This window comes from Argopecten irradians, chromosome 3 (assembly GCF_041381155.1).
Source record: "Argopecten irradians isolate NY chromosome 3, Ai_NY, whole genome shotgun sequence".
Classification (NCBI taxonomy): domain Eukaryota; kingdom Metazoa; phylum Mollusca; class Bivalvia; order Pectinida; family Pectinidae; genus Argopecten; species Argopecten irradians.
In genome coordinates, this window is record NC_091136.1 from 47,802,469 (window position 1) to 47,865,537 (window position 63,069).

Below are 63,069 nucleotides of genomic sequence, written 5' to 3' on the forward strand. Positions count from 1 at the left end.
CGAAGAAATATTTCGAGCAGTACATACCTATATCAAATTAAGTAAACGATTTTTTTTTTATATATATTTCACCAGAGTTGTTAAAGGCCCACTACCTTTCCGACACGACTTTTAATTTTTAAAATGGGAATGTAAAACGAGATCGATAATTTTGTAGAGTCGCAAAAGTTATTAACTTACAGTTAATACTACGTTTATCATCACCTTCTGAACAATTTAATCGAAATAGATAAAGTGTTAATTTTCATAACGCGGGTCGTCTTATGTTTCCCGCCGTCGTCCTAAATACCGCGCGGTAGTTGACTATTACTGCGCCAGACGGCAAGACAGCGAAAAGACTCTCCACGGTTTTCATATATTACGCAGGAAATCTTGCATATGTTTTGTGTTGAAACCTCATCTTAGGGCATCGGCATTGGTTTTCTGACGTTATTAATGTTTTTTAAGAAACCTTTAAATTTTGCCCCCGAAAGGTAGTGGGCCTTTAAACTTGCTGTTTATTACCGGTAATAAGACTTTATACCAAATATTAATAGAATTATGAATCCATTTTCTTATATTGTAATCACCACATGTATGTTCATTGTATGTATTTATCTTGCATTCACCACATGTTACTATGTACACGTATTTTTCTAAATTTAATATTTTTCTGCGTTAAACTTTCTTTATACATATCTTGTAAAAGGTGTTTCCAGTGCCGAACTTTCCTCTGGCTTGATATTTCAGGGAAAGGAATTTATATAAGCTTTAAGCTTGTTTTCTGATTCCGAAATGTGTTTATGTACTGTATTATATGTATCAATATAGGGAATAAAATACTGTTTAAACTAAATGCTTAGAAAACTGTGCCCGAGTGATTTTCTGAGGCAGTGCTCCACTACGGGACTATTTCGTACCTAGCCGAAAGGTATAGTAGGCCGGGTACGTATATTAAGCCAGTGTCTCGTAAGCCTTTATGTTATAGGCTGGGTGTCAATTTTAAATTTGAATATTTTGTACAGTTACTTTGTTGTTTGATGTAAATTGACCTGTGACACTTTAATAAAATAAATTGTATTGTATTGTGTATTGTATATTCATTGTAATTGACAAACATTTATTCGTTTATACACACATCTTACATCATTTCTGTTTGGGTCCTGAAACCAAAGTGATTCCGACAGTAATGTAAAAAAAAAAAAAAAAAACGATTTTTCCCCAGTTTATAACACTCCAAATTGTAGATGATATCTAAAACTCTTTTGAACATTGTACATGATTTGAATTGCCAATCAATCAATTATAATGTTATTTTAATATTAAATATTTTTTTGTGTGAAATATGTTTTGTCCTTTATTGAACGCCGTTTCTCATCACCAGAGCGCTTATTACCGAAACTCAGTCACCGAAACAGCCTATTTTGGCCAAAATAACCTGTCCGAAACAGCTTTAATTTTTAAAATTGAAATGTTAAACGAGATTGATAATTTTGTAGAGTCGAAAAAGTTATTATCTCACCGTTATACTATAGAATTAATAATCACTTTGGGAACAATTTAATTAAAATAAATAACATGATAATTTTCGTAACGCAGGTCGTCTTATGTTTGCCGCCGTCGTCCTAATTATAACCGGGCGTCATTGCAAAACATCTGAACGAATCAACCTCAGCTTAATGCCATCGATATTTTTCTTATGTTATCATTGTTTTTAAAGGTCCACTACCTTTTCGGAGCAAAACATAAAGGTTTCTCAAAAACATTAATATCACCAGAATATATGTACCGATGGCCTATGATGAGGTTACAACGCCAAACATATACAAAATTCTTCTGCGTATAAACAGTATAAATGAATATATGAGTAATTTAGCTGTTTTGTCATCTGTCACTATCGTGCCGTATTTAGGACCACGGCAGGAAACATAAGACGACCTGCTTTATGAAAATTAACATTTTGTTTATTTTAATCAAAATTATCAGAAGGTGGTGATACGTATAGTATTTACGGTAAGTTAATAGCTTAAATTGCGACTCTACAAAATTATCGATCTCGTTTTACATTCCCATTTTAAAAACTAAAAGCCGTTTCGGAAAGATAGTGGGACTTAAAGAAACTTTTCATTTTTGTTTCGGAAAGGTAGAGAGATTTTGATGACGATCAAACTAGTTTTATTCTTTTCTTACTTTACTTTACTTTAAACATATTTTATTGTAAAACACAATAGGATCAGGCACAAGTTATTCCAACTTAAACAGCCGTCTCCTAACATTATAACACAATTAACATATTATACATGATGACTTAGATATCTTATACAGATTAAACAAATCAAATAATATTACTTTAAATAAATTTAATAATAATTGTGTAGTAAAAGCTGTTGTATGTTTAAAGCTTATATGTATGTTCAGAATCTTCCACTGGACCTAATATACGATTGCACATGTTCAAAAATTTTACAATTTACCTCCAAAGCCAAATTTTCATCACCAAAAAGCAGCAAATTAAGGTGTATTTCCAGATTTTGCTCATTAATTTCGCTAATTAACTTTGTACGGGCATCTAAATAATTAGGACATTCTAAGAAATAATGATAAGCATTTTCACAATGATTTCCACAGTTTGTACAACGAGAATTTTCGACTATATTTGAACGGAAAAGAAACGTCATTAAGAGTGCTACATTTGTGCCTCAATCTGGTGTGAAAAATATATTTAATTTTCTGTCACCATAGCTAAAATAAATTGGTCGATGAGAGACTATTTGTTGGGAAAGTGCAATCTTAAAAGAAGAAATGGGTAATGACTTAATATCATTATCTAAATTATTCCAGTTTTCTTAAAGTAGAAGGTAAGAAAGACTTGAGAGTGGAGGAGAGTCGATAGTTTGGAATACGAAAGTCGTTATTGTTTCTTAGAGCATATTGATTATTTTCACCAACTGTGGGAGGTAATGAATTCGAAAGAAAGTTAGGAGTATCATGAGTATCATTCTTTTCTACACAAGAATACTCTTTCTTATGACGAGGAAAGTCATGTATACTACAACTTCTGGAGGATTAACTGGACCTGGCACGAAAATTTTTAACCAACACTTGAATACTACAATATATATATGTATGTAATTATACTGTTAGTTAAAAAAAATCGTGCCAGGTCCCTGTGGCTCAACCTGGCTATATTATTAGGCTTTTTGTTTTAATTTTTTATACATTAGGCAAAAAAGCCCTAATAATATAGCCAGGTTTAGCGGACTGTTTTGAAATGTGCTAAATTTACACGGGACATTTCCATATTTTCAATGGTCAAAACTAGACAACGTAAGTAGAACTGGATCCGTCGTCTTTGTTCTAGTATTCACTTTAAAAAGTCGTTTGAACTGAGGAATGCGGGCTTGCTGAATGCACAAGTTAATCTTGTTTCTTTTATTTTTGTTTGATACATGTAACGATATTTTTACTAATTTGCTATCGATCCTTGTTTGTGGATGTAAAAAAATGTATACTTCAAAGCAAACTCATTTGTCCTTGAGAAATCGAACAAACTTTTGAATTTAGGTGTTCCTAACCACAATGACTTGTGAATTTAGTCTCAAGATCAAGAAGCTTCGGGTTGTTTGAAAGTCGGATATATACTAAGGTAACGGTGGGGTACGAAAGGCGTATTGTTACATGTTTGAGACAGTGCCCAACCAATCTTCATCTACGTCTGGGAACTAGAATTGGAATATGTACCTGTTTACGCGCACATGGGCCTTCGATATGAAGCTCAAATTCTGTAAACCGTTGTATAATGCAAAATCGAGTCAATAGATCTATACTGAGTAGAGTGTCTAAATCGCAATTCCTTTCATCTACCTTTGCAATAGCGAATGATTGATGATTGATTTATTTCACGTATTCATTTTCCGTTCTTATCTTTTTACGTCTATAACATCGCTGATCCCGTTTTATCTTTAAAATCAATACGATACGCACAGTGTAATTAGGATCGAGTATTATTTGATGAACATACGTGTATATAAACATGCAAAATATCACGCACACAAACAATTCAATATTTACTATAGTGACAGATATTTGATATCGCGTTTATCATGAAATCATATTAGTCTAGCCATGAAGTCATCGACGTTTTTCATCTACGTCCTTGTCATGAACATATAAGCTTAATGGTGCACGTGGCATATTTCTGCCATCGAGTTAGTTTAGGTCGACTTAGGGTAACTCGACTTTGACAAGATATATATGTCGGCAAGTCGAGTTAAAGCATGACTTGTTGAGATATTTATGTCGGTAAGATGAGTTTTAACACGACAAATCCATATATTCATATTGGAAAATCAAGTTACACTATCGCGACAGACTATTGTGGATCTCGTCGTAATAAGGTAAGTCAATTTTCCAGGATATAAGTCGACTTTCCATGATGTACGTTTTTTGTAAGTCGACTTTCCGACATAAATATCTCAACAAGTAATGGTATAACTCGACTGGTTGACATAATTATCTCGGCAAAGTTACGTTACATAACTTGACCTAAAATAACACGATGGCAGAAATATGCCACCATGCTTAGAGATCGACAACTCCATTTCAATATTTTTCCTTTAAAAAAAGCAACAGTTACAGCCATATATAAGCTTTTTTCCTAAGCTCCAACAACTCTTCACACTTGAACTCTTGACAACTCCTTAATTCGTTCGGCAGATGTACCCCAGTACATTATATGTATCTATAATAGGAGGCCTACTGCTGTACACAGAGATCTACATTAGTATGACTGTGATAGACCATATACACATAATACTGTAAAGGTTTAGTAAATTGCATACATGTATCAATGGTCATTGGTGTGAGCGCAATTTTTGGAAGAAAAGATAGTTTTTGACAGAAATCTTCATAAACGAAAATGCATTTCCTGTTTTGAATGCATGATTTTCGATAAAAATGTTTTAAAAAAAACCCAAAAACCGTTATATAGATCAGAAACATATACATACATAGAGATTGGAAACTCCTTCTTTGTCTTTGTTGACAGGCAGAGGGACCTCCAGTTTATAGGCATTTTCCCTTGGCTAACTACTTTTAATTGTATTCTTTTAAAAATGACATTTTTACATCAACACAAAGTTTAAACATTATATCATGGTTTGATGTGGTCAGTTTTCCCAATTGATGTTATTTAATATGATTTTTGAAAGTATGAAAATGAGCAATTTTAACTGGTTTTTCGAAAATCAGGCTTTCAAAACCGGAAGTGCTTTTTGTTTTATTAATATATAAGTTAAAATATTATTTTTTCTTTCCAGAATCGTACTCAAACCGTCTGAAAATTACTTAACTTTTATAACATATCAAAGTTATTCTGCTGTATTTAACTATTTAAGAGTTTATCTAAAAGCCCCTAGGGACATACAGAGGTACATCTGCCTATCGTAAAAATGGCGAAGTTGCCAATCTCTATATATAGACCTAAATATGTTTCTGTATAGATCTAGTAATTATGTTCTATATTATATGCAGTCAGCTTCCAATGTAAGTTTGTGATTACAATACCACACCCGGTTACCCGGACAGTGCACGTGTGATAACATGATACCTAGAACTTTACATAACAGCATACCTGAACTTTAAATAACAGCATACTTCTAACGTTATCCGTGATCAATAATCGGTCACCTTAACGTTAATTGGTTAACATTGCGATGTGAAATAAAGATTTAATGCTTAACTAATAAATGCTTTTAATAAGCGAAATAGACTCACATATTGGAAATCATAAATGGCACGAACCCCGTGGCAGGTGATATCAAAACTATATCCAGATATACACTGATTAAACTGTAAACCAACCTTGTCAAAGTCGTCAATGCTCTGATACTTGACAACTTGTGAACACGCAAACTGACTGCTCCCTTGGATGAGACATTTAGATAGTAATATTGCTCCCGCTTCGATCGGTATGGATTCGTTTCAAAATGAAACCAAACACATTTAAAACATAAAGGTGTATTTTTCTATCTTATTCAAAGGCATTTTTTTATTAATAAACGACGAGACTAAAGTGAATATATTAAAACAAAATTAATAATTGCTCCCCACATGAGGAGAAAAGCAAGATGGCGGAAGGTGTACGTGACATCCCGAACGAACACATCGTGTGTCAGTTGTGTGGGTCTCTTGATGACCTCCAGTTATGCAGTAGGTGTAAGACGACTTGGTATTGTAGTAAAGAACACCAAAAGTATGATTGGAAGTATCACAAAAAATCATGCAAGAAAAAAACACTCATCAGTAAATCTAAAGGTAGCAATGACGGTGTCAACATGACGAGCGCGGAATTACAAACCGGAGTATGTGAGAACGGTAACCTCAATATGGAGTATGCGGGACGTGACAATATCGGTGTGTCACATCTAAAAACAAACACTACATGTGTTTCTTCAACACAATCGATACAAGTTGCCAAAGTCTCCGAGAGCGCAGAACTAGACTCTTCCCGTGATGTAAAGCTGAAGGGTATGCTGACCAGTGACTTGGTGGGGCAAAGTGGTGTACGTGAGAACTCTGACATAGTCGACAAGGATGTTGAAAACATGTCACTTCGCAATATGGACTTATCCGATAAGGATGTTTCTACAGGATCTAGTTCTTATACGGAAAGTTCTAATAATGATACTTTTGTCACAGAGGGTAGTTCTGAATCTTTTATTTTAGCATCCGATGATTCTGCCTTGTGTAAGCCCGATTATAGTGCCAACCAACCCCAACATTCCAGTAGTGTCATGCATCAAAAAAGTGGTATAGACACACGGCAGACATACATATCTATTATTGAGAGTAGAAATAAGGCTGTGGCACAGTATGTTGTGAATTGTCTTAATAGATATGGAATTTGTGTGGTGGACAATTTTCTTGGTGAATCAAAAGGACAAGAGATCTTGGAAAATGTGCTATCTTTGCACAAGTCGGGGACATTTTCAGGGGGGCAGGTTATAGATCCATCAACAAAATCTACGAAAAGAATTCGTGGTGACATTATTACGTGGGTAGATGGGTCTGAACCAGGAATAGACAATGTCCAGTTTTTAATTTCCTCTGTGGATGCTGTGATTTTACAATGTGCTGGGCAACTTGGAAACTTTGATATAAATGGAAGAACAAAGGTAATCAAAGTTCATTGTTTTTTGAAAAATTGAAACGATAAACATGAAATAAAAAAAAAATAAAAAAATAAAAAAAAGCTGATGTGCAGCGGTCAATTTTAGCAAGTTCTAGATGCTTCTTTTTCATTTCTCTGCAATGTGATGGCATTGGAATGTCTTCATTTTCTGTGATAAAATGCTGGTCGGCAATCAATTTTTGCCATGTACCAGTTTTTGTCATCACATTGTGTATTTATAATTAAGGTAGACCGTCCCTTCTGGTTTCTTTTCAAGGATTTGTTCATTTTTTGATATTTTGATTTTAGGTATACCCTGATCACAAAAACCGCATAAAAATCATATGTTAATTTTTCTTCCAGATTTGCTAAAAGATATGTACTAATGACTTAAAGATGCTCCACCGCTGACAAATGTTGTTTTTTCACTATCAAAAACGGGATCAGACAATTTGATATTTTTCTTCAGTACAAAAGTTACTTACTTCACACCAATACCACCATTGAAAAGTTTGAAGTTCTAAATATACTTCAAGTTAAAAATATAAAAAATAATTATTTGCATCCCGAAAAAATTCCGTGGCACTATATCCTATATGGAATGAAGTATTGATTGCGCTTGCACCAAAGGCAAAAGAAATTATTTTATATTATTTTTTGTGTTAATTAGACATATGTATACAAGATTAAACACCAACTATTGTTCAAATGAAGTATATCATTTATGCTCTGTCGGCGGTAGAGCATCTTTAATGTTCCCGATTTTAAGGATTTTTAAATAAATAATATTTCCTCCCTGTAACATCCCTTAACATACAAATAATATGCCTGTGACATGTTCATACCTTCAGTACGTGATTTAGATAAAGAATTCATAACTATATCCAATAAGCTGTGTTTTCCGCAATAAAACGAAATATCGTTATTTTAAAATTAAATCCAGCCCAATTTTAGTGAAAAATTGCATCAAAATAGTCATGTTTTCTTTTTTTCTGAAAAAAATGATCTCTAGAAAAATTGATTTTTTAGAAAATGTTTAAAAAAAATAGGCGAATCCGTAGCACTTTTTAACGTTTTATGTTATTCATTTGCCCTTGGTAGTTTTCTATATTTATTATATTATTGGAGCATACCAGATAACGCAATAATTACATATCTTGATGATTTCATTTATTTATTATATAAAATATAATAAACCACTTTTCAAGCATATATATTATATATTGTGTAGGCCTTTATGACCTCAAACTTTCAAAAAGAGTCTATATAGCTAGCTAATTCAGCAGGAAATATCAACTTTTTCTGAGACAAATAATTTGCTCTGTGTGATACTGTATTAAAATGGATTATTTTCCGTTATAGCATCTTTCAAATTATAAGTAAAGATTTTAACAAAAAATAAAATGAAAATATTTTCCAGCAATTTTATTTCAGTATTTTGTTTGTCCGTTTCCGGACGAAATTAATATACATGTACCGGTATTTTACGAAGAGTGCCTATTGAAGCTCGAAACTCAAATGTTTCCATTCAAAATACCACTAACTTCCTTCGTCATCCATATACTGTGTAAATTTATTTCTATTCTGCAAAAAGATAGGTATACAATTATAATGATAACGGTCATTCGTTTGTTACTACTGACGTGAAGTTTTACATTTTGGATCCCCGTAAATCCATGTGTATTCCATCTGATTGTTTAGCAACTATTATGATTCTTAGATTTTACTTTATTCATGAATCTTAAAAATTATACTATCAGTGATTTGCAGGACTCGCCTAGACGAGTGCTAGACTCATGATTTTCCTGTGGGACTCACCAAAATTTTGAGAACCCTCTATATTTCTTTGTATTAGGACTCATCAAAATTTGAAAATTAGTCTTCTGGACTGGCTATAAAAAATCCTACATAATTATAAATTGCTGCCTATATTTACCGATTGTCACACCTTTAGATTGATACACTTCAAGTAAACACTCGAAAAGGTTCTAGACGAAATACTTGCTTGAATGCCATTTCAGAAGCGAGTTGTAATAGATGGGTACGGAGAAATAAAATACGTTTGCCGGGATCCAGATAGCGATGTTACAAATGTATGACGTCACAGAAGGGACGGTCCACGTTAATTTATGATATATGCATGCAACATAAATTTTCAGATGTAAGTTTTTAGGTCATCTGACCCGAAGGGTCAGGATGACCTATAGTCATCATGTTTCGTCCGTCGTCGTGCGCCGTCCGCCGTGCGCCGCCGTCCGCCGTGCGCCGTCCGCCGTGCGTTAACTTTTCACATTTTGAACTTCTTCTCAAGTTTGACCAGTGGGATTGAGCTGAAACTTACCTGAAATGATCCTGAGATGGTCCCGACAAAGTATTGTTATTTTTCGGGTCGATCCGAAATCCAAGATGGCCGCCACAGCCGCCATCTTGAAAACACATTTTAAACTTCTTCTCAAGTTCTACCGGTGCGATTTGGCTGAAACTTGCATGAAATGATCCTGACATGGTCCCGACAAAGTGTTGTTATTTTTCGGGTCGATCCGAAATCCAAGATGGCCGCCACAGGCGCCATCTTGAAAACACATTTTGAACTTCTTCTCAGTTCTACCGGTGCGATTTGGCTGAAACTTGCATGAAATGATCCTGACATGGTCCCGACAAAGTGTTGTTATTTTTCGGGTCGATCCGAAATCCAAGATGGCCGCCACAGCCGCCATCTTGAAAACACATTTTGAACTTCTCAAGTTCTACCAGTGCGATTTGGCTGAAACTTGCATGAAATGATCCTGACATGGTCCCGACAAAGTGTTGTTATTTTTCGGGTCGATTTGAAATCCAAGATGGCAGCCACAGGCGCCATCTTGAAAACACATTTTGAACTTCTTCTCAAGTTCTACCAGTGCGATTTGGCTGAAACTTGCATGAAATGATCCTGACATGGTCCCGACAAAGTGTTGTTATTTTTCGGGTCGATCTGAAATCCAAGATGGCAGCCACAGGCGCCATCTTGAAAACACATTTTGAACTTCTTCTCAAGTTCCGAAGGGATTTGGCTGAAACTTGCATGAAATGATCCTGACATGGTCCAGACAAAGTATTGTTACATCTCTGGTTGATCCCAAATCGAAGATGACTACCATGACACTATGTCTAATTAATTTCCTATATTGAAAGGCCCTTGGGCCTCTTGTTTGAAATAAAATTTGTTGAAAGAAATTGAAAATGATCCTGACATGATCCTGACAAAGTGACACCATATATAATTAATTTTACTATTGTCAAGGTAGTCAGGTGACCGTTAAGGCCCTTTGGGCCTCTTGTTTGTGGAACCAGTCATGCTTTAATCTGCATAGAAGTGTGACTATAGCTATATAGTCTATATTATATACATGTATAGCTTAATTGTTCAATAAAAAAATCTTGTGTAATCATACAAATACAAATGTAGTGGTGAGGATTTATTTACAGAGTTGTGGACACACCATGGAATAGGAAAATTGTCACGCCTTTTCCAAGAATGTTATATTTCAAGTGCATCATAAATTGCATCCCCATCAAGATAAATTTATTGTGTACACTATGGATATTTTACTAAAGTAAATGATAAAGACTAACCCTAACTTGTACAAAGTCAATTTAAGTAGTTTAAGAATAGAGTAAGTTAGTAACTAATCAAGTATTTTAGATATGGATATAGAGGCAATATATTTTGCCTGCGTGTATTACTTTACTTACATTCTAATTATAATTATATAGGTATTTGACTGAAATTAATAGCCAACCATTAGAACACATGCAGAAAACATGATGACTGAAATAGAGTAAAAACTTGTTAGGTAAAACCTGAAAAACACATTGTCATTTTGTAACTAATATTTTTGAAATTTTATCCATATATTGTTTGCATGCATTTCTTTAGAAACTGTTAATTATGAATTAATAGTTTGGACTTTGGATTGATCATGTAAACCAAATATTAAAACAATGTAAATATTTTTTTTTTTACAGTAACATGTCTCAAAATTAAATAAGGAAAGTCTGTAAACCTCTAATTTTTTTCCTTTTTTTTTGATTTTTAATATTATTCACATGCCAATATTTATATTTAATGAAGTCTTTTTTACTAGTAAATATACATATGTCCTTGCATGGCATGCATGTTCCCTTTATTATATTTACCATGTAGCTACAATGCCTACAAAATAGAAATTACTTTTTCTGGGTGTTTTGGGAATGTATAATCTATATGTGTCTAATTAGCTTTTGTCGCGTATGCAATCAGTGCTTCATCCCATATAGGATAGTGCCACAGGATTTTTTCAGGATGCAATTAATTATTTTTGATATTTATATCTTGAAGTGAAATAAGAAGCTCAAACTTTTCAATGATGGTAATGGTGTGAAGTAAGTAACTTTTGTAACTGAAGAAAAATACTAATTCATCTGCTCCTGTTTTTGATAATGAAAAATTACTATTCTTCAGAGGTAGAGCATCTTTAACAAAATTTTGTCCAATTCATTAATTATCACAACTTTGAGAAGTATTTTTCCTGATCCAAATACCAGCTGTGTCGAGTAATATTTGTGTAATACATTAATATTGATCATGCTGATTTCATATACTGTACAACATACCGGATAATGGTAAAACTACTACCGGTATTCATTTTATATCCCCCAATAGTAGCATCTTATAAGTAATTGTTCCTCCAGAGAATCTATCAGTTCAATGTAACTTATATGATTAAGTATATTTAAATTTCATTTTCAATTACCCAGTAGGAATTCTATCAAAGGCCCGGTCCACTACCTTACCGCAGCAGAACATAAAGGTTTCTCAAAAACATCAATAACATTAGAAAATATACCGATAGCCTAAGATGAGGTTACTCTACCAAATATATGTAAGATTTCCTGCGTTATATGATAACGGTGGAGTCATTTCGCTGTTTTGCCATAGCTACATTTGGCCCCTTCCCCTAGAGAAATTTGCTGTATTTTCCCAATTGTATGTAAAATTGTAAATATTTTCCTAAATAAAGAAAAACTGTTTGAAATATAAATGTTTAAAGAAATTTGCAATGTATTGTTTTCCCAAATAAAAAGGTACAGGCCCCTGAAATTATTGAGTAAGAAATTCACTGTGGCTCAGAGTCAATTGCAACTACCGTGCGGTATTCAGGACGACGTTGGGAAACATAAAACGACCCACTTTATGAAAATTACATTTTATTCATTTTAATCAAATTGTTCAGAATGTGATGATACATGTAGTATTAACACTAAGTTAATAACTTTTGCGACTCTATAAAATTATTGATATCGTTTTACATTCCCAATTTAAAAACTAAAAGCCGTTTCGGAAAGGTTGTGGGCCTTTAAGTATTGAGGAATGTACATGTAAGCATAATTATATTGGAAGTTCTAGGGAATACCACCAGTATATATATATTTGACCCCAGTTATGTATGGAGGAAAAACAGTGTATATGATCAAAATAGATTAAATACAACATCATGATCACTGTACATACACAGATGAGGAAGGATAATCCCGTTTAGAATAAATTTTGAAGCTAATTTTCTCTCAAAAGCATGTAGCAAAGTATTGCATGAATTTTAGTTTAACATTCCTCATGTAGAAAAATTACACAGAATGTAAACAATTTTGATATTAGTAACGTTAACATATACTATATTTGAACCAATAAGCACTTAGAAAATTGAAGCAAATAAGGGGATGCTTATATTAATTAATAGAAACAAATTTGGACTAGAATTTAGCTTTTATAAAATTATTCTACAACGTAAGCTATAAATCACTTTGCAAAAAAAAATCAGTATTTAATAAGGAAACTGACATAGTTTTCATATTTTCAGCCTGCATTTAATTCAGAGTAGTTAAGTGAAATTGAAGCCCCAAAAAATGCGGAAGGGCACTTATAGGGATTGATTGGGGCTCTTATTGGAATGAATACGGTATACATGTATATAACACTGCTAATGTGCAAGTAAAGTACTAGTGATACAACCCCAACTTTCATTAGTGACATTATTTCTGAAGTAATCCATTTAAAAGTATAAGTTTAAAGCCACAAGTTGTCAATATCTTAACAAACTGGTACCTAGATATTTAAAACTTTCAATAATAACATGCTATCTGAGATATTAAGTCTTAAAAACAGATATATTGGGAGAAAAGTGAAATTAAGATGCTAAGGTTTAAATTTGGTTTGATTAAGTTAAACATCTTATAAAAAAAAATGCCAGGGTTATTTTATCACATGCCAGGTTTAGGTGTTAGATGAGAGCTGGAGTACCCGGAGGAAAAACACCAACAGATGGTTAGTACATGGGTCCAGTTTCACTAACATTTCTGGTTGGTGGTTTTTCTCTGGGAACTCCGGCTTACCTCCACCAACAAACCTAGCAAACCTGGCACATCCTTACATGACCCTGGCTGTTAATAGGACGTTACTGATAAACAAATAAGAATAAATAAATTATATTGTTTTATAAAAAAAAAATGTGAATTTCATAATGATTATCATATTGCTATATATTATCACCCTAACTGTTCAACATTTGATTATTAGTATTAATGTTGTTATTTAACATCTGATACCTGTATACAATAGCTTTATGTGGTTATATGTATACTATCAATACTTTATTCCTTTAATTATCTAATACTTTAAACCACCCTGTGCACTTCTGAAATTCCCAGTGTCATTTGGGATTTGTATCTCCCATAGGATATGTATAGTACCTGGATACAATTCCTATGCATAGGATAAGTATCCGGATACATATCCTATATGAGATACTTATATATAATTATCTTATATGACACCAGTACATGTTGCATATATACATGTATATCATAAATACACAATACTGTCACACACTGACAAGGCAACCAATTCTATATACCATTGATAAATTACTCCTATTGCATTGGTAGCAATATTTATGTGATAGAGATTCAAAATTAAGTTAAACTTTTAGTAACACTCATATCCTGTAGGTTAAGGTAGCATATGAGTGGGATTTCCAAATCAAATTGTACAACTGGTTTCGTTGATCATGACCTCCAAGGGCCCGAGCTCGAGGGAAAAGGTCAATATAGACACTTAGGCTATTTTCATAGAAATTATTTCTCTGAAACTAAGCATATATATATATATATATATATATATATATATAGGATAGTATGGCATAAGTAGTAAACCTACCGGGTATATCAGTATGATAGGGATTCACAATTGTACAAATGGTTGGACTGACACCACCACCTATTGTTTCATATTGAAACTGTGTTTTGCAGGCGATGGTAGCATGCTATCCAGGAAAGGGCTCACATTACATGAGACATGTGGACAACCCTAATGGTGATGGGCGCTGTGTTACCTGTATTTATTACCTCAATAAAGATTGGGAAGCCAAGGTTAGTGTTCTTTATGATGTGTCTTTGTTTAAACAGTATTCAATAATTTTTTGTACAAGTACATACAAAATATTGAATGTATAGGATTGGAAAACATGCCTTAAGCCAGACTACATGTATATCAAAGTAATCTAATACAATCTCTGGCGCTGCAATTATGAAAACAACGTTCACGATATACATGTGTATGATTAAGAAACTTCAACAGAAAACAGTGATTACAATCAATGAAAGTTTTTTAGATGCATGCAACCTTATGGTATATACTAGTTATCATGATAGCACAGAAAAATACATGTACTGTCAGTGTCAAATTATCAACAAAATTATTTAAAATTACTTAATTTGATATCTATAGGTATGATTTGAGCAAATTTGTTATCATCTCCCCATAGGTTTTTAGGTCATCTGACCCAAAGGGTCAGGATGACCTATAGTCGTGATGTTTCGTCTGTCGCCGTCCACCGTGCGCCTTGCGCATTGCTTTAACTTTTCACATTTTGAACTTCTTCTTAAGTTCTACTAGCTGTAACTTACATGAAATGATCCTAACATGGTCCCGACCAAGTGTTGTTATTTTTCGGGTCGATCCCAAATCCAAGATGGCCACCAGAGCCGCCATATTGAAAACACGTTTTTAACTTCTTCTCAAGTTCTACCAGTGCAATTTGGCTGAAACTTGCATGAAATGATCCTTATATGGTCCTGACAAAGTGTTGTTATTTTTTGGGTCGATCCATAATCCATGATGGCCGCCACAGCTGCCATCTTGAAAACACATTTTGAACTTCTCAAGTTCTACTGGTATGATTTGGCTGAAACTTTTATGAAATGAACCTGACATGGTCCTGACAAAGTGTTGTTATTTTTCGGGTCGATCCAATATCCAAGATGGTCACCACAGCCCCATCTTGAAAATGCATTTTGAACTTCTTCTCAAGTTCTACAGTTGCGATTTGGCTGAAACTTGCCTGAAATGATCCTGACATGGTCCCGACAAAGTGTTGTTACATCTCAGCTGGTTAATCCCAAATCGAAGATGGCTACAATGACACTATATCTAATTAATTTCCTATATGATTGTTGCAAGGCTAGTCAGATGACCGTTAAGGCCCTTGGGCCTCTTGTTTTCAGTAAGAACAATATCTAGGTATTGATGTAATTTATTTTGTCTGATTTCAGTATAGATATAATAGTACACAATAGTTAAAAAAATAAAAAATAAAATAAAATATTTTGATAGTTGAAGGTTGTGACCGCTATTTCTCAGAAAGCGCTGAAGGTATCTGTCTCAAATTTAATGTGCAGGTTCCCCTAGGACCCATGTTGTGCATATTGCATTTTGGGACCATTTGGTGAACAAGATGGCCAACAGGCCACCATCTTGGGTTTTGATAAATGAAGTTTGTTTCGGCTATTCCTCAAAAAGTACTGAAATGATCTGTCTTAAATTTTATATGTAGGATGTAGTCAATGTTTGAAAAGCAGAGAAAAGATCCCTCTTTCCATTGTCAGATATAGATCATTCTTTGGTGAGTGCCAAGATCTCTCTGGGATCTCTTGTTAATCATAAAATTATCTTTTAGCAAAACAAAAAACAAAACAACCCAAATTTTTGCCAATTCTAGATAAATCTTCACAAACGTTTTGCTGTACTGTAATACCCTAGTATTCCTTGGAAATTAGAAAATTATGCTTCGCAGTATTGTAACCACTAGTACTGGGCTATACATTTATAATACTAAACCTGTTATCTTTTATGCAGGTAAATGGCGGGTTACTTAAAATTTATCCTGAAGGCCAAAATTTGGTGGCTTCTATTGAGCCCAAATTTGATCGACTGCTCTTCTTTTGGTCAGACAGACGGAATCCACATGAAGTAATGCCAGCTTTTAAAACACGGTAAGATATAGCTTGGTATAAATATGGATCACTGTAGATTCTTTGACGAACATTTTATGTTAAAACAGTTTCTTGTGTATTGTTTGTCACAGGCCAAGTCTTGTAATTTAGACTTTCAATTCAACGGATAGCTCATTCGGATCATGCCATTGTATTGCCTGCAGTTTATCTGCTATATATATTAATTTGTGAACTACACCACTTATACACTGTCACTAACTGGGAATTCTCTTTAAAAAAAATGCAAGACAGGAAATTCAATATAAGCAATTTTGAGCAATCTGCCCATATGACAGATCTGATTAGTGTATTGATCAGATTGGAAGACATTATATCATTAGGGCTAGACACTAGACAATGTGAGTGTATTGATTGGATTGGTAGACATTATATCATTAGGGCTAGACACTAGACAATATGAGTGTATTGATCAAATTGGTAGACATTATATCCTTAGGGCTAGACACTAGACAATATGAGTGTATTGATCGGATTGGTAGACATATAATTAGGGCAAGACACTAGATAATATGAGTGTATTGATCGGATTGGTAGACATTATATCATTAGGGCTAGACACTAGACAATATAAGTGAATTGATCAGATTGGTAGACATATCATTAGGGCTAGACACTAGACAATATGAGTGTATTGATCGGATTGGTAGACATTATATCATTAGGGCTAGACACTAGACAATATAAGTGAATTGATCAGATTGGTAGACATATCATTAGGGCTAGACAATATGAGTGTATTGATCGGATTGGTAGACATTATATCATTAGGGCTAGACACTAGATAATATGAGTGTATTGATCGGATTGGTAGACATTATATCATTAGGGCTAGACACTAGACAATATCAGTGAATTGATCAGATTGGTAGACATATCATTAGGGCTAGACACTAGACAATATGAGTGTATTGATCGGATTGGTAGACATTATATCATTAGAGCTAGACACTAGACAATATCAGTGAATTGATCAGATTGGTAGACATATAATTAGGGCAAGACACTAGACAATATCAGTGAATTGATCAGATTGGTAGACATTATATCCTTAGGGCTAGACACTAGACAATATGAGTGAATTGATCCGATTGGTAGACATTATATCATTAGGGCTAGACACTAGACAATATGAGTGTATTGATCATATTGGTAAACATTATATCATTAGAGCTAGGCACTAGACAATATGAGTGAATTGATCAGATTGGTAGACATATAATTAGGGCAAGACACTAGACAATATGAGTGAATTGATCAGATTGGTAGACACTAGACAATATCAGTGAATTGATCAGATTGGTAGACATTATATCCTTAGGGCTAGACACTAGACAATATGAGTGAATTGATCCGATTGGTAGACATATCATTAGGGCTAGACACTAGACAATGTGAGTGTATTGATCAGATTGGTAAACATTATATCATTAGAGCTAGACACTAGACAATATCAGTGAATTGATCTGATTTGTAGACATATAATTAGGGCTAGACACTAGACAATATGAAAGTATTGATTGGATTGGTAAACATTATATCATAAGGGCTAGACACTAGACAATATGAGTGTATTGATTGGATTGGTAGACATTATATCATTAGGGCTAGACACTGGACAATATGAGTGTATTGATTGGATTGGTAGACATTATATCATTAGGGCTAGACACTAGACAATATGAGTGTATTGATCGGATTGGTAGAGATTATATCATTAGGGCTAGACACTAGACAATATAAGTGCTCTAAATTTCTGGTTAATGTGCTTTTATGACAGACATATGCAAATAATAGATTTGTGGCATCGTTTCTTGATGAAAATTTGAAAATCTGTTTGACTTTAGAGTGCATGCATTTCAGCCAAATAGCTTGTTTCATCAGATACTTATTAGGGGGCGCAGTGGCCGAGTGGTTAAGATATCTTGACATATTACATAAGCCCTACATCTCTGGGTTGCTGTTAATAGGACATTAAACTACTACAACCCAACCCAATTAATTAGATCCCTTGCTGCAGGCAATACACTAGAAATTTCTAGGGTTGTAATGAATTAATGATTGGTCATCTTTGATATGAATTGTATCACAAAATGTGTCTCATCTGGCATCCTATATCTGAATTACATGTTTGAAGTATTTGTCAACTTGGATATTAATTAGTAAATAAATGAAAGGATAATATTGTAATGAGAAATGTAATTGTAAATTCCTTTTGGTGCCTATTAAGAATTAAGGTTTTGTGACATTCCTTTCAAGAGCCAAATTATTAACCATATACAGTAAAACCCCTATAACTCGAACTGCAGGGGACCACGTCAATAGTTCGAGGAATACGGGGTATTCGACTCATCCGAGGTTGGTCAAGATCGACAGTTAAAATGTCTGGTTTCAAACTATGACAAACAATGCACGGCAATGACATTTTAATTACCCTATCTTTCAGCATTTTGGATTTCTTTATTTAAGTGTTGTGTTGATAGCAATATCAAGTTGAAAAAAAATGTATAACATAAATTTAGCGTTTAAAAAAAGCTAATGAGAAAGCCCTAAATCAAATGTCATTCACATCAGAGTAAGCGCTCGTCATCTAGGTTAATGTACAATATCCATATTGGTCAACAAGGAGTACATTTTCTATTATTTAATTATCACAAATTATTTAAAACATTTACAAAATACATACTCACAATAAAGTTATTAACCAGCATATTTACGGACATAAGGAATGATATCTATAGATGTCTATTTAGTATTTACGAGTAAAGTTACAAAATACAATTTACATGAAAAGATACGGAACGCACTGATAAAATGTACTTTGCATATATCGTTTGATATCGTTTACATCTTTCGGCAAATAACATTGTGTTAGCCTGTCGAATGAAACCAACGAAGAAATTTAAAAAAAATAAACTTTTATAATTAGGCGGACGTCAGCAATATCTTCCGCCTCTTTTGTCATTTCACAATGCGTACTTTCTATTAACAACTTCCGTATTTACAACGAAAATTATTACGAGAGAAACATTAATAACTTAATGCCTTTTCTGAAATATTTAAATAAAGTTAGCATTAAACAACGGCTTGCGATCGTGTAGGTAGGTAATAATGACACCGTTAATCCCTTAATTACCTAAAGGCTTGACACGCCAATTGTATAAACACAAGATCGTGAGCAATTATCCATGTTGGTCGGTGCAGTCAGGTGTGACACAGGTAAAAAAATCTCAAGGGCGGAACACCTGTTCGACGAATACATGGGTAAATACTATGTATTTGATGCAACGGGGACATATTTCTGTTCGAGGAATAAGGGGTATTCGACGAATAGCTGTTCGAGCTATCCGGGGTTTTGTTACTTAGATTATATAGAGAGACGGTCGGGACCGTACGACCAGTTCGACGAATAGGGGGTATTCGAGGAATCCGGGTTCGAGTTAGAGGGGTTTTACTGTACATATATTTTGAACAACTGATTAAATAGAGTGATATATCGTATAAGAACAACTTTGCTGTATCAAACATTATATTGTTAAGAAAATATCACAATTAAATATATATCAAAATTAATTGTTACACCTGTAAAATTATGGTACCATACTACCAGCAGAGTGATAAGACATATTTTAAGCAAGCCTTAATGTGTCATTCAGGTTCCCTAAATGAGCATTGCATTATATTTACAGGTATGCTATAACAGTATGGTATTACGATTCCAAGGAGCGGAAGAGAGCTGTGAAAAAGTTCAAAGGTATGTGTCGCTCAGATGAAATTTTGTTGTTTAACAGCCTTGATATCTGTGTACAGAGGATTCCGCTTATTTGAATAAGTCATTTTCCAGAAGAAAATATGCAAATAACCGGAGTATTCGAATAGGCGGAGATGACATTTTGCACCTTCATTTGACCTCACACATATGTATGTGAACAGGCAAATAGATATCGTTTCGTTTATTTGATAAATACGTAAATTATTTGCACTTAAAACGAACAACAAGTAATTATTTTCGAAGTTGTAAACCGATTTTAATTGTTTAATAACAAAAATATTCCATTATTAGATTCTTGTTTACGTTAGATCAACAATTGAATATTTGAGAAACAGTTAAACGATCGATATCAAATGCTATAACTAAACAGGATTGAATTTGTGTCTACAATTCTGAACCTAAATAATAAACAAATTTACGTACATTTGCCTGGCAAAATGAACTTACAATCGTGATTAAACTTCAAAGTGCCGATACTAGTAGTGTTGTTTCTACACATGTGTAAGAATTCGAAAATGGCGGCAGGTGATGAAGCCATGCGTTCACTGGACCTAAATTTGTTTTGAGAATTCTCCCTGTATTGTTGATCTATACAGCGAATAGCTTGATAACATTTCAGAAAGTAATGTATATTCAAGTAGCAATGAAACAATGTAGCAAGTATCTTTTGTATCCTACACACTGTACGAAAATTGTGGTAGTCATTGCACGCCGACTTTGCATGCTTTTAAGTCTCGATCAACGAGACACTTGATTCGCATATGTCTGTCCTAGTCAACAAGACTCTGGTTGAACGAGACTACTCATGAATGGCGATTGTTGGTAGGAAGCATGTTTCTCCAACCGATCGCGAACTAAGGTACGTTACGTTAATAAATAAACATATTTGAAAGTGCAAATGCTTTAATTAGATGTTTGAGTCAGTGATTATACTAAAGCTATGATCAACCGCTGCTGATGTAAATCGTAACAGCGTCGAATACCTTTGCAGATTCATGCATAAAATAACAAGCCATACGATAACGTTAATCTGTTACCATGATGATTTCTAGTAAAAGCGAAGTATCTTGAAACATATATCGGCGAATTTCGCAAAAAATATATTGCAAAATTGAAAAATATTAGATTTTATTTTTAGAATTTCCGAAATATTTTATTCAAATAACCGGAGGTCATGTAAAAGTCTATGCAAATACACGGAGTTGAAAAACAAAGATAAAGAAGGAAAAAATTGGGACCGCAGAATTTTATGCAAATAACCGAAATATTGAAATAACCATTATTCGATTATGTGGAGTCCTCTGTACCAGTTTCTCCATGGAGGTGGAGAAGGGGGAATTTCAGATATGTCACATCTGAACATACATGTCAAGGTTATTGATAACTATTCAATGTCCGTGACAGAAGGGAAACATACTCTTTGTTTAATACAGGAAAGGAAAAACATGTAACATACATTTATCATTATGTATCTTTAATAATTGAAGTAAGAAGAAAGTTTTAAACTTTTACTCACCATGCAAATTTGTTTTATTTTGCAGCTAACAAAAACTCCAGTCCTTTGATTGGCAGTCAGAAGTGATGCCATTGTGATGTTTTATTCTGTGATCCTTAGTGCTTGCTTTCTGTGGCCTCAGAAATCAATACATATAAAATGTGTATGTCAACCAGTTCATCATCAGACTATATAGCTAAAGGTTAGACCTATTGAACTGCATTGATGCGACATCTTCCAGTGAACAGGAGCAGTGTTGAATCCTAATTGTGAACAGGTCTAGTGTTAAATTCTCATTGCGGACAAGACTGGTGTTGAATCCTAATTGCGAACAGGCCGGTGTTGAATCCAGTTTGTGGATGGAACCGATATTGAATCCTAATTGCGGACAGGAACAGTACTAGTGTTGAATCCTAATTGTAGATGGAATAGTATTGAATCCTATTGTGGACAAGGGCCGGTGTAAAATCCTAATTGTAGATCAGGGCTTTTGTGGATGGCTTAGTATTTGAATCCTACATCTTCCGGTTAACAGGAATAGTGCATTGAATCCACATTTTGAATAGGAGTAAATCATTGAATTCTCATTATGAACAGGAACAGGGACAGTATTGAATCGTAATTAGGAATAGGAACAGTTTTGAATCCTTAATTGAACAGGAGCACTATATATTGTCAATTTAACAGAACAATATTGATGTCCACAAGTGATCAGCTTTAATTTGTTAGATTCGCTCTACCATTACTCACTGTAGTAATTAAATCAAGGAAAAGTAATTGACATCCTTTTATTTATTTGCTTCTCCCTTTTCTTTTTCTAGTCCAATTTGTGTGTCTTCTAACAAACTTAGTATATGGCATAATGAATTAATTTTTACACAGGATTCTGTGGAATTGTAACTCGTGATTCACTCACATTGTACCACTGACTCCCCCTTCAACACATTCTGAGTCAATGGCTCCCATACGGCTCACTTTACAGGTCAGACATTTTCATTCTGGCTTCACTGATCACTGAAAAGTCTTCAATGTAGGTCAAAAATTCCCTAATTTTTTGAAAAGTTTAAAAAAAAGACTCACCCAAAACTGATAGTTAGTCAACATTATTGATTGTAACTCTTCTTCATCTGTCATGGAGTTAAAAACTCCACCAAAAATCATAGATAACCCATCATTATCAATTGTAACTCTCCTTCGGCTTTCATTGAGTAAAACTCCCCCAAAACTCATTGATGGTCAACATTATCAATTGTAACTCTCCTTCAACTGTCATGGAGTTAAAAACTCCATCAGAACTCATTGATAGTCATCATTATTGATTGTAACTCTCCTTCAACTGTCATGGAGTTAAAAACTCCATCAGAACTCATTGATAGTCAACATTATTGATTGTAACTCTCCTTCAACTGTCATGGAGTTAAAAACTCCAACAGAACTCAATGATAGTCAACATTTTCAATTGTAACTCTCCTTCAACTGTCATGGAGTTAAAAACTCCTCCAGAACTCAATGATGGTCAACATTATCAATTGTAACTCTCCTTCAGTTAGTTATTTGAGTTGAATATTGAGCCCAATATATAAGATTTCCAGAACTCTTGTTTAATAAAAGTTTTTAACAGAAAAGTTGCTATGTGTACAAGTCAAACCCCCCAGGCATAAGATTAAAGGTGCCCCCGGTTCATAGACTATCATGATATTGGATAACTACGAAAAGCAAATCTAAACATTAGACATGTAATAAATCAGTGATGCACTGATGCATTGTATCAAGGAAATATATTGATGCATCATTTTTACTTGAAAAACATGTATTTTGCAATCTATGAAACACAATACTTCTCTCTGTTGACCAATGCCGTAATGCACTCTTACATACATATAATTAGGCTAGTATATATAAACAGCATGCAGGAATGATGTGTTAGGGTGTTGATTTAAACGCCCACTACCTTTCCGAAACCAAAATTTGAAGTTTCTTAAAAACAACAATAACATCAGAAAATGTGTATTGATGGCCTAAAATGTGGTAACAACATCAAATAAATACAAGATTCCCTCTGTAATCTATGTTAACAATGAAGATTCATTTCGCTGTTTTGCAGTCTTGTGCAATGATAGTCAACTAACGAGCGGTATTTAGGACGACGGCGGGAAACATAATATGACCCGCGTTAAGAAAATTAACATTTTATTTATTTTGAATAAATTGTTCAGAAGATGATGATAAATGTAGTATAAACAAGTTAAATAAGTTAATAACTTTTTCGACTCTACAAAATTATCAATTTTGCTTGTAACATTCCCATTTAAAAAAATAATAGCCGTTTCGGAAAGGTAGTGGGCCTTTAAAGTCTTTTCCGGTAGTTTTGCGAAATTTTGTTGTCACAATTTTTAGTTCTAAATTTATATAATTTTATTAGTAATATCAGCCATCCCAATTATTGATTTCTTCATAAAAATGATGTAAGCATGTCACAGTTAACCCCACTGTTTTAAGATTATACTTTACATATTTGTTTTTGAACTGTTTAATGTATAAAGTGTTTCTTTGAATAAGTGTAGCTTTACCGCCAAAGACAGCATTTTATTACAACAAAATTTTACGCACGTAAGATAAATCTCAATCAAATATGGGCACATTTTCTATATGTTAAAAAAAATATAAATAAACATGTTGAGAAATGTCTATTAGACACGTAGTTGATAATTTACCTGAAAATGTACATTATATTTACTTGAAAATGCTATTATATGAATGTCATGATCAACTGGCAGAAAGTTGACATAGCTACATGTTTTGTTATAACAACAGATATAATTATTAATGCTCATCAGTTCCTTTTTTCATCTCTGTCTCATACACATACATATCTGCAAAACACTTGATAAGGAAATGTAGTATAACTTGCATTGGTTTTGTTTGTTACAGAAGATCTGCCACTGTGCTAGATAGAGCTGTACAGGAGTATACATAATTAACATGTAATATGTGTCTAATTTGTTAGTTTTCTCAGAAGTCTTGTGGTAAACATGTCATCTCTCCTGCCGATTTTTAGACAAGCGTTCAGGACTGGATGATGTGAGTCAGGATCAGACGTCCATTTGTATGGTTAATTCATTGCTCATCAATAATGAATACTGTATTGCGGGTTAATTATGTGGATCAAAATATAACTTAAAACAAAAATTTATTTTAAATTTTAGTGGTTTTATATTTGCACTATATGGCTCTAATGGTATAGATCTATATATGATTAAACCATTTCTCAGCATTCATGAATAAAAAATTTTGCGATCATAACAATCTGCCATGAAATTGCGAAAAAAATATCGTCTCTGCAAAACTAACCAGTTATATGGTATATACCGGGTATTACCAGGTATGTTAGAATGTGTAGGAATATGGAAAGGGAGATAATTCAGTCATGTTTCTCTTTCCCTTAGTTCCTTATCTCATTTTAAAAATTTTGCTTCCATTTTCATGAAGTAATCACATATACTATAATGACGCTAAGCTGCAAATCATTGCATTATAACAATAATCATTGTATCATTGTTAAACAATTAAATACGAATGGCTGTTAGATAATCAACTTATTTGTGGATGTATGTAATCTAATATACCATTGTTTAATTGTTCAGATTTTCTTTATACACATTTGTTGAAGAATCCTGTAATAAATTTTTATTACAAATACAGATTAATTTTTGTTGTTTTTGGAATATATTACTGGTAAGGGAATTAAGCTGGATTACATATACAAAGTCACAAGAGAGCTGCCATGCTAGCTAGGGTTCTAACCGGTAGAGTTATTTCTATCACGATATATCACGATTGTAGATCAAGAGAGGAGACCATGATATTGTTGAAAATTAATAAATATTAACGATATAATGCGTGCTAGTTAGTTGAAAAGGAAACTTGACATGGTATAGTCAAGTTGATAAAATAGTTAAATACCTCTAACTGAATATTGGTCAAATTAGTCAGTGTTTAAACAATAGTAGAAACAAAGTTGTGTTACCTTTTGTGAAAAGTCAGTTTACAAACAAAAATGTATGTGACTTATATTTCCATAAATTCCATTTGTAGCAATCAACTTCAGCAAACTTTGTAGCTCTTCATCCTGTAGCATGCTACAGGCTCAATGTCAGTACTCTAGCCCTCTAGATTTTTACGCTTAAGGCTATATAGCCTTACAGCGTTTTGAGATTACCTTCCAAACCGGAAATACCTGAAATGCGCTTTCGACTACGACACCACCTAGCGTGAAAAAGTATTACAACTCAGATCTAAAAAAAAAATCCGCTTTCTAAAGCAAATATGCTGTCATAGTGTAATTATGATTGCATGGAAAAATTCTATGGTATTTCCTTAAATGTTATTGTTTCAAAAATATGTGTCCAAAACTATAATATCGCTTTCTATTAATGGGAAATAGTGAGAATAATTTGCATGAATGATAGCGATCGATGACCTAAATTCTCGCCAGTCATTTGCATATAGGATGAACTTCTGGTTTAGGTAACACTTATAAAGGAATTGACAGGATTTCAGTATGTATAAGTAGGGCTGGTACGGGTACTTACTTTTGTCCCCGGGTACCCGAATTTAAGTGTCCGATCCGTACCCGGGTACTCGACATGTATTGATATGTAACCGATGTTGTATGGGGCGATCTTCAGATGGAGCAACATTCAATGTAATCATAATAATATGTGAGAGATTTATTCTTCATGACTACAAACGGTATTGGTATATCAATTTTATATCAATCGGTTACATCATACAATCGTAATGTAACAAACTGACAGAGCCCAGTATGTCCGTGACAGTTGTTGTTTTCCCGCACATATGCGCAACAGGAAGTACAAAAGAGTGACGTAGTCTTCGTTCGGATAGCCTCTGATGTTATCTCATACAGCTTAACGATAGTGAAAGTAAGCCTGTGCGCCATTCATGATAGTTCTCCGATCATGAGAAATAAATATTGCAACAATGTTGCTTGTGAACATGTCGTAAGCAGATGAAGTGTCATACTTTGTGAGTAAAACAGAACAAAAGAGTGCTATTTTGTACTTCTTGTAACTGAATTTTACGTTTACACAGACATCTGTCAGAATGTTTCCTATTTTGACGGATAACCGGCCGCGTGCACATGTATCCTACAAGTATTTTGACGGGTACCCGGGTACTTCAGCAACCCGACCCGTGTGACAGTAATCTAGGCCTACAACATTCCATTCGTATTTGGAGACAGAAACAGCGAAAATCGTAAGTGTTCATTTCGTTTTGCTTCTACAGTAAATAAATTACACATGAAGTGAACGTACGCGTCTGTGTGTATTTCTGCTAACATATGTGATATCGATGTTTTAATTTATTACAACATGAACAAGAATATTACTTTAAAATTTTGGAGCAGTTTCCTTTTCAAATTCGAAGTTGACAAAAATTAACTGCTAGCATTATTTTCTAATTTTATGACATACAATAATACATTTAAGTCAGTATAGGTGTAACAGATTAAATTTGCTAAATTGTCTATATAGATACCGTGGTAATGGAGTATCACATCCCAAAACATATGTACACATTTTTGTATAGTGTGTAACATACATGACAATGAATTAGCATATTGATGCAATCAATATAGACATACAATCATGCATACACAATACATTTGTACATGTATATATGTACATAATATACATGTGTGTATATATGGAGTTTAAGAGACAAGTGTAATAAGGCTAGATTTTATTAAGACAATTATTATATCTGATTTAAAAACTGGAAACATGAACTTAAAATATTGATAAAAATTAATATTATGATGGTAATATATATTAACTCAAATTACTTGTATACAAGACTCCACAACTGACTTGAACTTCACAAAATTCTTGTTGCAGTTAATGTTAGAGGACTCTATAATTTTTTTATTGAAATTATTGCATATTTTATTAAATTTTATAATAACAGGACCTAATATTGGCTAGTCATCCACAGCAGACTCAAAATTTTGAAGACTTGAGATTATCAAGAAGCAGAGAAATAATACCGGTCTTATATTAACTAGCTGCAATGGCAGATATCTCTAGACAACTTTGTCGTCAGATCTAGGGTTACAATTCTGTCCCATTTACCGTAGTGTTGCAAAACATCTAATGATGAACATGACATAATTAGAGGACTGCAGGTGTCAAGTAAATTTGCAATTGAACTGATTTATGTTATGTAAAAAGCATATCAAAATGCATGACCTACATAATATAATAATGTACATATATTTGAGTTTATCTTGCAGGTGCTTTAGCATGACAAGCACCCGATGACAGCCATATGCATTCCCAGTAATATAATATGCAGTAACCGGTAGTGTGTGTGGAAAATCTACAACTAGGATCTACAACTGTTTATGATCTTGCCACAGATCTTACGCGGCAGCAATATGACTTTATAATTATATTAATAAGTCAAATTTGATAAATAAACATCATTGTATGCTTATGATTGATACCAATGCTAAAACATTTTTGCAAATTGATTTTGAGAATGCTTATTTTAATATGCTGTTCAGAATTCTTAGTGTCCACTTTATGCTACATGTATGTATAGAGGCAATACCACAGATTATATATCAGCAGTAAAAACACTTGTCCGGCGGGCGAGTGGCACACTAAAACTTACTTGCCCAGATCAATTTTCACTCGTCCCTGACAACTGGACAAGTGCTTTTCCGGACCCCTGCAGACTTAATCTGTGGCTTTAATTAGAAGTGTTCTGTAATATTGCAGCAAAGTATCAAGAACTGTTCATTACATATTTAATATGCCTGCATACATTCAGATGGACATGTATCACTAAAGAGCACTACATGTACTGGTAAAATAAAAATATTGTTTTGTTATGTTATGCTTTGTTATTTTATGCAAGTATTTTTGAATAAACATAATTAAACACAGTTCACTTTGGATTTTGATGCAGCAACTAATTCTTTATAGGACAATTAATCCTTAGTTTTTAGTTAGATCATCTGACCTGAATGGTAAGGATGACCTATAGTAGATGTTTAACAATTCACATGGATGTACAATGTATTACCTCCCTTGGTGGTGCATCAATGCATCGTGTACAATTTATTTGTATCTCGATACCTAAAAATAAAAATTGAACATTGGATTATCTCCTTTGGTCAGCGTCAGCCGAAAGTTTGTCTTGGTCAGCGTCAGCCGAAAGTTTGTTAGTAACAAAATTGTGGAATCACATGAAGAGCAAAACACTAAACTTGTGTCAGCGCCTGTCACCTATAAGGCCACTTGCTGGTCTTATTTCAAGTTTCTGTCTATAAAACTCGCGTCTATGTAGTGAGTGTAAGCCAAAAATAAAAATTTCCAGAAATACAACACACAAAATTAGTGTACCAACCTAAAAACACATTTACAACAACACCACGACATTTGAAGTTTCTATCAAAATATCGCGATGCGTATCATATCGTGAACCCTGTAACATGATATGTATTGTAGCGTCAGATAACTCGCGATACACAACACTAACCTATAAGCATCATGCACCTTCTGTCGTTGTGCATAAACTTTTCACTCAAACGACTTCTTCTCAATATCAGAAAGGCCCAGGGTACTGATATTTGGTCTGCGGCATGCTAGAAAGAAGGGCTACCAAGTTTGTTCAAATAATTTACCTTGATTTACATTCAAGGTCACAGGGATCAAAAAACTAAAAAGCTTTAAAGATATGCTGGAATAAAAGGCTTACAAGTTTGTTCAAATAAATGACCTTGACTGCCATCCAATGTCACAGGGGTCAAAAAGGCTATAACTTTAAACAACTTTTTGTGAATAACTAAGAGGCCTAGAGAACTGACATTGGGCTTGGGACATGCTGGAATGAAGGGCTACCAGGTTATTCAAATGAATGACCTTGGCCACCATTTAAGGTCACAGGGGTCAAATAGGCTAAAATCTTTTAACAACATCTTGCCAATAGCTAAGAGGCCCGGAGAACTGGTATTGGGCCTGTGACATGCTGGAATGAAGGGCTACAACGTTCAATGACCTTGACTGCCATTTTAGGTCACAGGGGTCAAATAGGCTTAAATATTTAAAAAGACTTGTGAGTAACTAATAGGCCTAGAGACCTGATATTGGGTCTGTGACATGCTGGGATGAAGGGCTACTTAGTTTGTTCAAATGAAAGACCTTGACCTGCATTCAAATTAAAGAGTTCTTTTAAGAGCTTTAATTATTTGCCATTACTATTTTTTTTAAATGTTGTATTGTGCCAATAGTCAGATGCTCATTACGACTCATGATCCTTTTGTTGTTACTTGCATTTAATTTCTTCTCTTGATAATTCTTTTAGTATCTGCCTTTCCTTCTGTAGTTGATCTATACCACTGAGTTCATCCAGAAAGTTTTACATGTAAATTGTAGATATTGCATATAGTTCCTTATCAATGCTATCTGTAAACAACATTTGAAATATAAGCCATGAAACTTGTGAAAAGCAATATCATTATCTGTTATTATACTCCATATAGGGATATTGTGTCAGATTTTACTTCGCTTTTTAATTGAGTCTTAAGGAAAGTTAGCTTGTTTCCCTTGTTATTTTGTAGCAAATAGCTTGTAGCTGTATGTCTCCATGACCTTGTCCTCAAGATCAATAATCAAATAATGTAAATTACACTTTTACTTCTCTCTGGGGAGATTATTTGGATAGGAACACATTTTTTAAGTTGTAGGTTCCATTGATTTTCATTTTTGCTACCATCCCAGGATGGTAGCTATTAGAATCGGTCGCTTTGCCTGCCATGTTGTTGGGATTTCACGTGGTTATAAATGGTCTGTTCACTTTGATTGGCTGGCCAAAATGATTTACGTGTGTTGATTGGTTACTTGTTGTTGGAAGATTTCATGTGTGTAAGGGGTACCAGTGGGGAAATGATTGCAAACAAATTATCATTAGATAAACCCAGAGAAATCTGAATGTTTTTTCTGGTTGTCGGACATTATTCTCAGTAATCACACAAGGCGTCGCAACACGTACTAAATAGAAACATTGTCGGGAGCGCGTGGAGCATCTATATATAGCCTACTGTTAGCAAGATGATCATGACCTACTTGTAAAAACTGTCTGCTCATGGGAGATGCTGAAACAAAATTAGGCTTTACTTAGGGGATATTTGTGGAACTGTAAGCGCTAAAGTAAAGTACAGTTTTAAACGAAATGTTATGCTTGTTTCTATGCGTATACTATGTATTTCACAAACTTCAAGTACATGTAAATGTATATCAGTACAGTGTATATTTTACGGAAAACTTGTTAGCATAAGGAAAAGGCCCACTACACCTGCTGAACAACTTTATAAAAATAAATAAAGCGTTAAGTTTCATAACACAGGTTATATTATGTTCCTGGCGTCGTCATAATTACAACGCGTTAGTAGACCATTTCTGCGCCACAAGGTAAAAATTCAATTTATTATGTTATAATTGTTTTAAAAAGACTTTTATTTTTTTTGTTTCTGAAAGGTAGCCTAGTGGCCTTTTCATGAATATCATGAAGTTGATAATCTTTTACATTGAATGTGAAAAGCATTTGAATTATCATTCTTCAAAAATGAATTGTCATAAGAACGATGGCAGCTAACTGTGAACAGAACAATTCGTCAAGCTTTCCTATCTTTGCTTCCTTATAAATAATGCTGTATGGTAGCCTTCTTAGCTTTTTGGGAAGCTAAAACTTGTTTTTTATGTCTACTCGTCTGAATACCTACAAATTAACTTTTATCACTTGCCTTAAGCTCTCAGTACTTTCAGTACTTTGATTGTGTATTTGACCCCTATGACCTTGAATGGCAGTCAAGGTCATTCATTTGAACAGACTTGGTAGCTCTTCATTCCGGCATGCTACAGGCCAAATATCAGTACTCTGGGCCTTTCTGTTATTGAGAAGAAGTTAAAGTGTACACGGAATGGTTTGGTATATAAGGCTTGATAAATGCGTCTTTGGATAAAATTTAGAATGGAGAAAGTACGAGTTTCATAGCGATTACAGTATTAGAGATAATGCGACTTTTCTCTAAAACACACCTGAAGCCCCACGCCATTGACCCCGATTCGTGGACCCCTGACCTGTGACGTCACGAGGACAACGGGACCTATTCTACTCGCATAAGATAGAGAGGCGATTTTTGGTGTCTGCCATCTAATATAAACTATCTGTTTGTAAATATCAATTTTGAAGACACAAATACCTGTGTTCATGTGCGATACCTATTTAATATTATCCTTAATCACAGATATGAGTTTGAAAAACGCTTGAAAACAGGGATTTATGCCATGCATACATGTATATTGATGTACCTGTCTTAGATAAATGAACATCTCTATACAATTACTGCATAATTTTACACAATAAAATGTTCATAATAATCCACGTACGTTGTATATCTGCGGTGGTTGGAACCACATATATGTGAATATTATATCAAGGATTCTTGATTATGTTATCCAAAGCCCGACTCGGGTCTTTGAATGTCTACTGGTCAAACCAGCTTAACGGATTTCTGACTTTTTTTTTTTTTTTATAAAACCTGCCCATACGATTAAGTTATGATTCCAAACAGAATTTTTTGCATATATGTAAATGCATCTACATCTGAAATCGATCTATTTGTTTTTTGATGAAATATATTCAGCTTACATATAATACAGTACACTCGACGACTTGTTGATATTTCGCTCAAGTTCATTCATTAGTGTCTTTAATTGAAAAATAAATCATGCACGGGTTAGACGAAAACAATGAGACTGAAGATGTCTATGTGACAAGTCTAATCCAAGAAGCAGATATCAAATACAGAACAAATACAGAACTGTCATTCCGAATAGCCAATGTCGTGCTGCGTTAATCTCTATACCTGTATACTGCAGTAACTAAACCGCGTGGTCAACCGAGACTAATGAGGGGGCTAACCAGATTACGTAAGAAAGGTGTTTAGTGACCTGTCACGCTTTGTTGATTAGCTCGCGTCAGGTGTCAAAAGTAAGATCACAGGTAAGTTAGCGATGGACCATCATGTAATTGTTGTATAATGTAATATTTGTTTACACTTAAAAATCCCTGGTTTACAGTAAAATATACCGTTCTAACATAACATATAACAAGTGTATCAATTACTAGATGTACATTATATATTTCAGAAAGACTCATTATACATTTGTCTTGTTTATATGTTCTGGTTACACGTAAATGTATTTTTATAACAAAAACTACAAAATTATCTACAAATGGCATGTCGAGAAAGAACAATGCAAATATAATGCTCAATGTCAGAATTTTGATATTTCTGATAGTAGATTTCGGATATCCATTTTTTACTCCCCTCCTAATTTATGTCTATGATATCTACGTGTATTGAACTATGAAATACATTTAAAACATTTTCTTTTCGTTATGTTGGTTCTTGAAATCAGAAACATACATACATATATATTTCTGTTGAAATCCATAGGCCTAGAGAGAATTTTTATTTATACAGAAACATATTCAAATGAATAATTATATAACCATCATTTTTCTAATTCGTCCCTTTTTAGATCACATTATGAAAATGGAATATTCCCAAGGTTTGATAATTTAGAAAGTTGTTAAAACAGAGATAAGATCTTTAGTTAAATGTACCAGAACCATAAATAACGTATACATGTTTCCGCTTATCTACATATGTATTTAGCCTGATTTCAGTTGTAATATTTCCTATTATATATGTAATTAGATCGTCAACATAACTGTATACTGTATATATATTTGTAAAATTCTTGTAACCCCATTTCAGGAATACATATATGTCCCCCTTTTTGCTATAACCCCACTACCAAACACCTCACTGCCGTTGTCCTCGTGACGTCACATCTGGTTATTCCTCAAATCAGCGTGAGCGGCCGATTTCCTGATTAGCAGTCGATATACAGGTAAAAATCGAGCACTTCGGAGGGCTGTATCTCGGTACTGAAGCGGCCGATTTTGATGCGGTTTTCAACATTCTTTTCAGGAGATCAAACAGAATAACATATCTAAATATTATTTTCCGTTCCGTGTACACTTTAATTGAATGATGACTATAAGTTATCTTTACCCTTCTGATCAGATGACCTAAAAATGCTGGATTTTGATAATTTCAAGAGGTCCAATGGGCTGAAATTTCCAGGTTAAGGTTTTAGTGTATGTTGTGAAACCAGACCAACTTTACTGATCTCAAACAGCTCTTGTTACTATTTTTAATCCCCACCCTGTTGGGATGTTCAGATATGAGCGATACTCAAGGCCTTTTTTAAAAAAAAAAAAAAAGTTTTTAGGTCATGTGACCGAAGGTCAGGATGACCTATTGTCATCATGTTTCGTCCGTCACGGTGCGCTGTGCAATGTGCGAAAGACTATTTATACAAAAGCCTACTCCTCCTTAACCCTTGAGCGGATTACATCCATATTTGGTGTGAAACATCATTGGGGAAGGACAATAATATTTTATATAAATGAGCCTGGTCCGACCCCTAGGGGCTGAGGGGTGGGGTCCCAAAACGGCAAATTTTCTTAATTTAAGCGGGCTGAGGGATGGGGCCCAAAAAAGGGCAAATTTTCTTAATTTTAGCTTTAAAATCCTACTCCTCCTTCATTCTTGAATTGATTTTATCTATATTTGGTGTAAAATATCATTGGGGAAAGACAATCATATTTCATATAAATTAGCCTGGTCCGACCCCTAGGGGCTAAGGGGTGGAGCCCCAAATGGGCAAATTTTCTTAATTTTAGCTTTAAACTCCTACTCCTCCTTCATCCTTGAATGGATTTCATCTATATTTGGTGTAAAATATCATTGGGGAAGGACAATAGATCTGACCCCTAGGGCAAATTTTCTTAATTTTAGCTGGCCCACTTCCTGTTTTCAGGTTTCGGTCTCCTATCTCAATGACAAGAGGCCCAGAGGGCCTGTATCGCTCACCTGGTTTGTAATGCCAAATAATTTTCTGAATACAGGTTCATTGTTTCTTTTCTGAAGGAATTTTAATATTAACCTCTATATCCCCTATTGGGCCCCACCCCTCCTGCCCCCTGGGGGTCAGAGCCAAAATTTATACAAGTTCTGTTTCCCTTCCACAAAGGATGTTTCTGGCCAAATTTGGTTACATTCCATGTAGAACGCTATGACAAGTAGCGATTTAAAGGATTTACCTCTATTTCCCCTATTGGGCCCCGCCCCTCCTGCCCCCGGGAGTCAGAGCCAAAATTTATACAAGTTCTGTTCACCTTCCCCCTAGGATGTTTGTGGCCAAATTTGGTTACAATCCATGTAGAACGCTATGACAAGTAGCGATTTAAAGGATTTACCTCTATTTCCACTATTGGGCCCCGCCCCTCCTGCCCCAGGGGGGTCAGAGCCAAAATTTATACAAGTTCTGTTCCTCTACCCCCAAGGATGTTTGTGGCCAAATTTTGTTACATTCCATTCAGAACTCTATGACAAGTAGTGATTTAAAGGATTTACCTCTATTTCCCCTATTGGGCCCCGCCCCTCCTGCCCCCGGGGGGTCAGAGCCAAAATTTATACAAGTTCTGTTCCCCTTCCCCCAAGGATGTTTGTGGCCAAATTTGGTTACAATCCATGCAGAACTCTATGACTAGTAGCGATTTAAAGGAAATGTTGACGGACAGACGGACGGACGGACGGACGGACGGACGACGGATGACGGACGACGGACGCCGCGCCATGACATAAGCTCACCAGCCTTCTGGCCAGGTGAGCTTACAAGAGTCCCAGAGGGCCTGTATCGCTCACCTGGTTTGTAACGCCAAGTAATGTTCTGAATACAGGTTCATTGTTTCTTTTCTGAAGGAATTTTATTATTAACCTCTAAATCCCCTATTGGGCCCCACCCCTCCCGCCCCCAGGGAGTCAGAGCCAAAATTTATACAAGTTCTGTTCCCCTTCTTCCAAGGATGTTTATGGCCAAATTTGGTCACAATCCAAACAAAACTCTCGGACAAGAAGTGATTTATAGGATTTATCTCTATTTCCCCTATTGGGCCCCACCCGTCCTGCCCTTGGGGGGCCAGAGTCAAAATTTATACGAGTTCTGTTCCCCTTCCCCCAAGGATGTTTGTGGCCAAATTTGGTTACAATCCATGCAGAACTCTATGACTAGTAGCGATTTAAAGGATTTACCTCTATTTCCACTATTGGGCCCAACCCCTCCTGCCCCCGGGGGGTCACAGCCAAAAGTTATACAAGTTCTGTTCCCCTTCCCCAAAGGATGTCTGTGGCCAAATTTGGTTACATTCCATTCAGAACTCTATGACTAGTAGCGATTTAAAGGATTTACCTCTATTACCCCTATTGGGCCCCGCCCCTCCTGCCCCCGGGGGACCAGAGCCAAAATTTATACAAGTTCTGTACCCCTTCCCCAAAGGATGTTTGTGGCCAAATTTGGTTACATTCCATTCAGAACTCTATGACAAGTAGTGATTTAAAGAATTTACCTCTATTTCCCCTATTGGGCCCCGCCCCTCCTGCCCCTGGGGGATCAGAGCCAAAATTTATACAAGTTCTGTTCCCCTTCCCCCAAGGATGTTTGTGGCCAAATTTGGTTACAATTCATGTAGAGCTCTAGGACAAGTAGAGATTTAAAGGATTTACCTCTATTTCCCCTATTGGGCCCCTGCCCCTCCTGCCCCCAGGGGGTCAGAGCCAAAATTTATACAAGGTCTGTTCCCCCTTCCCCAAGGATGTTTGTGGCCAAATTTGGTTACATTCCATTCAGAACTCTATGACTAGTAGCGATTTAAAGGATTTACCTCTATTTCCCCTATTGGGCCCCGCCCCTCCTGCCCCCGGGGTACCAGAGCCAAAATTTATACAAGTTCTGTTCCCCTTCCCCCAAGGATGTTTGTGGCCAAATTTGGTTACATTCCATTCAGAACTCTATGACTAGTAGCGATTTAAAGGATTTACCTCTATTTCCCCTATTGGGCCCCACCCCTCCCGCCCCCAGGGGGTCAGAGCCAAAATTTATACAAGTTCTGTTCCCCTTCTTCCAAGGATGTTTATGGCCAAATTTGGTCACAATCCAAACAAAACTCTAGGACAAGAAGTGATTTATAGGATTTATCTCTATTTCCCCTATTGGGCCCCACCCGTCCTGCCCTTGGGGGGCCAGAGTCAAAATTTATACGAGTTCTGTTCCCCTTCCCCCAAGGATGTTTGTGGCCAAATTTGGTTACAATCCATGCAGAACTCTATGACTAGTAGCGATTTAAAGGATTTATCTCTATTTCCCCTATTGGGCCCCGCCCCTCCTGCCCCCGGGGGGTCACAGCCAAAATTTATACAAGTTCTGTTCCCCTTCCCAAAGGATGTCTGTGGCCAAATTTGGTTACATTCCATTCAGAACTCTATGACAAGTAGTGATTTAAAGAATTTACCTCTTTTTCCCCTATTGGGCCCCGCACCTCCTGCCCCCTGGGGACCAGAGTCAAAATTTACACAAGGTCTGTTCCCCTTCCCCCAAGGATGTTTGTGGCAGAATTTGGTTACAATTCATGTAGAACTCTATTACAAGTAGCGATTTTAAGGATTTACCTCTATTTCCCCTATTGGGCCCCACCCGTCCTGCCCCCGGGGGACCAGAGCCAAAATTTATACAAGTTCTGTTCCCCTTCCCCAAAGGATATTTGTGGCCAAATTTGGTTACATTCCATTCAGAGCTCTATGACAAGTAGCGATTTAAAGGATTTACCTCTATTACCCATATTGGGCCCCGCCCCTCCTGCCCCCGGGGGGTCAGAGCCAAAATTTATACAAGTTCTGTTCCCCTTCCCCCAAGGATGTTTGTGGCCAAATTTGGTTACATTCCATTCATAACTCTATGACTTGTAGCGATTTAAAGGATTTACCTCTATTTCCCCTATTGGGCTCCGCCCCTCCTGCCCCCGGGGGATCAGAGCCAAAATTTATACAAGTTCTGTTCCCCTTCCCCCAAGGATGTTTGTGGCTAATTTTGGTTACAACCCATGCAGAACTCTAGGACAAGTAGTGATTTAAAGGATTTACCTCTATTACCCCTATTGGGCCCCACCCCTCCTGCCCCTGGGGGACCAGAGCCAAAATTTATACAAGTTCTGTTCCCCTTCCCCCAAGGATGTTTGTGGCCAAATTTGGTTACAATCCATGCAGAACTCTAGGACAAGTAGTGATTTAAAGGATTTACCTCTATTACCCATATTGGGCCCCGCCCCTCCTGCCCCCGGGGGGTCAGAGCCAAAATTTATACAAGTTCTGTTCCCCTTCCCCCAAGGATGTTTGTGGCCAAATTTGGTTACATTCCATTCATAACTCTATGACTTGTAGCGATTTAAAGGATTTACCTCTATTTCCCCTATTGGGCTCCGCCCCTCCTGCCCCTGGGGGACCAGAGCCAAAATTTATACAAGTTCTGTTCCCCCTCCCCCAAGGATGTTTGTGATCAAATTTGGTTACAATCCATGCAGAACTCTAGGACAAGTAGCGATTTATAGGATTTACCTCTATTTCCCCTATTGGGCCCCACCCCTCCTGCCCCGGGGGGGACAGAGCCAAAATTTATACAAGTTCTGTTCCCCTTCCCCCAAGGATGTTTGTGGCCAAATTTGGTTACAATCCATGCAGAACTCTAGGACAAGTAGTGATTTAAAGGAAATGTTGACGGACGGACGGACGGACGGACGGACGGACGGAAGGACGACGGACGCCGCGCCATGACATAAGCTCACCGGCCCTTCAGGCCAGGTGAGCTAAAAATAGGTCTATAGGGGTTTAAGTTGATGCTGAACAACATGCCAACATTTTCGTAAAGATTTTTGGTATTCCAAGATGGCTGCTGGCCCACTTCCTGTTTTCAGGTTTCAGTCTCTGATCTCAAGGAAAATTGGTCTATAGGGGTTTTAATTGATTCAGAAGGGGGAACTTTAGGTGAGGACAATCATATTTTATAAAGGACAGAGCTAAGACCCATGGGGATAGTACGGCGGATGTCCAAAATGGAAACTTTGCTGAAATTTGGCTTTAAAATCTGACTCCTTATATTTATCCGTGAATGGGTTACAACCATATATGGATGAAAGGCTACCAAGATTGTTCAACAAATGACATTTACCTATTTCAGAAACTTACATATTCAACTAAGGGGTTCCTTGTATTGTTTATATTAATCGTTAACCAATACTTTATAGGGACCGCAGAATCAAACCAAAAATAGATTCCTGGAAATCCCCTTTTGGGCACAAGATTTCATAGAGAGGTGAATGTTTCGGAGCCTGCTGATTGGGTATCCAGGGTGCATCAGTTTCAAATGTTTAATGTGTGGGTTGGGCAATACATGTAGATGTAAAATATATAAAGAAATTTTAAAATTCTGTCAAGTGTGTGTCTGACAGGGGGAGGTAATCAATATTAGAATTTCATGAATATTTTGGTCAATTTTTGGTGCGGAATTCAACATAAGATGGCACCCCCCACATAAAAGTTTAGCAAGATGGTAGATCTTTATTTCTTTTTATTTACAGGTATGCGAGATGCCATTCTTCAAAATTAGTGACAGGTGACCAGACTTGAAAACTCCATTTAACCTTGACAGCGGCAAACGTTAATATATCGTATATAGCGAAATCATTTGGTTCTGCGGTCTCTTTATACTGTGACTTTGTTGTTTTGTGCAATGAGTCAGATGACCGTTAAGGCCCATGGGCCTCTTGTTTGTTTTTGTTTAAATGAATAAAATAAACTTTACCTGTTCTGAACCTGCTGCCCCTCAGGCCTACAGGGTCAATCGGACAATTTGTACATTTCTGACCCCATTCCATTGATATATTCTCCAGACTAATATTCGTGATATGCATTTCTTCATTGCTTATCTGAACATCTAAATATAGCATAAACATAACATATGGTCAGTCCAACCTTTCTTGATAATTCTGGTTCTGAAGAGCAACTCAATTGTAGATGGCTTGACAAACATACGATGAATACTATTGGTATGACATAGAATCACCTTGGTCCTCGGACCATTTGAGCTTATGATACAGATAAAAGTTATCAATAATGATACACAGGTAAAGTTAGGTCAGAAAAAGCATGACGGATTATAAGAAAAGGATAACAGTTGTTCTGACGTTTCTGTTTTATTTCACATTGATACATATATACAGTACAATAAAGACATGCATACTCAGTAACAGTTATCCCCAAAAGAAAATGTTTGTTTCCTTAAATAACTATCTCATGCAAGAATTATATGCGACTTATAATGCATCCCGAACAACAGATAAAAGCCTACAACCATATGGTACACTGTATTTTACCAAAGTTCATATTAATAAGTCTTTATCGGTATGCTACCTCAAAACCTCACAACTGTACTGATAATACAGATTTACCATGTTCGAGACAAAATAGGCAACACACACACACACCAGCATCCCTTTAAGCACCCCTCCCCATTTTGGAGGCCTCAGTTTCATTTATATTGACTTCATTACAGACTCTATGTAGATTTCTCTATTTGATTTCTTTTGTAAATTGATTAATGGCTTATATATAATTTCTCTTGTGCAACAATTTTGGGAAAGATAAGCCCAAATTTGGTCCTATTATGTACCCTTTCATTTTTCATTTTTAAACTGCTCTGGACGCTTTTTTGGTGGAAGACTGTACTATAAGCTCAGTCCATCTAATGTCAATTCACAACATCATAACTGAATGAAATATATGGGAGGGAAGTAACTCAATCTTACCACAGACATTAAATAATATGATTTAATTTGAATTCAAAGATTTTCTCTAGCACATAGGACTCCATAAATTGAGTTAAAATTGCAGAATCACAAAGTGCATTACTTAGCAATACAAAGACTGTCCTGCGTGCAAGCATCAGGATGTGTTGTTTTCTTGGAGAGCTGTGAGTTTGTTGTGCCAGTCCTCTTCAGAAATGTTCTTGGCCCAGTCGGGAATGTTGATGGCAGGAAGATGGATAGACGACATAGCAGCCTTCACTTTCTCTGCTTGGCCTGTAAAAGGTAACCAGAAACCTGTACCAAATGGAGGATAAACCTCGAGATGTTGTGAATGTTTTACTATTCAAAATTTCCTGGTATAAAGTACTGAATGATGGGTAGATTTAATGATGGAACACTATTTGTTTAATTCTCTAAAATGAACATTGCTGGTACTAAATTAATGTAAATGCAAGAATGTTACTTATCAATATCAAATGATTTACCAACAGAACATCACTGGTGATAGGCCACATATCAATTGGATTGATGGCAATTCCAAACTGGTTACTAACAGAGCATTACAGGTGATAGGCCATATATCAATTGGATTGATGACAATTCAAAACTGGTCGAAACTCTACCTAGTTCCATCTGCATGGTAGATGGCCTTTGTTTGTTCCACAATAGTTCTTTGGATTCAGGTTTGGGTAAATCCGGTAACTGTAAAACAGAAATAATCTCATATTCATCTGACAAAAGTGAACCTTATAATTATAAGGATGTCCACAATTCTGGTGTGAGTTTTTTTAATCGCCCAATGGTAAAGACAAGCTACACAAGATCTATGCACATTCTCAACAATTATATAATGTTGCGGCAACAGCATCATGACGGCTTGACAACAATGAAATGATATCACAACCTGGCGAGCCTAGTGTTTGACAACTTTTAAAAAATCTTACCCCTTAGCAGAGATGTCTCCTGTCTCATCCCAAAGGGATAAAGAATTCTATTAATTTTGATATCATATTAATCAAAGGCCATATATGAATCCCTACCAAACTTCATAATACCAGGTAACAAGAATCAGGTTTACATTATTTTGGTAGGGTATAGGTTTACCTAATTATAGTTTTACTGATCTATTTGGTGACAACAGTATGATGTAATCAGTTTAACAAGTATTATTACAAAATAGATATTTTTACTGTGTCAAACAAAATCTGGCTATCATATATGACATCTGGAAGCTTTAATTAGTACTATAATTTAGAAAAGATATATTGTACTAGAAAAGATGTATATCAGGCAATTTAAATAATATTTCAATCTAGAACAGATCTGTCTCTGATATCATAATTAGGTATGTACCTTCATATACCCTGCTGCCTGTCCACCTGCAGTTTGATGTAGTACAGCATGATCAAGCTTGTTTAAATGTTCATCTGAATTGTCTTTATCACAGTCAGCAGTAGAGCCTTCAGCACCTGTCACAGCCGAGCTTTCACTGCCCTGACTGGACTCACTCTGGTCCTCAGAGTTCATATCACTAGGTATATCCTCAGGTTCCTGTGGCAACATTTGGTAACCATAGTAACTTTCCCCATCCTCACCTTCACTCTCAGACTCCGAGTTAGCATCGTCAATGACAAATTGAGGACTGGGGATAACCTCTACTCCGTCTCCATCCTCATCTGATGGAGGTCCCTTGTCTGTCTCACCATCCGGCTCAGGCTGGGGAGACATTTTATTTTACTCTCCTGAGGTGTCTGTAAAATTCAAATAATTCAAACATTTCAATCAAGAACCTTGTCCACTTGAACTTGCATGATTTACACACATTATAGTACTGTCCAATTAGAATAATAACTTAGTATCTCGTAATAATGATTTAAATATATTGTTATTATTTTTGGGGCCGCGGTGGCCGAGTGGTTAAGATGTCCCGACATATTACCGCAAGCCCTCCACCTCTGGGATGCGGGTTCGAATCCCATGTGGGGCAGTTGCCAGGTACTGACCGCTGACCGGTGGTTTTTCTCCGGGTACTCCGGCTTTCCTCCACCAACAAACCTGGCACGTCCTTACATGACCCTGGCTGTTAATAGGATGTAAAACTAAACTAACAAACAAAAATTGTTATTATGACTTTGTATGTTTCATTATTACCTAATTATGTCCTATTACGACTTAGACAAATAGTTATGTCATTATAATGACTTGGTTATATAATTGTGTTGTTATTATGACTTAGTATGTTGTTTTAACAACTTAGTATCTTGTAATCACAGCTTAATTACTACATTTTATGTCCTAATTATTACCACTGTTACTTACTGCTGTGTTATATTATGTCCTAATTATTACCACTTATACTGCTGTGTTATATTATGTCCTAATTATTACCACTTACTGCTGTGTTATATTATGTCCTAATTATTACCACTTACTGCTGTGTTATATTATGTCCTAATTATTACCACTTACTGCTGTGTTTATATTATGTCCTAATTATTACCACTTACTGCTGTGTTATATTATGACTACTTATATACTAAGTTGTAATTATAAGACATAGTTAAATTTTTATTACAAAAAGTCGTCGTTATTTACAAGATATTAGGTCAACAACACAATTTTTTTTTCTTTCAATGTGATCCTAAAAAGCCTTCTCTAGGGATGGGTGCAACATTATAGGAAAAATTGGAGCCCTATAAGTACTCATTGTTTTGGATACTATTACAAAGTCCCCCAAAAGACCCCCCCCCCCTCCAGCAACAAATCAAGAATACAGTTGCACAGTGTATGAACATCTTGGGAGAAATTTTTATGTATATTTGTACTTTTAAATTGGAATTCAGGGTCTCCTTAAATGTACATACGGTACCTAATACAAGGCTATTTCAGAGCAATTGATTTGGCAGTGATCATGACTGTATGGCATCCTTGAAATTTTTAGTTAAAACCCCCTTTTACCAATTTTCATTGAATTGCAAACGAAAATTTGAAAACAAGAAGTTAGTCCAGCGATAATCTTTAAAAATTTTTATCATAGTGATCAGCATTCCTGAATATCCCTATATATACCAATTTTCATTGAAATAAGGGACCAAAATTTAAAAACAGGAAGCTGGACCAGCTGCCATCTTGGAAACTCCTTCTTTATATCTTTGTTGACAGGCAAAGGGACCTCCGGATTATAGGCATTTTCCCTTGGCTAACTACTTTTAAGTGTATTCTTTTAACCATGATATTTTTTCATCAACACAAAGTTTATACATTATATCATGGTGTGATGTGAGTAGTTTTCCCAATTGATGTTATTTAATATGATTTTTTACAGCATGAAAATTACCAATTTTACCTAGTTTTTCGAAATTAGACATCTAAAACCGGAAGTGGATTTTGTTTTAATAATAATAAATATATGCAACAAGGTGCAGGATTTACAATAAATTTAATACCTGCCTCTGCCAGGGATCGAACTCGGGACCTCTGGATTACTAGTCTGACACTCAACCGATCGAGCTAAAGAGAGTTCTCTCTAGCCGAGCGATATATTGCGGCCAGTATTGACCAGGGTTACATATATAAGTTAAAATATTATTTTTTTCTTTCCAAAATCGTACTCAAACCATCTGAAAATTACTGAACTTTTATAACATATCAAAGTTATTCTGATTAAGAGTTTATCTAAAAAAAACCTTGGCACATACAGAGGTACATCTGCCGATCGTAAAAATGGTGGAGTTGCCAATCTCTATGTATATATGTTTCTGATTATAATAATAACACTTTTGAAAAATAGACACTATGGATTGCAGTCAAAATATCCACCAAGCGAAGATGCATCACAAGGAATCATGACATCACATTCAAGCCAACAAATGTTGCAAAATCATGGGATTCGCATACGCGGCACATCAGGCCTGCATGGACACAGAAAATCAACGTCCAAATTCGAATCTTTTTAAAAGTTGTGTTTAAATAAAAGTTTTATTATGCTCTAGACAATTATTAGATCATTTACTAGACAGTAGATAGTTCTACTTTAAAGCACGTCCTTTCATTATTTAATAATGTTTTTTTTTTCTTGAGATAGTAAAACCAAAAACAAGCAAGAAGAACTTCGCTCTTCCCATGCCGAGCATGATTCATAATATTATTGAATTATTTACAGTACAGTCAATATGTACTGACTCAGAACTGGAAGATTATTACAGTAGTGAGTATGCAGTCGATAGCTGATTTGTCAGTTACTTGTTAGGTAAAGTTAATGGGATGCTCAATTGTGATGTAAAAGGGTACAGCATATAGCTAGCTATTACTTTTCTTTATCCGCAAGTCCTCTTCTATTATGTGTTAATTATCATCATTCTGGGAGTAGTGGATTGTTGTTTCCGGAAATTGTCCAAGGGAGACAAATCTTTTCGGGTTTTACGTTTGCGCATGCTTATTATTCCGTTCCGGTTACAAAATGGTAAGAGAGTGTTTTTGTCGTGCAGGAGAGAATATTTAGTAAATTTGAGACATTTCATGTCAATAATGAAAACTGTTATCGCATTTAATTGAATTGATAACTACGTTATTTTTTGAATTGAAGTTTGAATACGTTTTTCTTTTTCGTTCGAAAGTACAGCAATATTTTGATACATGACTTGCTATTTTTGAACGACCCCCCCCCCCCCCCTTGCCTTGGACTGTATCACGGCTTATAGCACTCAGACTCTCTGTATAATCATTTTTAGGGGATCAGGCTAGTTATGATTGTTATATTTCATTTAAATAGGAAGCACATTATATATTATTTATTGGACCTCTTTATGTTTCTTTTTGTTGTCGTACGATAAAAATCATTTTATGAACAATGCTGTTGCAAGCAATGTTACAGTTATAAATTAAAATAAGTAGTTTAAATTAGACATTTGATTTATGAGTGATAATATTACAAATAAAGTGTTAAATTTTCAGAATTAATTTATATTTGTATCTAGCCAATATATATACTAATGGCTAACATATCACATGAAACCTAATAAAGTTTTTGTGGGACTAATGTCTCTATTGATGATGGAATTATGTTAAAAGATGATATCGCGTTCGCCTGGAATATCATCTTTTGACGCCATTCCAATGAAAAGATTATAAAAAGTTTTGTTCCATCACGGTTATTGTATCAGGTATATCATATGGTAACTGAGTCCTCATATGAGTCCTGTGACAGGGCGAAAGTAGTGTGCTGCCAGCAGGGCTCAAACCCGCGACTCCAGAATAATTGTTCAGACGCTCTTCCGAATGAGCTAAAGGGAAATATCCCCTAGCGCGAAGCTAGAAGGCGACCATATTACTATATATTTACAATTAAAACCTGCTACACTCCCTCCTTTCAAGTGTGTTTGCCTCCGAACACAGACCAACCCAGGTTCTGTCTCCAACGAAGCCTTTTAATCTCGTATTGCTTTTACTTGGAGTGGTCTACGGCACCAAATATAACAGGGCGAGAGTAGTGTGCCGCCTGCAGGGCTCGAACCCGCAACTCCATAATTATTGGTCAGACGCTCTACTGACTGAGCTAAAGGGATATTCCCTCTAGCGCAAAGCTTGAAGGCGACTGTATCACTATGTACAATTATAACCTGCTACAGTCCTAGTAGTGTATGTTTCATCTGTTCTTTATTTGGTGAAAACTTTCTCTTTAAAACATGTGCAAGGCACATCTTTTTCCTTCTGTTTTAGTACCTCTATATATAGCTATATATACCTTCTTAGAGCTCTTTAGCTATACAGATATATATACCGTGGGTATCCACTATTTGTAACCAATTTTCTTATGGTGATAAGCTATAGCTACTTATAATGTATTGACATTCAAAATTTGAGAATTGTAAGAAGTACAAATCTAGCGACAATGAGTAATATTTCTAGAATTCTATTGTTTAGGTTCTGTTCAAAAACATGCAGACAGCTGAAACAAAGTTTTACAAGTTGATTATCTTTCCAGGGCCAGCAACAGTCCGGTGGGGCTGGAGGCCAAGGGGAAAAGAAAGATGACAAGGTTTGTATTCATATAACATATTTGAGCTTTTTAGATTGCATTGTGTTATAAAGATTCAAGAATATCCCAATTGTTGTTGTCATGAATAGCAATTTTTCCAAATGGGAAGTTTTCATTATTTAACAGCAAATTTAAACAATATATGTATTAATAAAGTTATTGTGTATTGAGATTAGATATGTTAAAAATATAACAATAAAATTTCAAAATACAGTTCATCAGTTGATCATTAATTTTCTATAGTGATAACAGTACTATCAAAAATGTTATGTAAATGTGTTATAGTGTTAATTAACATGATTTGTTTTATTTGAAGGAGAAAAAGAAAAAGTATGAGCCCCCAGTGCCAACTCGTGTTGGCAAGAAGAAGAAAAAGATGAAGGGCCCTGATACAGCCAGCAAGCTCCCAAAAAGTAAGCCAACATTTATCTTTCTGTTCAGTTCAAAAGAAAATCTTTGCTGCACATTCATATATATCCACCAAGAAGTTTAAGACTGGTCTAAAAATAAGTGAGGGTGGGCGATGGTCAAGTGGTTAAGATGTCCCGATATATTACCACAAGCCCTCCACCTCTTGGTTGTGAGTTTGAATCACATGTGGAACAATTGCCAGGTACTGACCACTGGTCAATGTTTTTTTTTCTCTGGATTCTCCAGCTTATCTCCACCACTTAAACCTGGCATTCCCTTAAATGACCTTGGCTGTTAATAGGAATTAAACTACCAGTAATCAAATTAAAAAGTGAGCTTTACTGTTCAGTTACATTCATTAATTCTGTGAATTACACTTGCTGATATGAAAAACATGATAATATTAAACTACATATATATATTTTTTTGACCAAACTAATCTTTGTGTGCTTGGACAGTTACGCCTCATACAAGATGTCGACTAAAGCTGTTAAAGATGGAGAGAATCAAAGACTATTTATTATTAGAGGAAGAATTTATCAAGAACCAAGAGAGACTGAAGCCACAAGAAGAGAAGCATGAGGTAAAGTTTGTTTTGGACTTCATCTTTGACATTGAAGTAATTCAAGTGTTTTTGCTGCATTTGATTTCTCTTATAAAACAAACATTTCCTATTGGTCTGGAATAAACATGTCACAAAGTCAGTCTATAGCTACTAGTACTAAAAACTGAATTTTAACCATAATAATGCAGTAATTTTTGTTAGAATTCTTATGGTTTATGTTTAGGGATGCACGCTCATTGTTGGTACTGCCGATGTAGAATTTATAGAAACTTTGCTTCAATGTTGATATCACTTTGTTATATAAGAAGAACTTGTTGTTGTTATCAGGAAGAGAGGACCAAGGTAGATGAGCTTCGTGGGTCCCCAATGTCTGTTGGTAACCTAGAAGAAATCATTGATGACAACCATGCCATCGTGTCAACATCTGTAGGCAGTGAACACTATGTCAGTATACTGTCATTTGTAGACAAGGACCAGCTGGAGCCTGGCTGTTCAGTCCTCCTTAATCATAAGGTCAGTATACCTTTCAATAGCATATTGTAATCCAAGTTATTTTGACATGTGATTTATATAATTATTTTCACATATTTTGTGGCTGACTTGAATTCTCAAGTAAAATAGAGGGTTTACCTGTAAATAGCAATAGTAAATAACAGTTAAAATCTAGTTTGACCATGAAAATGTGAAATTTAATTGAGCATAAAATGTTGGTTTTATAAAATTTGTATCATACATGATTTAAAATGTCCATAGATACTCTGCTAATTCAATCCATTTTTAGGTCATCTGACCTCCGTCGTTGTGCGCCGTGCGTAAACTTTTCATTCAAACAACTTCTTCAATAACCGGAAGGCCCAGGGTACTCATATTTGGCCTGTAGGTTGCTGGGATGGAGGGCTACCAAGTTTGTTCAAATGAATGACCTTGACCTTCATTCAAGGTCACAGGGGTCAAAAAGGCGAAAATCTTTAAACGACTTCTTCTCAAGAACCAGAAGGCCCAGGGTACTGATATTTGGCCTGTAGGATGCTGGGATGAAGGGCTACCAAGTTTGTTCAAATAAATGACCTTGACCTTCATTCAAGGTCACAGGGGTCAAATAGGCTAAAATCCTTTAAACACCTTCTTGTGAATAACTAAGAGGCCTAGAGACCTGATATTAGGCCTCTGGCATGCTGAGATGAAAGGCTACCAAGTTTGTTCAAATAAAAGACCTTGACCTTCATTCAAGGTCACGTTGGTCAAATAGGCTAAAATCTTTAAACAACTTCTTCTCAAAAACCAGAAGGCCCAGGGTACTGATATTTAACCTGTAGGATGCTGGGATGAAGGGCTACCAAGTTTGTTCAAATAAATGACCTTAACCTTCATTCAAGGTCACAGGGGTCAAATAGGCTAAATCCTTTAAACAACTTTTGAATAACTAAAAGGCTTAGAGACCTGATATTAGGCCTCTGACATGCTGGGATGAAGGGCTACCAAGTTTGTTCAAATAAATGACCTTGACCTTCATTCAAGGTCACGAGGGTCAAATAGGCTAAAATCTTTAAACGACTTCTTCTCAAGAACCAGAAGGCCCAGGGTGCTGATATTGGGCCCGTAGGATGCTGGGATGAAGGGCTACCAAGTTTGTTTAAATGAATGATCTTGACCTTTATTCAAGGTCACAGGGGTCAAAAAAGCTAAAAAATATAAACGACTTCTTCTCAAGAACCAGAAGGCCCAGGGTACTGATATTGGGTATGTAGCATACTGGGATGAAGGGCTATTAAGTTTGTTCAAATGAATGACCCTGACTTACATTCAAGGTCACAGAGGTCAAAAAGGCTAAAATCTTTAAACAACTTCTTCTCAAGAACCAGAAGGCCCAGGGTACTGATATTTGACCTGTAGGATGCTGGGATGAAGGGCTACCAAGTTTGTTCAAATAAATGACCTTGACCTTCATTCAAGGTCACAGGTGTCAAATAGGCTAAAATCCTTTAAACAACTTCTTATGAATAACTAAGAGGCCTAGAGACCTGATAGTAGGCCTCAAGCATGCTGGGGTAAAGGACTACCAAGTTTGTTCAAATAAATGACCTAGACCTTCATTCAAGGTCACGATGGTCAAATAGGTTAAAATCTTTAAACAACTTCTTCTCAAAAACCAGAAGGCCCAGGGTACTGATATTTGGCCTGTAGGATGCTGGGATGAAGGGCTACCAAGTTTGTTCAAATAAATGACCTTTACCTTCATTCAAGGTCACAGGGGTCAAACAAGCTAAAATCCTTTAAACAACTTTTGAATAACTTAGAGGCTTAGAGACCTGATATTAGGCCTCTGACATGCTGGGATGAAGGGCTACCAAGTTTGTTCAAATGAATGATCTTGACCTTCATTCAAGGTCACAGGGGTCAAAAAAGCTAAAAATTTTAAACGACTTCTTCTCAAGAACCAGAAGGCCCAGGGTACTGATATTGGGTATGTAGCATACTGGGATGAAGGGCTATTAAGTTTGTTCAAATGAATGACCTTGACCTTCATTCAAGGTCACAGAGGTCAAAAAGGCTAAAATCTTTAAACAACTTCTTCTCAAGAACCAGAAGGCCCAGGGTACTGATATTTGACCTGTAGGATGCTGGGATGAAGGGCTACCAAGTTTGTTCAAATAAATGACATTGACCTTCATTCAAGGTCACAGGTGTCAAATAGGCTAAAATCCTTTAAACAACTTCTTATGAATAACTAAGAGGCCTAGAGACCTGATATTAGGCCTCTAGCATGCTGGGATGAAGGCTACCAATTGCAAGTTTGTTCAAATAAATGACCTAGACTTTTATTCAAGGTCACGAGGGTCAAATAGGCTAAAATCTTTAAACGACTTCTTCTCAAGAACCAGAAGGCCCAGGGTACTGATATTGGGCCCGTAGGATGCTGGGATGAAAGGCTACCAAGTTTGTTCAAATAAATGACCCTGACCTTCATTCAAGGTCACAGGGGTCAAATAGGCTATAACCATTTAAACAACATCTTGTGAATAATGAAGATGTTTAGAGACCTGATATTGGGCCTGTGGCATGCTGGGATGAAGGGCTACCAAGTTTGTTCCAATGAATGACCTTGATCTTCATTCAAGGTCACGGGGGTCAAATAGGCTAAAATCTTTAAATGACTCTAAAGAACCAGAATGCCCAGGGTACTGATATTGGGCCCTTTTCATGCTGGGATGAAGGGCTACCAAGTTTGTTCAAATGAATGACCTTAACCTTCATTCAAGGTCACAGGGGTCAAATAGGCTAAATTCTTTAAATGACTTCTTCTCAAGAACTAAATGGCCCAGGATACTCATATTGGGCCTACAGCATGCTGGGATGAAGGGCTACCAAGTTTGTTCGAATGAAGGACCTTGACCTTCATATAAGGTCACAGGGGTCAATTAGGCTAAAATCCTTTAAACAACTTCTTGTGAATAACTAAAGAGGCCTAGAGACCTGATATTGGGCCTTTGACATGCTTGGATGAAGGGCTATCAAATTTGTTCAAATGAATAGCCTTGATCTTCATTCAAGGTCATGGGGGTCAAAAAGGCTAAAATCTTTAAACAACTTCTTTTTCAAGACTGAGAAGGCACATGGTACTGATATTGGGCCTGTAGCATGCTGGGATGAAGGGCTACCAAGTTTGTTCAAATGAATGACCTTGACCTTCATTCAAGGTCACGGGGGTCAAATAGGCTAAAATCTTTAAATGACTTCTTCTAAAGAACTAGAAGGCCAAGGGTACTGATATTGGGCATGTAGCATGCTTGGATGAAGGGCTATCAAGTTTATTCAAATGAATGACCTTGATCTTCATTTAAGGTCACGGGCGGCAAATAGACTAAAATCTTTAAATGACTTCTTCTCAAGAACCAGAAGGCCCAGGGTACTGATATTGAGCATGTAGCATGCTGGGATGAAGGGCTACCAAGTTTGTTCAAATGAATTACCTTGACCTTCAATCAAGGTCACAGAGGTCAAATAGGCTAAAATCTTTAAACAACTATGTTGTATTGTACTAATAGTCAGATGACCGTTAAGGCCCATGGGCCTCTTGTATCCGGTATTGCAGCTGTTTGCTGGCTGTTGGTAGATAACTTTGCAAAGAAAATAATAAAAGTGGGTATGTTGAAAACAATCTAAGAAGTAATTTATTTGCTGTATCTGATGTTGACTTTACTCTGAACAGGTACACGCTGTCGTGGGTGTTTTGTCAGATGATGTTGACCCTATGGTCACAGTGATGAAGCTGGAAAAGGCTCCACAAGAAACCTACGCTGACATCGGTGGTCTAGACCAGCAAATTCAGGAAATCAAGGTTTGTATTCATATGTGTATTGGTTACTTGTAAGTGTTTAGCCCTAGAAGATGTGGCGCTTCAGATATTAAAATGTTTGCAGGAGTTCTAATAGTATTCACTTCAGTGCAAATACACAGAACAAGTAACTGTGGATGGTGCCATGATCTTGAGGATGACTGTGTACTGTTAAATCTGATTTGTAATTTTCATATTAACATGCATTTATTTACACACTCCAAACTTAATATATAGATAGTCATGGATTAGAATTGCTAGATATTTACATTGGGTTGATGGCCGAGTCAATTCTACTTTCAATTCTACTTTTGTGATACTGGTTTATTGTCACATGCTGACATGCACCAATATTCATAGTTTTTTTGAAAAATTGGTTGTCTTTTGATAATAAGCTTTATTATGAATTTGTAGGAGTCTGTGGAGCTACCCCTCACTCATCCAGAGTATTATGAGGAAATGGGAATCCGACCCCCTAAAGGTGTTATCTTGTATGGTCCCCCTGGTACCGGTAAAACGTTACTGGCTAAGGCCGTAGCTAATCAAACATCAGCTACCTTCCTAAGAGTGGTGGGCTCAGAACTTATACAAAAGTACTTGGTAAGTTTTCTTAATGTTTCACAGAAGACAAGCTTTTACTTTTCTTATCTTTCTTTAGTTATTGTTATTCCAACTTCATTTATTGCTTAAACTGTATTAGAAGACTACTCTTGAAGTGTTATTCTTCATTGTTAATGTTTGGGCTGATTTTATATACAGTATAATAAAAAGTCATTAATATAATTGTTTGCTATGCACAATTTAATTGAGATTTGAAATTTATCTTATCAATTTCCAGATTGATCTAAATGACTTCTTTCAGCATACTGATCATGAAATTAAATGTAAAATGTTGGTAGCAAGACAATAAAACTATGGCATTGTCGCAATAATACTAGATTAAAGAAGCAGAAATCATTAAAGAAAACCCATTATGTGTGGTCTTGATTTTCCCATGTGCCATCTATATACTTAATGTGTATTACTATGATTATTATAATGTTCATCTGAAGAATAAGTATAAAGTTTTGTTTATGTTTGGTTACAGGGTGATGGACCAAAACTTGTCAGAGAATTGTTCAGAGTGGCTGAGGAACATGCTCCATCTATTGTATTTATAGACGAAATTGATGCTGTAGGAACCAAAAGGTGGGTTATATACAACCTGGATGTTTGGCAATGTGAACTGTTTGTTTTGTTAAATTTAATATAATCTCATATGCAGACATTTGAACGGATGATGTTGAAACAATCTTACTAAAGTCATACAAAAATTTAGAGGTTAAGCAACATTCAACTAGACTTAAGAACTATGTCTGGTTGTTTTCTGTAAAATTGCTAATTAAATTATAAAGAGAATTAAAGGCCCACTACCTTTCCGGAGCAAAATATCTTAAAAACATTAATACATGCAGAAAATACATATCGATGGCCTAAGATGAGGTTTTAACACCAAACATATGTAAGATTCCCTGCGTAATGTTTGATAACAGTGGAGAGTTATTTCGCTGTTATGCCGTCTGGAGCAGTGATATTCAACTACCGCACGGTATTAAGGACGACGACAGGAAACATAAAACGACCCTCGTTATGAAATTTAACATTTTATTTATTTTAATTAAATTGTTCAGAAGGTGATGATAAGTTTAGTATTAACGGTAAGTTAATAACTTTTGTGACTCTACAAAATTATCAATCTTGTTTTACTTTCCCATTTAAAAATTAAAAGCCGTTTCGGAAAGGTAGTGGGCCTTTAACTGATGTTATACCAACATCTGGTCTTTGCTCAGAGTAACTTCCCTTCCCACTGTCAGCACTGGCTGTAATATTTCGGCATGTATACCAGTACACGATTGAAATATGTCCAGCTATTTAATTATTACATTACAAAAAAGTTGTACTCTTCTATATGTTGTCCTAATGTTTAGGCCAAATCAGAAAAAAACTTTGTAAGAAATAGGTCATTTTAAAACCATTTTCTTGCACTAGTTGCAAGTTACATTGGAATCAGTCAGCTGATACTTGAGATGAGTGAACATGTATGTATTGTAATAAATCATCTAAATGATTGACTTGTTTAGATATGATTCCAATTCTGGAGGTGAGAGGGAAATCCAGAGGACCATGTTGGAACTGTTGAATCAGCTTGATGGCTTTGACTCTCGGGGAGATGTTAAGGTAAGCAGTCACGTATAAGTCTTTACATGTGTTTTATGGTCAAGTGAAATTATGGTTACTGATTATTTCGTAGATTAGGGGAAAATAACTTGCAGTTTTCATAAGGGAAAAAATGTAAGAAGATGAAATGTAAGAACAACTTCATTGAAATAAAAGCTGATTGATATAAATTGCCTTTGGACCACTAGGTTGTAATGGCTACAAACAGAATCGAGACGCTGGATCCCGCCTTGATCCGACCTGGTCGTATTGACAGGAAGATTGAGTTCCCATTGCCAGATGAGAAGACAAAAAGGAGAATTTTCAACATCCATACCAGTAGAATGACCCTGGCCGAAAATGTCAACATTGATGACTATGTCATGGCAAAGGATGACCTATCGGGGGCAGACATCAAGGTGAGAAAACAAAAACTTTCTGCTTGATGAGTACTCTTCTTTATACCTCTTTAGATCCGGAGCAAAGTTAGGGGAGTATACTGAAATCAGCTTATCTGTCTGTCAGCAAAAATATTGTCCGGACAACTTTCCTTGAAGGACTTTCATGGTAACAAGGTCAATATACTTGGGTTTTCTAAAATGTCTAAATCATGAGTGTTTGAATAAATTTTGAAACAAATTGAAATCAAAATCTTAATGTAAACATTTAGTAATTTGTTTTGAAATTTGTTTATAAACCTTTGTTTAAGATTTACTATTATTTTTACCTTCCTATCCTACAGGCTATATGTACAGAAGCTGGTTTGCTGGCTCTCAGAGAGAGGAGAATGAAGGTGAGAAATGAAGACTTCTCGAAGGCCAAGGAGAATGTGTTGTACAGGAAGAACGAAGGCACACCGGAGGGGCTGTATCTCTAATGTCTCTTACCAGTAGTCGGTTCAGGAACAGCACAACAATGTCTGGACCTTTGGGTACATGTAGTGCTATGGTAATTAAAATCATCAGTTAAAAACTGTCCTGAAATGGTGGGATTCTTTGTGTGAAAATCATCAAACATGAAAGGAAGTATGTGTGAAAGTTAATTGTATGTTAAAACATGATAATGAATAAAAACTTTATTGTCAATGAAATTAAAGAGTTGTTGTTTTAATCAAGATTGATTAAATTAATGCTATATTGATTAATTAATGCTGTATTATTTATAAAGATAAAACAAGATAGTGGACACCCTAGTAGAATACCCCATATACAATGTACAACGAGTCTATACATATACATTACATGTACATATTTAATTTAACATTTACATACTGCAGTAACGTACCTAGTAACAACATACATATTTATTCCATGGATTCTAGCCAGTTGGTGAATTAGGCATTCCATGTGTCATAGTCATGCTGAAGTAATAGCGACTAATGGATCGTTAGGGCTAAAGTCCACTTTAACTGTAAATCAGTATAAAACTGTCTCATTATTTATACTCTTGTAATGAAGAGCTTGACAGGCTTTGGTTTTGGGGGCCAAATGTGAATCTCAAGTATTTTACTGGTGTTATGATATTTTGGCCATTCACTGTTACCTGGACAGTAAACAGTGTTATTGCTATCAACCTGAAATGAAAGTTTGTCAATATTACCAATAAGATAATATGTTTGGTTCATGATCTTTGTGGTATTTGTATTATTGAAGATTGGTTTCAGAAACATCAGTTTCCAGACAGACTTATGTACACTTCTCAATAGCTGTGTCTTGTTTTCAGGTCATGTTAACTTTTCACATTTTAAACTTCTTCTCAAGTTCTACTTGTGCGTTTTAGCTGAAACTTACATGAAATGATCCTGACATGGTCCCGACAAAGTGTTTTTATTTTTCGGGTCAATCCGAAATCCAAGATGGCCGCCATCTTGAAAACAAATTTTGAACTTTTTCTCAAATTCTACTGGTGCGATTTGGCTGAAACTTAAATGAAATGATCCTGATATGGTCCCGACAAAGTGTTGTTATTCTTCTGGGCGATCCAAAATCCAAGATGGCCGTCAAAGCCGCCATCTTGGAAACACATTTTGAACTTCTCCTGAAGTTCTACTGGTGCGATTTGGCTGAAACTTGCATGAAATGATCCTGACATTGTCCCGACAAAGTGTTTTTATTTTTTGGGTTGATCCGAAATCCAAGATGGCCGCCACATCCGCCATCTTGAAAACAAATTTTGAACTCCTTCTCAAGTTCTACCGATGTGATTTGGCTGAAACTTTCATGAAATGATCCTGACACGGTCTCGACAAAGTGTTTTTATTTTTTGGGTCGATCCGAAATCCAAGATGGCCATAGGCGCAATCTTGATAACACATTTTGAACTTCTCAAGTTCTACCATTGCGATTTGGCTAAAACTTGCATGAAATGATCCTTACATGGTCCTGACAAAGTGTTGTAACAACTCTGGTTGATCCCAAATCGAAGATGGCACTATATCTAATAAATTTCCTATATGATTATTGCCAAGGTAGTCAGATGACCGTTAAGGCCCTTGGGCCTCTTGTTTATTATTGGATCCCTCAAGAGCCCTCTGGACCATTCCTATACCATTACTTTGGGGTTTCATCTTAATGATGTACAGCCTGTCGTATCAACAACATCTACTTGATTGTAAACCTACGAAATAAATATCTGCTCAGTTACCTTTCTGATGATATAATTCAGAAGATCAAATTGTCACTGTTTTATGATGAGCTGATATTCTAACAGAATACTTTATAGACACCTTTTTAGTCTCAGCCCATCAACTTCTCTGTTTAGTCTATAATGCAGCACAACTGAAACATCCCTGTCTGTCTCATCACCATTCTCTATAGAATATATGATCCAACATAGCGATCGTATGTTCTTTGTAGAATGTATGATCCAACATAACGATCGTCTGTCCCGTCACCATTCTCTAGAATGTATGATCCAACACAGCGATCGTCTGTCCGTCACCGTTCTCTGTAGAACGTATGATACAACATACCGATTGTCTGTCCGTCACCATTCTCTCTAGAACATTTGATCCAAAATACCGAACGTCTGTCCGTCACCATTCTCTCTAGAACATCTGATCCAAAATACCGAACGTCTGTCCGTCACCATTCTCTGTAGAACGTTTGATCCAACATAGCAATCATCTGTCCCGTCACCATTCTCTGTAGAACGTTTGATCCAACATAGCAATCATCTGTCCCGTCACCATTCTCTGTAGAACGTTTGATCCATTATAACGATCGTCTGTCCTTCACAATTCTCTGTAGATCGTTTGATCCATTATAACGATCGTCTGTCCTTCACCATTCTCTGTAGATCGTTTGATCCATTATAACGATCGTCTGTCCTTCACCATTCTCTGTAGATCGTTTGATCCAACATAACGATCGTCTGTCCGTCACCATTCTCTGTAGAACGTATGATCCAACATAACGATCGTCTGTCCAGTCACCATTCTCTGTGGAACGTTTGATCCAACATACCAATCGTCTGTCCCGTCACCATTCTCTGTAGAACGTATGATCCAACTTAGCGATCGTCTGTCCGTAACCATTCTCTGTAGAACGTTTGATCCAACATAACGATCGTCTATCCGTCACCATTCTCTGTAGAACGTATGATCCAACATAACGATCGTCTGTCCGTCACCATTCTATGTAGAATGTATGATCCAACATAACGATCGTCTGTCCGTCACCATTCTCTGTATAACGTGTGATCCAACACCATTCTCTGTATAACGTGTGATCCAACATAACGATCGTCCATCCGTCACCATTCTCTATAGAACGTATGATCCAACATAACGATCGTCTGTCCGTCACCATTCTATGTAGAACGTTTGATCCAACATAACGATCGTCTGTCCGTCACCATTCTATGTAGAACTTATGATCCAACAAAACGATTGTCTGTCCTTCACCGTTCCTTGTAGAACGTATGATTCATCATACCGATCGTCTGCCCGTCACAATTCTCTGTAGAACGGAAGATCCAACATAACGATCGTCTCTCCGTCATCATTCTCTGTAAAACGTATGATCCAACATAACGATCGTCTGTCCTCACCATTCTCTGTAGAACGTATGATCCAACATAACGATCATCTGTCCGTAACCGTTCTCTGTAGAACGTATGATCCAACATAACGATCGTCTGTACCGTCACCATTCTCTGTAGAACGTATGATCCAACATAACGATCGTCTTTCCCGTCACCATTCCCTGTAGAACGTATGATTCAACATAACGATCGTCTGTCCGTCACCATTCTCTGTAGAACGCATGATCGAACATAACGATCGTCTGTCCTGTAACCATTCTCTGTAGAACTTAAGATCCAACATAACGATCGTCTGTCCGTCACCATTCTCTGTAGAACGTATGATCCAACATAACGATCGTCTGTCCGTCACCATTCTCTGTAGAACGTATGATCCAACATACCGATCGTCTGTTCCGTCACCATTCTCTGTAGAACGTGCGACCAACATAGCGATCGTCTGTCCGTCACCATTCTCTGTTGAACGTATGATCTAACATAGCGATCGTCTGTCCTTCACCATTTCCTGTAGAACGTATGATCCAACATATCGATCGTCTGTCCCGTCACCATTCTCTGTAGAACGTATGATCCAACATAACGATCGTCTGTCCGTCACCATTCTCTGTAGAACGTATGATCCAACATAACGATCGTCTGTCCGTCACCATTCTCTGTAGAACGTATGATCCAACATAACGATCGTCTGTCCGTCACCATTTCCTGTAGAACGTATGATCCAACATACCGATCGTCTGTCCCGTCACCATTCTCTGTAGAACGTATGATCCAACATAACGATCGTCTGTCCGTCACCATTCTCTGTAGAACGTATGATCCAACATAACGATCGTCTGTCCGTCACCATTCTATGTAGAACGTATGATCCAACATAACGATCGTCTGTCCGTCACCATTCTCTATAGAACGTATGATCCAACATAACGATCGTCTGTCCGTCACCATTCTATGTAGAACGTATGATCCAACATAACGATCGTCTGTCCGTCACCATTCTCTATAGAACGAATGATCCAACATAACGATCGTCTGTCCGTCATGATCCAACATAACGATCGTCTGTCCGTCACCATTCTATGTAGAACGTATGATCCAACATAACGATCGTCTGTCCGTCACCATTCTATGTAGAACTTATGATCCAACATAACGATTGTCTGTCCGTCACCATTCTATGTAGAACTTATGATCCAACAAAACGATTGTCTGTCCTCCACCGTTCCTTGTAGAACGTATGATTCAACATACCGATCGTCTGCCCGTCACAATTCTCTGTAGAACGGAAGATCCAACATAACGATCGTCTGTCCGTCACCATTCTATGTAGAACTTATGATCCAACAAAACGATTGTCTGTCCTTCACCGTTCCTTGTAGAACGTATGATCCAACATACCGATCGTCTGTCCCGTCACCATTCTCTGTAGAACGTATGATCCAACATAACGATCGTCTGTCCGTCACCATTCTCTGTAGAACGTATGGTCCAACATAACGATCGTCTGTCCCGTCACCATTCTCTGTAGAACGTATGATCCAACATAACTATCGTCTGTCCGTCACCATTCTATGTAGAACGTATGATCCAACATAACGATCGTCTGTCCGTCACCATTCTCTGTAGAACGAATGATCCAACATAACGATCGTCTGTCCGTCACCATTCTATGTAGAACGTTTGATCCAACATAACGATCGTCTGTACCGTCACCATTCTATGTAGAACTTATGATCCAACAAAACGATTGTCTGTCCTTCACCGTTCCTTGTAGAACGTATGATTCAACATACCGATCGTCTGCCCGTCACAATTCTCTGTAGAACGGAAGATCCAACATAACGATCGTCTCTCCGTCATTATTCTCTGTAAAACGTATGATCAAACATAACGATCGTCTGTCCTCACCATTCTCTGTAGAACGTATGATCCAACATAACGATCATCTGTCCGTAACCGTTCTCTGTAGAACGTATGATCCAACATAACGATCGTCTGTACCGTCACCATTCTCTGTAGAACGTATGATCCATCATTACAATCGTCTGTACCGTCACCATTCTCTGTATAACGTATGATCCAACATAACGATCGTCTTTCCCGTCACCATTCTCTGTATAACGTATGATCCAACATAACGATCGTCTTTCCCGTCACCATTCCCTGTAGAACGTATGATTCAACATAACGATCGTCTGTCCGTCACCATTCTCTGTAGAACGCATGATCCAACATAATGACTGTTTGTTCCGTCACTATACTCAATAGAACGTAAGATCAAACATAACGATCGTCTGTCCGTCATCATTCTCTGTAGAACGTTTGATCCAACATACCGATCGTATGTTCTCTGTAGAACGTATGATCCAACATAACGATCGTCTATCCGTCATCATTCCCTATAGAACGTATGATCCAACATACGATCGTCTACCGTCATCATTCTCTGTAGAACGTTTGATCCAACATAGCGATCGTCTGTCCCGTCACCATTCTCTGTAGAATATATGATCCAACATAACGATCGTCTGTCCTTCACCATTCGCTATAGAACGTATGATCCAACAAAACGATCGTCTGTCCCGTCACCGTTCCCTGTAGAACGTATGATTCAACATAACGATCGTCTGTCCGTCATCATTCTCTGTAGAACGTATGATCCAACATACCGATCGTATGTTCTCTGTAGAACGTATGATCCAACATAGCGATCGTATGTCCTTCACCATTCCCTATAGAACGTATGATCCAACATACCGATCGTATGTTCTCTGTAGAACGTATGATCCAACATAACGATCGTCTACCGTCATCATTCTCTGTAGAACGTTTGATCCAACATAACGATCGTCTGTCCTTCACCATTCGCTATAGAACGTATGATCCAACAAAACGATCGTCTGTCCCGTCACCGTTCCCTGTAGAACGTATGATTCAACATAACGATCGTCTGTCCGTCATCATTCTCTGTAGAACGTTTGATCCAACATACCGATCGTATGTTCTCTGTAGAACGTATGATCCAACATAGCGATCGTATGTCCTTCACCATTCCCAATAGAACGTATGATCCAACATACCGATCGTATGTTCTCTGTAGAACGTATGATCCAACATAACGATCGTCTACCGTCATCATTCTCTGTAGAACGTTTGATCCAACATAGCGATCGTCTGTCCCGTCACCATTCTCTGTAGAATATATGATCCAACATAACGATCGTCTGTCCTTCACCATTCGCTATAGAACGTATGATCCAACAAAACGATCGTCTGTCCCGTCACCGTTCCCTGTAGAACGTATGATTCAACATAGCAATCGTCTGTCCGACACCATTCTCTATAGAACGTATGATCCAACATAACGATCGTCTGTCCGTCACCATTCTCTGTAGAACGTATGATCCAACATAACGATCGTCTGTCCGTCACCATTCTCTATAGAACGTATGATCCAACATAACGATCGTCTGTCCCGTCATCATTCTCTGTAGAACATATTATTCAACATAGCGATCGTTTGTTCCGTCACTATACTCCATTGAACGTATGATCCACTTTCATAAAAAACTTATATAATCAATTCAGTCAAATGTTTCTCTCCTCATGAATTCTTGCCCGTTTCATCGTTTTAATAAATGTGAATTGTCTTTCTAATGTCAGTGCTCATTGCAATAATTGCACTGAAAGGTCGTCAAGTTTTATCAGTTTCGTCTCAGATCTGTAAATGTTACCATCACTAGACACCGTTTTTGACAAAGTAATTACCAACACTCATAGTTATTGTATGTCATATACAATGTACTTATAATTAATTCCGTTCCGTGTAGTTGCCTTTAATGTAAAGAATCCATGTGAAATATGTCTGCTGAAAGTTTCATTAGTAAATATTCTGCTATTATCATCATCGATACAATCACCAGAGCTATAGATCTATTGGACAAATTGTCTGTCTGTAATAGCCTTCGCAAGATGGCAAATATCGCGTAAGGAAGGCTACAGATATTGGTAAGGAAGGCTACAGATATTGGTAAGGAAGGCTACAGATATTGGTAAGGAAGGCTACAGATAATGGTAAGGAAGGCTACAGATATTGGTAAGGAAGGCTACAGATATTGGTAAGGAAGGCTACAGATATTGGCTACAGATATTGGTAAGGAAGGCTACAGATATTGGTAAGGAAGGCTACAGATATTGGTAAGGAAGGCTACAGATATTGGTAAGGAAGGCTACAGATATTGGTAAGGAAGGCTACAGATATTGGTAAGGAAGGCTACAGATATTGGTAAGGAAGGCTACAGATATTGGTAAGGAAGGCTACAGATATTGGTAAGGAAGGCTTCAGATATTGGTAAGGAAGGCTACAGATATTGGTAAGGAAGGCTACAGATATTGGTAAGGAAGGCTTCAGATATTGGTAAGGAAGGCTACAGATATGGGGTAAGGAAGGCTACAGATATTGGTAAGGAAGGCTACAGATATTGGTAAGGAAGGCTACAGATATTGGTAAGGAAGGCTACAGATATTGGTAAGGAAGGCTACAGATATTGGTAAGGAAGGCTTCAGATATTGGTAAGGAAGGCTACAGATATTGGTAAGGAAGGCTACAGATATTGGTAAGGAAGGCTCAGATATTGGTAAGGAAGGCTACAGATATTGGTAAGGAAGGCTACAGATATTGGTAAGGAAGGCTACAGATATTGGTAAGGAAGGCTACAGATATTGGTAAGGAAGGCTACAGATATTGGTAAGGAAGGCTACAGATATTGTAAGGAAGGCTACAATATTGGTAAGGAAGGCTACAGATATTGGTAAGGAAGGCTACAGATATTGGTAAGGAAG

General features: G+C 36.3%; 3 protein-coding genes across 6 annotated transcripts; 2 read left to right on the forward strand and 1 right to left on the reverse strand.

Annotated features, from left to right (window-relative positions):
* The first annotated feature begins 6,075 nt into the window (after window positions 1–6,075).
* On the forward strand, window positions 6,076–25,484 carry LOC138318865 (egl nine homolog 1-like). 2 transcript variants are annotated; one of them, XM_069261629.1, is made up of 5 exons: window positions 6,077–7,154; window positions 14,477–14,596; window positions 16,362–16,498; window positions 20,206–20,270; window positions 21,830–25,484. In XM_069261629.1, the coding sequence occupies exons 1-5, from the start codon at window positions 6,108–6,110 to the stop codon at window positions 21,868–21,870; spliced, it is 1,410 nt and encodes a 469-aa protein (XP_069117730.1). In that variant the 5' UTR covers window positions 6,077–6,107; the 3' UTR covers window positions 21,871–25,484. The 2 variants fall into 2 exon arrangements, 1 of the variants encoding a protein (XP_069117730.1); XR_011207925.1 differs by lacking the exons at window positions 20,206–20,270; window positions 21,830–25,484 and adding an exon at window positions 16,060–16,128 and having other exon boundaries at window positions 6,076–7,154; window positions 16,362–16,500.
* Window positions 25,485–40,004: 14,520 nt separating this feature from the next.
* Window positions 40,005–45,053, reverse strand: LOC138318867 (clumping factor B-like). 3 transcript variants are annotated; one of them, XM_069261634.1, is made up of 5 exons: window positions 44,952–45,043; window positions 42,645–42,740; window positions 41,995–42,392; window positions 41,265–41,343; window positions 40,005–40,914 (listed from the first exon to the last, which is right to left on the reverse strand). In XM_069261634.1, the coding sequence occupies exons 3-5, from the start codon at window positions 42,367–42,369 to the stop codon at window positions 40,778–40,780; spliced, it is 591 nt and encodes a 196-aa protein (XP_069117735.1). In that variant the 5' UTR covers window positions 42,370–42,392; window positions 42,645–42,740; window positions 44,952–45,043; the 3' UTR covers window positions 40,005–40,777. The 3 variants fall into 3 exon arrangements, with proteins under 3 accessions (XP_069117735.1, XP_069117734.1, XP_069117732.1); XM_069261633.1 differs by having other exon boundaries at window positions 42,581–42,740; XM_069261631.1 differs by lacking the exon at window positions 42,645–42,740 and having other exon boundaries at window positions 44,952–45,053.
* Window positions 45,054–45,065: 12 nt separating this feature from the next.
* Window positions 45,066–55,281, forward strand: LOC138318866 (26S proteasome regulatory subunit 4). The gene is made up of 11 exons (XM_069261630.1): window positions 45,066–45,103; window positions 46,625–46,678; window positions 46,995–47,091; window positions 47,548–47,672; window positions 47,982–48,167; window positions 51,865–51,993; window positions 52,405–52,590; window positions 53,078–53,178; window positions 54,111–54,207; window positions 54,396–54,605; window positions 54,929–55,281. The coding sequence occupies exons 1-11, from the start codon at window positions 45,101–45,103 to the stop codon at window positions 55,061–55,063; spliced, it is 1,323 nt and encodes a 440-aa protein (XP_069117731.1). The 5' UTR covers window positions 45,066–45,100; the 3' UTR covers window positions 55,064–55,281.
* The last annotated feature ends 7,788 nt before the right edge of the window (window positions 55,282–63,069 follow it).

Excerpts from the sequence above, each read along its gene's own strand:
- LOC138318867 (XM_069261631.1), bottom strand. The coding sequence starts at position 42,369 with ATGTCTCCCCAGCCTGAGCCGGATGGTGAGACAGACAAGGGACCTCCA. Across the intron at positions 41,344-41,994 it reads AGGCAGCAGGGTATATGAAG|TTACCGGATTTACCCAAACC; the intron begins GTACATACCTAA and ends TCTGTTTTACAG. Across the intron at positions 40,915-41,264 it reads TACCATGCAGATGGAACTAG|GCCAAGCAGAGAAAGTGAAG; the intron begins GTAGAGTTTCGA and ends TACCTTTTACAG.
- LOC138318865 (XM_069261629.1), top strand. The coding sequence starts at position 6,108 with ATGGCGGAAGGTGTACGTGACATCCCGAACGAACACATCGTGTGTCAG. Across the intron at positions 7,155-14,476 it reads ATATAAATGGAAGAACAAAG|GCGATGGTAGCATGCTATCC; the intron begins GTAATCAAAGTT and ends TGTGTTTTGCAG. Across the intron at positions 16,499-20,205 it reads ATGCCAGCTTTTAAAACACG|GTATGCTATAACAGTATGGT; the intron begins GTAAGATATAGC and ends TTATATTTACAG.
- LOC138318866 (XM_069261630.1), top strand. Across the intron at positions 53,179-54,110 it reads GATGCTGTAGGAACCAAAAG|ATATGATTCCAATTCTGGAG; the intron begins GTGGGTTATATA and ends TGACTTGTTTAG. Across the intron at positions 54,208-54,395 it reads ACTCTCGGGGAGATGTTAAG|GTTGTAATGGCTACAAACAG; the intron begins GTAAGCAGTCAC and ends TTGGACCACTAG.